The sequence below is a fragment of the Meleagris gallopavo genome, chromosome 13, assembly GCF_000146605.3.
Source record: "Meleagris gallopavo isolate NT-WF06-2002-E0010 breed Aviagen turkey brand Nicholas breeding stock chromosome 13, Turkey_5.1, whole genome shotgun sequence".
Lineage (NCBI taxonomy): Eukaryota > Metazoa > Chordata > Aves > Galliformes > Phasianidae > Meleagris > Meleagris gallopavo.
The window spans coordinates 17,232,598-17,304,686 of record NC_015023.2 but is presented as its reverse complement, the minus strand read 5'-3'; the positions used below and the strand labels follow the sequence as shown (position 1 = coordinate 17,304,686).

Genomic DNA, 72,089 nt, shown 5'->3' with positions numbered 1-72,089 from the left:
AACTAACAGATCTCTCAGTACAATTCTGAAATAGCTGAACTGCTTTGCCTCGTTGGAAGCGGTCACTTCTGAGAGGAAGGTAGCTGAAGGAAGTGGGAAAAATTCATACGTATGAGATGTACTTTATTTTACTGACAGAATTGTTTGGAGAATAAAAAGCAAATTGAAACCCCACTCTTCATTCTCATGGGGAAGGACGTGGGACCAGGGAGTGCTTACAGAACGGGACAAAAGCTGCACGCGGTACAGCAGCACGGTGCCTCGGGGCGGCTGAAGCTGCTGCCATCCCTCACTGCCCTTCCCCATTTCAGCCTTCCCTTCTCTCTGTGCCACAGCTACAACAACGGGCACACCTGGCCCTGTCCCAGTGTCCACGTGCCCGCCGACTGTGGGTGGGATGTACCAGAAATAAAGACAACCACTGCCACAAGCTCACTCTTCCCTGTGCCTGCTCACCCTACCAACTGCAATCTGCAAACTTCTCTTACAGCCTTGTAAAAACAAGTCTCGTTTATTTACAAAATAGCATTTCCTAATGCAGCTAACAAATTAACCTATAGATATTTTGACTGCAAATATTTAGAAGCAAACCTCAATTCACAGCATCCCCCCATATGAAGACCCTGTGTGGCTGTGCAGCATCTCAACACCTCCACATACACCAACAGCAGAGAGCAGTTCTGGGTGCCACGTATAGGATCCATATTTTGGAATATGTCATTCACTCCAAATTATTTTCTCTCTCATTCTTTAAATTATTCATGTAATACCAAGGTTCTGTTTTTAAGAGCAAGTCTACTCCATAACAACAAAGGCAAAATTAGCCACAGAAGAGAGCAGGAAACAATTAAAAAAACGTTAAATAAAACTGTTAAATATAAACTAAATTTATATTTCACTTCCCTAGCATTTATGACTACGAACACTCAGAAGTATTGTCACTAGAAACGTTCTACAAATTTCCCCATATACATACATATATATACACACATATATACATATACACACACACACACACACACATACATAATACACGCACACTCATATAGGGGTTGGTTTTTGTTTAAGTTGAAGCTTAGAAATAGAGTGGGGGGAGGGAGAAATGAGACTGTTATTCACTAAATAACAGATAGGAGATTTTCAACATTACGTTATGGTGAAAACCAGTGACAGAAGATATAAAAGAATAGAAGGAGAATGGTACAAGTTATCTTTACACAGCTGCGATACTAATTAAGATCACGAGTGCCTTTATTGGATCAGCAGCAGCAGTTTTGTGCCAGAAGTGAAGGGGAGGAACAGAACGATCAGATCTTGTTTAGAGGACAACTCTCAGACGCAGCAGCAGTGTGTGAAGTTGCCCACCTTGTATTAGGGATAGGAACCCAAAAATCCCATTTCTCACGCAGAAACTTATGCATGTCTGTAACAGAGACCTTTTTCTTTTCTTTTTCATTCTCTTCCTACCTTTCCTTGTCTCCGGAGAATTTCACATGCTAAAAGAGGGGGAATAGCTTCGTCTGCTGACCAGGGAAGTTTTTGCAACACGGACAGAATAATGTGTGATTTCTCTAGAAGTGCTCAGAACACGAATTGATTACTGCTTGGGAAGCCCAAGGAAACCAGGTTAGAACAACCGAGCCCATTCCAGACTGGTGCTACAGGAGGAAGCACAGCTCCCAGGACATGCTGCTCATACTCTGCAAGCAGCTTTCCCACGGAGGGCTCACAGAGCTGCTTCGCTCCGTTCTTCCATGGGACTGAGGATGGCTCTAAGAAAATCTGTTGCAGTTCCAACCAAGCACTTATACGTGTACAGACAACCTATGAAAATGGGAACTTACACGAATTTATGATGTACTGCTGCTTTTCAGCTGCTACATTTACCTACGTGAAATGGCCACGTTTGTGCGTGTTTGCATTTCCATTGCCATGGAGCAGCCGTGCATGATGCATGTGATGTGCAAACCGGATTTATGCAGGTTGAAATATTTCAGTATTTGATTCTTGCTCTTGACAGAGAGCAGGGCTTCCATTGAGAGCTCATTTAATAAAAATAATGCAATGCAAATGAACCCAAATCAGAAAAATTAGATTGATGGAAGTAGCTCGGTCGCTGTAATTACACAAGGTGTATTATTTCCTAAATTCTCTTTGCATTAAATATATACCATACATTTATCAAACATAATTAGCAGTTTAGGTGACAAGGATTTGATTTTCCTCCTGCAATAAAAATCCCTCTACACAGGTACGTACTTCAGACAGGCAACACGAACATTTTCTCACTATCACTGTTTACTTCTCTAAGAAAAATGTCACAGGATCAAAGAATCAGAGGGGGAATGCTATTTAGGACTTTAAAAGCAGAAGATGAGGAAGATGGCTAGGTCAACCTTCTGTGGATTTCATAGGCATAAAATAGAATTAAATCAGTCGAAGCTTTTAAGGTTGTTAGTCAAATAAATCATATTTGAAAGCAAAATAATTGATGATTCCCTAGTACAGCTTTATTCCTTTATAATCAGCATTTCATTTTTTCAAATACAGAAATAAACTGACGAACAAACAGCAATAGAAACAGAAATTAAAAAAGAAGCTGTGACAAGGCCAGATGTGGTCTATAGGCATTCCAGTGAAAGCAATGGGTTTGCAGGAAGACAAGCACGCTCAACAAAAACCTCTAAAAGCTCTTTTTTCTTTTTTTCCTTTTGATAATTTACCTCTGTCTAAACCTAATTTGAAGAACATTCTGGAGTATATTTTAAACCACAAAAAATTAAAGTAATGCTACATGGAGTTGAAGTGTAAGGCGAATATTAACACACTATTCTCAGATCTTTACTGATACTCTTCAAGCTGGCTTTCTGATTGACAGTCTATTTTCAATATGAATTTTCTGTCTCCAGTTTCCATTTCTACTTATCGTTCTTACATTTTCTAGACAAGCCCCATCCTTTAGAGCAGCAGAAGTTCCCTTTCTTTGCCCAGGATTGTACCAGCCAGAACAGTAGGTCGTATCTCCCAAAGATGAGCTCAACACCTGACACTTCTTATTCTCATATAAACTGTGTTGGTTTTTAAATCTGCTGAACAACCAGATCAAAGTTGTGGTGACTGACAACGTTCACTGCACACAAAGCAGCCCCTTCAATTGTAGCACACTGGAAAAGAGGCAAGATGTCTGAGACGGGGTGCACTCCTGGCTATTTCCACAAGTAACATTTACAATCATGTTAAGTTACTGAACAGCCCACGCTTTCCAGGACGATTTAAATTACCAAAGTGCAGCTTATCTCACACCTTCCACTGAGGCAAGCAGCCCTACGTGGGAGCAGCCAACAAAAGCCAGGCTGGGCAGCACACCCATCTGCCCCATAACACCAGCTCTGCCCTTCTGCTTCTTTCCCCACCAGCAGTTTTCAGCAGAATCAAGAGCCAAAAACAAGTGCTCTGCCCTTACCCACAGCTCTGCTCTCTCTGCGTTAGCACTTTGGTTTCATTTAATCTCTGCTGTATGCCACAGGACAATTCAAAGTTTGTTTTATAGACTCTAGTCTTAATGTTCCTAGATTCCTTCAGTTTCTGAAAATAAATTTAACCAGATTTGTTTGTTTTTAAAGATATTTGAAAAAGCAAAACATGTTTCCAAAGCATTAGCAAGCTGTAAACTCTGGATCTGTACAGAGCTCGAGGTTTTCCAGGTCATGTGTTTCAGGTTTTTTAGCATCATGTCCACCTTGATTGAGAAGGGGAGAGAAAAGAGTTCTTGCAGGTTGCATAGCTCAGGTACATCCCTATCTATGAATAATGTATTTATTGCACATGCCCTGTATATTATTATTATTACAAAAACACAGCTGGCTTCCCACAGATGCCATCAGCCATCAGGACAAGGGGCATCTTTGTTTATGCCAAATTTCAGCCTATGTTTCATGGACACAGAAGTGCCATTTTTCACAAAGAAAACAGCAAAATATTGAATACACAAACTACAAAACCTGCCTGGCTCCACCAGAACATACCTGGCCAGACTTCACCCCTCAATAAGGAGGCACAGGTATTAGCCCCAGAGAGCAAATATTTGCAGGACACAATTTACTAAGCAGAGGCACATTACAAGCTATTAATCACATTTAAGAATTTCATTAGCACATGCAGACACTTAAGAAACACTTCTGCTGCCTTCTCACTGAAATTAAACGTGATGATACCAGCCACACTGAACTCTCACACCAACATGCAAACACTTCCAATACAACGGAGATAAGGGAGCTTCATGCTGGGCTGGGGGGGAAGGACACGTGGGGTTTTGTTTATTTTTCAGGCTGTGGATTTTTTTTTGTTTGTTGTGTTTTTTTATAGCTTCAAAGATAATATAAAAATAATGGCAGAAAGCACTTTCAGTTTTTCCTCTCAAAATCCCCCAGGATTAGATGGGGACCTCAAGTCAAAAACCTTCACTTTAGAACAATAAATAAATAAACCCGCTAAAGCCTTCCCAAGGCTGGCCAACTGTAGCATAAGTAATGCAGGAGGCTGAGAGATGCCAGATAAATTTGATTACTATAAAAGATGGGAATATGTTTCTTTCCTCGGAGAATTCACAAAAAGGGGTCAAAAACAAAGCAGCACTGAAAGAGAACAACTTCACTGCACCAGAACTCAAGGCGACAATACAGTACATTTGGTGGGAAGGTTTTATCACGGTGGTGCACATACCTCCTAATCTTCTATTTCTGAAAAGGGAAAATAGGAAAGAGCCCAAACAAAATGGGACTCTCTCCCCCTTTTAGGAAAGTTGTTCTGATTATTGTGTCATCAATTTAGTAAACAGTTCAAGAGCTGCTTTCTTCTTACAGTCTCCCAATCTCACAATACCTCAAGCATTATTCATTAGGAAAGTAAACCTTTCACTTTGTTATTCTTCCTGTTTGCCAGATTGCCAAGTCGTTTATATCGAACACACTCAGAGAACATCCTTAGGAGAGAAGACCTCCCAGACTTTCCTCATTAAGGGAAGTGACTCGCTGCTAATTGTTGCAGCCCCGTGTAAGGATGAGATACAGAGATCACCTGAGCACGCTTCTCCAGCTAAACAACAGTCCCAATTTCACACTGCTACAGTTTTCCCCCATAAATACCCAAGCTCTTACCAGTTGCTCTTACAACAGCTAACCTCTCTGGAATCACCTTTTCCTTCATCCACCCTAGGCTTGCACTCAGCTTTTTTTTTTTTTTTCCCTTACACATGGTGCCTGCTATGCTGTGCTCAGCCATAGCTAAAGGCACCCTTGCAGCTAACAGCAAAAGATATTCTTACTAGATACTGTTAGATTTCACCTATTTTCATTACTTTTTCAAAGCTCTCCAGTTCTTTCTATTTAATATCCCAAACTTTACTCCTAAGAGCATCCCTCAGTCCAATTTCAGTAAATCCGTTAGCAACTTTTACAGAAGGCTTACAAGAACAAAAAGTTGATCTTTGAGGAAAAATTCATTTCCACCCAGCCTGATAAATTCCTTTTCAGCACACAAAACCTCCTTATTTATACCACACTTCACACACAAGCTTCGTCATCTGCATCTCAAATAAATACTTTCCATCGTGGCACTGTACTCAGCAGGACAGGCTCGCAGCACTTTTTGTTAGTAATATATTCTTAGGAATAAAGAATATATAAAGGAAAAAAAAAGTTGTTATGAAACAGTCTATGGCAAGTTCATTACTGTAAAATAATGATATTTAAGCTCAAATAAACGTACAAACACCCAGGAAACTTCCATGGGATACTTACTGATACAGCATCTGAAGAGATTTTTCTAACACGCTACTGTTAAAGACTTATTGCTTTCAAATACAAGCACAACAGTGTTCCTCATTGAAGACTAAAGACTGACGTGTCTGAGATGGTATTAGAACTAAGAGCCTCTCGCAGCAGCGACTGCGTAGACCACAACTGTGCTCACTGCGCATCAGCTGGGAAGTTTTCATTTCATACATCATTTACAACACGCTGCGGTGATCCCTGAAACCTGCCTTGCTGTTACGTAAAGACCTTTTGCCCCCCCAGAACATTCATTTGGGTGTGCAAATTATTAGGTATTTTGGTGAGAGCTATTTTTGCCAAAATTTGAGTGTGCCACCACAGCATGGATGTCAGAGAAGCGAAGCATACTCAGTAGTACATAATGAAGACAAAAACTTATCCCCTCATCAACAATATGGCATATTGTATTTGAATACAACAAAATTAAATTACTGAAATTCAGACTGAAAGCTGAAGAACAACTTTTGCATAGAATTCATTTAAATGTTCCTAAATACTTGCACTCAAAGCTCAGCTTGGAAACAAAGAAGAGAGGCTTTCTTACCGTGTGTGAAGGCCTTCTGGGCTGGAGGGTGTAGCACAGAGGAGAAGGGCTGCTTCCTGGGCATTAACTCAACAATTCCACTTCTTGTTCAGGATAAATCCAGAAAGTATCTAGCACAAATAAACAAAGACACAATTTTAGCTCAGCCTGGGTGGGAACAGACAGGTATTTTTCCTGCTACTCAACAGACAAATTCTTCCTGGTCTCCTTTCTAACCTAGAAGTAAAGGTGTGCTCTGTGAGGCAGCCACAGCACCAGTCTGGCACTGCGCTGATACCGGCCCCTGCACTGCAGCCAGCATGGGGAGAGCAGCAGCAAGGCACCCAGCAAACACAGCCCGTCCTGCTGCTCCCTAACGCATGGATGCAGACATTGAAAATGAAATACCAAGTTGTAACAAAAGCTGCAGAAGGGAGAATGTTTGAAAAAAGCACCAGTTAATATTTTCAGAAAGATAAGACCCCAGAGCCAATCATTATGGAACATACGAGAGAAGTACTAAATACAGATTATATCATTCTCCTCCTTTTGTGTGTCAAAACCATATCTTAATTTTGTTTTCAAATCTGCCAATCGGGGCATAACTAATCACACAAAAAACATTTCAGCTTTCAAACGCCTCTCACACGTTGGGATCACCCACATCACATCGACGTGTCCAGGGGCGCGTGGACCAGCTCCCATGGATCCCTCACATCTCTGCCCTCCAAACTTCATTATTCAAATATTCAGATACTATTAAGAGTGAAAGCACCCAGACAGCAAATTCCTTCTCTCTGGAAAAAGATTTTGCTGAGGAAAAGCAGCTTCACACAATAGTGGACTCATTACATTTCCTTCTAGAAGAGTGGGGAAGAGACTGCAGGGTTTGCAAAACAGAGGAGACCAGAACAGTCCAAACACCCTCTGTCATCTCCAAACACTAACCTATATTAGGTTTTGATCTCAAGGCACATCCCAAATTATTTCTAACAGCGAGAAGTGATGTCATCTGCAAGTGACACGATAGCTCTCTGCCCTTGGGCTGCATGCCTGGGGTTCCCCTGCTTCTCTGACCTTAGCTGTAAATCCATTCTTATTCTCTTCTGATGTTTCCTGAACTGAAGGAGAAAAAAACTCTAGTGCGAGAAAGTGGTCCCTTGTAATGAGAGGCATTTCTGCCATGCACACACGAGGAGGGGGTCTCAGTGGCACCCCAGAGTTAGCTGTGCACACACCAGTATCACCAGTACCACCTCGGTACTGCCTCCCATCAGTGGGCACCTGAAGGGAAGAATACTTTCAGGAGTGCACATATTTCACTCATTAATACCTATTAGATTGAATAAAGAGCTTTTCACTACATCTACAGCCATATCACTGCAATGATGTGGAGATTATCTTCAAAAATCATTGTTTGGATGCAGTGAGGAAAGGTATCAGCTCCCCACTATTAACGTTTATAGTTAAATACGAAGATACATAACGCTGCCCCAAGTTCATCATATATTGCTATGGTCTGCAGCAAAGTCTTATCACTCCTGAGATGTGCCTTCAGAACGTCCCAGTAATGCTCAGTTACGCACTCACACGCCCTCCTTCTCTTATGCCAGAATATTTCTGCAGTTGTTGCATCCCTGAAAAAAATAATTTTAAGTAAGTGAAATGTCAATCTACCATTACTTCAATATTTGTTATTTTTAACACGTCAAAACTCACGTAAGATATCCAAATACGGTAAGGCATATGAACCAAATGGCTTTGAGTTCAGACAATTTCTGACGGTAGCACAGCACAAGAACATAAGAAAGGCTCTGAAATCTCAGATCAATGAAAGTTTGCAGAAAGCTCCCTAAGTCCTGCCCAGCTGCAGTGAAACAGCCAGGCACAGGAGAAAATCTTTTAGTAAACATGATATAAATACAAGTGGCTGCCTGGTTACAGTTACACAGCAAGTACATAAATCTGCTCCTCTGCCTTCACAGCGCAGCTCCTTGAAAAACAGTCTCAGATACAAGCTATTGACATTGCAGTATCGTTAGCTGAAAACTTAAAGGGAACCTACATGTACCAGCATCACCATAACAAAAAACACAGGGAAAGAGGAGACAGTGCTTTTGTACAGTCCTCTGGTGGAGGCTCCACGGGCTGCGCCACATCAGAGAAGTGAAGGCCGTACTGTCAGCACAGTGGTGCTTCACAAAATGAGTTCACCCAAAGAACATCCAGCACTGCGTGTGTCAGCACATGGACAGCCAGGAACAAGATTTGGTCATGACACCTAAGAACTACAGAACCAGCAGAGCTGATACAGAGTGCGATAGAAGTGCATCGATGATGAGGACCCCGCAGTTACCTCTGGCTCTTCTGCCCCCGAATCTTCTGCATAACCTCGAGTTGCAAATGCTTACCTGAATGGAGCAAGCAGGTGTGTCAGTGCAGATCCCACGGTAAAGATCTACAGCCCTAAACTGTTCCACCTTCATTGCGAACCTCTCAACTCAAAAGTCAATAACGTATTGAGTAATAAACAATAAGCCAGAAAAATTCTCAGGAAAAAAAACGCTCAATTCAGAATTGTGAAGCACAGAGCCTGCACGTCTCTGACACAAGTTCACGAAATGAAAACCTCATTAAAGCTTTAGCCAAAATTTCTAACTCATCAAAGACCCATGTTCTGAATAGCAATGAATTTCATGAAAAAGAAACAATTTTTCCTTGTCTGCATGTCTGTAAAACATCTCTTGGGTTACAAAACCAAATCTGATGACACTGAAAAGTCTTTCAGGAACAAAGACAGACAAGTAAAACAACTACCAGATCTCTTTAATTCCATGCAAAAAGTGTCAACAGCAAAATCACTGCATCTCTTCCGTAGCAGAATATTAAACAGTTCATTAATATCCATTTTCCCTTCTTCTCTTTTCAGAGGCTACTAAAATTGTTTCTGTTTGATTTTACATGAGTGAAACTCCTCCCAAATGAAACAGGTACAAGTGTCTTGAAAGAACATTCAAGTGTACATCATTCAAGACCTTGGCAGTCCCTATCTCCGAGAAACAACAATAGCATCCCACTAACAATGACTTGCTTAACTATTCATTTTTGTAAATAATGGAACTGAAAATTATCTAGTGATGGATTTACACTTTTACAATGCATCTCAGGGATGAAAATGAATAGGGATGCAGAAATTATGTATATTACAATTGGTGACACACAGAACTTAAGATTCCAGCTAGCTCCACAGAAGAACACAAGCTGGAAAACAGCACTACCATTTTTAGCATTTACCTTTGTCTAATATTACTCTGAGATATCCTATACATATTGTTTGTATTATGCTAGCACTTAAGGACTCCAATTAAAATCCAAACACAGTTATATTAGGCACAATAGTATGAAAATTACAATAGGTGTCACAGCCATTTTAATTCAAAACAACCACAATAAATGGCCTCTTTCTCAGATATGCCTTCCTTCCATTGCAGTTGCCCACGGAATTTAACATATTAAGTCTTATGGTGAGGAGGAGTGCTAAAAGGATTGCCCAGGCTGTCTCTTCGGACTTTGTTTTATTTGAAAACCACATTACCGTTCCCAGTGGAGGCACACAGCCTGCGGAGCACAGAGCCACTGACACAAGGCTTGCTTCCTCATCACCTTTCCTGAGAAGAAGCCCAGGGAACCACAACAGTCTGCAGTCCTCCAGCTGAGAAACCTCGCTCCCCTGAGGTGTAAGACTGCAGTTTTAGAGAAAATTGATACACTTTTATTTTCTTCTCATTGCTCCTCCTTCTTAGGATTTTTTTTTTTTTCTTTTCTTTAAGCATAAGTACTGATTTTACTAAATAGACCAATTTACCTTACTGTAGGCTATCATTTTGCTATTAGTATGCTTGTACAATGAACAATTCAGCCTGGGAACTAGCTATGATCTGTAAGAAAGGTAATCTAAGTTATAGATGCATCTTTCACATATGCCTTGCCAGTTGGATAATTCAGCACCCGTTTATTTTGACTTGAAGAAGAGGATATCTCAAACTAACAGTTATCGAAAAATAAGATCATTTTGAGGCAAGAAATTGACAAAGCTGACAACTTCTCTTACAGGAGCACTAATAAGCTTCCATTCAAAGGGAGTTGATAAAGATTACTTTGGTATTAAGTAACAAACAGCAAGTGTTATTGCTGTGCCTATTAGTTCTCAGCCGGGTGTTTATTATAAGCAGTATTTCAGACACAGGACTTCAGGAGACAATATATAAATATTTTAAATGGTAAAATATAGGTGCTGGCTTTTTTTGTACTGTGTCCAGAAAATCTGCACAAACACATCAAATTCTCCACCTCAGGGATTTACTTTATTGTTACGTTTGCATTTAAAACAAACGTACGTGACCTATTTTGGGGCTAATATAACTAAAAGGAACCTATTTGTTGTTTATTATTTATAGAAGATTCACTTCAGATTAGGCCTTCTGCAGACGTGTGTATTTGTGTGGCACCATAAAGTGTCTCCAGATATCCCCCAGCACTAAAACAGACGAGAAAATGACAAGTTAGGATGTATCCCACTATGCACAGTATTTTATAAAAGCTAAGATTAAAAGCTGTTTTTTCCTCTTCAGAAAGGCCACATGAAAGAGCTAGCACCATGGCTAATGCATTGACCTTCAGTGTCTGATAATGACAAGTTCAAGTTCCAAGAGTTAGATAAGACGTGGAACTAAAGTAAGTGCACTCAAGCAGTGAGTTCTCCTGCTCTGACAGAATCCCACTCACAAAACCAGCCTTCCAGAAAGAACAAGCAAAACAAAAATTATTTTTTTATATATATATTTAACCATGGGCTTTTTCTATACCACCAGCATATCTCAGAACTACTCTCTTCAGTCTAAGGCACTGATGGTCCCTTTTACTTTTTCATAGCAAACTTGAAATTATTTCACACAAGAGATGGTAAGTTTCTAAAAGAGAGGTGTAAAATTCTGCTCGTGTGCAGATTCTTATTTTCAGCTTTTTTTTTTCTTGTAAACAGAGAGAGTAAAACATAGTAAAATCATGTGTATCACATAAGAGAGGCAGCATCTATTCACAGCCAACCAGGAAATCAGAACTGCATTTTCACATGACAAGCAGACCTCCTGAAGTGAACTGCTCTGGAGATCTAGCATGTTTTTGTTTTTAGAGGAGCATATGTGTCTGCATTTTAGGACGTTATATTGTAAATAAATATTCAAAATTACGCATGGATACCACAACACATCTCTGCTTAATTTTTGAGAGAAACAGTAAAAGCTAGAAGAAGCGCTGGGGCTCAGCTTGGTGTAAACCAACACATCTGTCAGTTCTTAAGCATCAAGTATCATACCCAGAGCTGTGTGAGCAGATCCTCACCTCAGCCAGCACATAAGACAGAACATGAGCACAAAAACAACAATACCATTCCAAAGGGAGTTCCTTTAAATGTGACTCTCAAACTGGCATTTTAATTTTCTTCCTCCTATCCAGTCTGGGCTCAACTCAGAAACAGACAATTATTTAGAAAAAAAAAATTCACCTTATGCACATCCAAAGCTTTGGTGCCTTCCATTCCAGGAAATTCATGCACACATTTTTTCCTTAGGAAAAAAATCATAAAAATACAGTGGTACTGAGTTTAAAAAAAAAGCACATTAAAAGAACACTAACATTTCTAAAACAAGAGCTCACGCTGAAGTTAAGAAATGGCCATAATTAAACTTGTCCAGGAAGACAGATTAAGGTCAAACATGTCTATTAATTTTGGGTACCCACTTTAAACCACCTTAGACCTATGTTTTATATTTTACTTTTTCATCAGCACAGCATCTCATAACTGCAATGACTTCAGCCCAGCACAGCCCAGGCTGCACACAGGGACAGGCAGCCGAGGGTTGCCAGCTCTGTGCAAGCAGTCTCTTGCACAGGCAGAAAAAAAAAAAAAATTCTAGATTTTAAAGAGGCATTCAGTTTATCTATTTGGAGCCCGTACTCCTTTCCCTGGGCGCTACATTAATTTCAGTTTCCACCGCTCAGCTAGCTCAACCTCCACTGCAGCCAAATCCAGACCGCCAGCTGTCACCCCCGTGACTTTTCCACCCCCAGGACAGCCCCTCAGCAGCACCCCATCCCCACACCCGATGGATGTCCCAAAGAGCCCCGTGAGCACAGCCGGGCTGGGCCCCTACCTGGAAGCCTGGCACCCAGCTGAGGCCTACCGCGGTGCCGAGACCACCTGCACGTGGGCACGGCCCGGCTGCACAGACGGAGCGTCCTGCCCTCACACCTCTGCTCCTGCTGCTTGTTGTTAGGGGCGCACCACAACGCTGGGTGCCACAACCACCTCCCTCGGTGGTATGAGCCAAAATACAACCAACAGTGCTGCTTAACATTGGCACCGTGTGCTGGTTGAGGCGACCGGGGCAGGACACTGCAGCAGCCTACGGCCTGCTGGGGGGTCCACAGCCTGCCTGGAGAAAACAAGCTGCCATGCGGGGCCGTGCTGTGAGCTGCAGCCTCAGCGGGGCACAGGGCTGAGCGAGCGGCTGCCTGCAGCCACACCTGGGATCCTGCCACGTGGGAAACCAGGCTTCAAAATACAAGATGTAGTCGCACTTTGTAACACTTTTTCTTTGGGTTTTGATACATCTCTCACTAATTCTAATTATCAAAGAGACTTTCTTTCTAAACAAAGGCTGCTGCTTCCTCATCCAAGAGCGACGTTAGGATGCTAAATGAGGAACGCGATCAGAGCGCCTTGCCAAACAAAGGGAGAAGTCAAACGCAGACACTTGTGATTCCCCCACCGGATCAAGCAGAGGGAGAGGAGCTGCAGAGAAAAAAGCCGACGTTTCAAACACGTTTCTGTAATCAACAGTTCCTGAAAGCAAGGTTCAGAAAATTACAGGAAAAAAGATCTTTTTCTGTAAATATCCCTTGTTTTCTTGTTTAAGATGAATTTTTTGGGTTTATTTGTTTTTTTTATTATTTTTTTTTTATATCCGTCTTTAGCTTTTTTTCTTCATTTTAGCTTAGAAAAAGAAAAAGCTACCCTGAAATTTTAAAAAATTTGGCACAATAAATTACAGAGTCTGTCATGTAACTTCTTCATTCAGATAAATTCTGAAGTGTTTGTTATGCAGTAAAGACAGAATGATTTCTGCTACTAAGAAAACATTTTTCCTAAGACGTAAGTTATTTGTTAATAGGTCTACATACTCATTATGTGAAAACAGTCTTTTAAAAGCTTATTATTTTCTCAATACATTGGATATTAAATAGTTATTTAGACAATTTTAAAGTTAATGTTTATAATACAAACAATAACAACCCTTATAAAAACAGTTACTTCCTAACGCTCGCACCGCTTTCTGCTTCCACTAAATGAATGCACCTTTTCCATCCCAGTCTACTCTGATCTGTGCAGCGAGTTTGAGTTCTCAACATCCGTTAAGGGAAGACAAGAGAGAACTCTGCTATTCCTTATCTTGCTGTTCTTCGTGCTTAAACTACAAGGCAGTGTTTGCCAAACAACATCAGTGTTTTTCTTTCTTTCCTCCTTCCTTTATCTACTCGGCTCTTAGTGCCATCACAGTTATTTGGAGGTGTACAAGAACCCCCATCACATATATTCTGTTTACAAATAAGCATGTGCAGAAGGTGAAGCTAAAATCATGTCAGCTGAAACACAGTTAAAGCTAATGCTTTAAGGCAGATAACATGGAAACAAGGCAAATAATGTCATCTTTGTTTATTAATAGCCATTTCCCTCCCAGTGCAAGAGGGTTACCTTTCTTACTTCCTCTTATTCCTTTATTTGGCAGAGATGCCAGACAAAGTCTCAGTGTACTGTTAAGTTCTATAAAGTATATATTCAAGTTGCTTATTCCTTCTCATCTTTCTGTAAGATGAGAAACATCACATTTTGTTTAGACCCAATGTTGCTAGTTTCATTTCTTTCAGAGTATCTTAAATTTTCTATTTTGGATGAGGTTCTTATTTGCATTCAAAGTTACTCTAAAAAATTCTAAATATTGCAATGTTCGATACGTTGTCTTGAACTGAGCATGGTAAAATCCAGGAGGTGGTCTTCAAACCTGCACACAAAACTTGCACTTTTTCTTCCTATGACTGTATGCAAAAGCCAGGTAACTGCAGAAGAAAGAAGCGTGGAGTTTTGTTTGTTGGTTGGTTTTTGTGTTGTTTCCATTTTTAATAACTCAGGCAATAAGCATTTGATAGCAACAGCTGCCAAAAATGCATAAACAAATCAGGTTTAAAAGGCAATGTCCAAACATATATCAGTTTCTTAAAGCCATCTTTCACGAAAATTAATTCTTTCCAGCCTGAAATGTGGCTCTGACACACCTATGAGCTACTGTTAGCCATCCATATACACTGGCTCACCAACAGTTTTACTGCCAGAGATCAGGTCAGAGATGGCTTGTGTTGTCAGATCAGTCACTGACTACCTCAATTGCCTTTGGCAAATCATTTAACCTCTCTGTATTAAAGTTTTTATACCAGTAGAATAGATCTTCATCAAGGTAGGAGGAGTTTAGCCTGTTAATTAACGTAACTATCAAAATGCTCATAGTTTAATACCAATCTCCATCTACTCTACAGAACAATATTAAAAGTAACCAAAAAACAAAAAAGCCACTGCACAGTAGATAGAAACGAGCTGTTTCTCTATAGGTGAGAGCTATTTCAAAGCAGCTTTCTGCCCTACGCACCTTAATGACGACAAATTAGGAAGCCCGAGGCTTTCCGTTTCCTTGCAACTCATGAGCAGCAACAAAAAGCAGCAGCAGCCTTTGTCTCGATGTGACAACTTGCATGCTTTGGAATACTGCTGTAAGTTTTAATGAGCTAAATTATTTAAAAATATATATTGTCAAAGTTCTCTTGACCTGAAACCTGACAGACTATGTCTCAGACTCAAACGGAATGTTACTGTCTAAATCTAACCCTGGAAAACAGAGTATATCACAGAAATGCTGACAGAACATTAGCTACACTGAAGTGTGCTAACGGGTACCACTATAATACACTCTATTCCAGAATAATTTTTCTTTTTATTATTTCATTAAGTTGTATCTCACTAAAGTTCCTCCTAGGATCTCTCTGCAGCACCAAATTTTTCATTGAGAAAACTATAAATCATGGGCCTAAATTACAATTTAATTATAAACGCCTTCCCTTCTAATGCTGCCTGGGACCTTTTACCCTCCTACATAATTCTAAAAAATGACCCCTGTCATAATTTCCTTCACTAGAATAATATGCAGAGATCTAATCCTGAATCCTGCTGTCTTATAATTTAATATAAGAGGTAATTATTATTCAAAAGATAATGTTGCAGATATTGAAAATATTCTGAAGTTTAAGTCTAAAAAAACCTTGACTTGGTATGTTAAAGCCTCTTATTTGACTCTCATAGAAAAGGAAGTAAATAAAAAGGTTTTAAGATTGCCTGCAAAATGCTAGCAGTATTATTTGTAGCTGGAATTTGTCTACTATAAATTCCATAACCTTTGAACTACAGGGAAGACACTCATACACAGAGCAAAACCAGGAAGGCACCAGATCATTTATTATTGATTTCTGCTTTTTGCCATAGGTTAGACAAAAATTCTTCGACTGCTGCTCTCGAGCTGAAAAAAATGTTTGAGGTGGCTCTGCATTGCTGGGTGCAAGGAAGTGCACATCAGCCGGAGCAAACAAAGAAAAAACCTCCTTCTTACAAATCAGATTTGATTTTAAATCTATCACAGCAAGGCACAGCCATGCTTGTCCAAAGCATCTCTACAGAGCAGAAATTTAATAATATTAAAACTTTAAGGAATTCATACACTTTTTTTTTTTTCCGAAGTCAGAAAAGTGGAGGCTCACACCGCCACGTCAATTCATCTTGCACACGAGACGGTGAATTTAATCGCGTACGAAGAACGCAGCTATTACTGCCTGTCTCTATTCACTTTACAAAGACTTTGTACCTTAAAATTTTTTTTTTCCCCTAAACTAAGATTTCATCAATTAAGAAGTGTTTTCTCTTTAGCCAACTCTTAGGTTATGCAAGAATATCTGCCAAAGAGGCGATCTGATCGTACAGATGGAGAAAAGAAGGTCAGGATGTGCATAAGGAGAAGGACTTGGCAGAAGGAATTCCAGAACATCCTAAGAATGAAATTCAGAGAACAACTGCAATCCTTTTTCAGTCACAAATTCAGGGAGCACGCCCCATTTTTTTTCAAGCAAATGAGATACAAGATGAGCTTCCTTGCTCCTACCTGTATACAGCACCATCAGTAAGACCAAATAAAACACCGTAACTGACAGATTCAACATCCTGAAAAGGTACAGGCCAGTGAGGTGAGCAGGAAATGGGGTTCACAAGAGGTAATTATAGCCCATGCTCACCCTTCCTAGGTGAGGTAGAACATCACTATTTGGCTCAATAAAAAAATCAAACTATATATTGTAAAGCACCAGTTTACTACCCTCTTTGTTTTTGCTTGGGGAGCAGTTCATTTAAGATGTAATAAATTGAAGGTTTTTTCCTGTCCTTCCATAAATCTAGGGACAGTGCAAATGAGGTGTTCCTCATTACGAACAGAAGAAAAGGGGCTCCCTAGATAGTGACATGGACTGGTAGCGTTAAAGCACTCATTAAAAGGAGCTCTGTTCTTTTTTGTAATAAGGAATATTACTTAATAGCACTACAAGCATGGTTCACTTCATATTGCTGAAGTGAGCTTTTGGGGTGCAGTGAAGAGTAAAAAAGGAGAAAGTACTGCAAACATAATAAAATAGAGAGATGGAATTTTGCCTGTAACAAATTAATAATAAGTAAGGAAGTGTCATTGTCTGCCTGTATGTAACAGCATTGCTTCGTGCAACAGAAAGATGTAAGGATCTCAGGGGATTTGTGGAAGATGCTAGACTACACTTTCAAATGAACAAACAAAACTAGAGTAGATGGGCACAGGTAGACAGACAAAGATTGCCAGCAGATGATTTACTAACGTGAGGATCCAAGAAAACACAAAGCTGAAGCAATTTAGAAGGAGAAGTGCTACTAGCAAACCAGGATGGGTTATATTGTGATGGGGGATGTACAGCACCAAAAAGAACAGAGTGGAGCAACAAAAACAGTAATTTTATATTTCCACTTCCAACAAAAGTCTCTCCACAACAGCAGTGGTAAAGGTTTGGACACTTAGAGAATCTGAATTTCATCTCTCTGGGGATCAGAAGTGAAACTTCAGTTGTAGAATACCTCTGAGTGTTTGCTTTTTTCTATGCACAACGGGAAATCTCTGTCAAACACACATATTAGATATGAAGCTCATACGTAAGATACGAAGCACGCGAAGAAAGAATGATGCTTCCCCACTGCTGGCATCCTGTCTCATGTGGGTTCACCCCAAATGCTTCGGGAGAAGACAAAAAGATGGTCTGGTGATTATCTTTGCATTTGCATTCTACTCTGTAATGCCATTTGCTTCAGAACCCACAAGGCTGTGCCTGCAAGTAAGCACACCATGGCTTCCCATTGGACACAACATTTCACAAGAAGGTTCTGTAGGAAGTTGTGGTTTGTACTGCATCAAATCCTCCTGATCAACCTCAGGATTGAGTGTGCAAAACACTTAGAAGAGATGAAGGTCAGAAAACAACAGCACTGTGCAGAGGGAACAATTGGAGATCTTAAACAAACTTTTTTTTTTTTTTTAAACTTTTGCAGTCCTGATGCCATTCAGAAAGGAGAATAAGGAGCACTAATTGAACAGGTATTATAGCTGTTGGAAGTGTTTTTGTTGTAAGTCAATCACGTTGTCAAAACCATGATTAATCTGAGTAAGAGCTTTGCCTGAATTAGAAGTGAAAAAAACTGAGTTTACATATTACATTTACATTACATGTACATTAAGTTTACTTTAGAAATTATATTTTCAAGAAGCCATTTAAATCAGTAGTAAAACACAGATTTTGTTTCTGACAAAAACTTTCCTTTTGCAGCTCCTGCTCAACACAGCCACCGGTGCGAGCAGCATCCAGGCTGCAGTACCACAGCACAGCTTAGCAATGACTTCTGGAACTCTCCTCTCTTTTGCTTTTGTTGTCAACACGTCTGTTTTGCATAGAGAACGTTAATAAAGCACTGCAAAGTACGCAGACATAAGTTCTTTACAGAAACAAACTTATTTCACACAAATAAATTTTCTTATATCTGCGCCTCGAGCAATTTCTCTTTTCTTCTTTTTCACCAAATCTATTTTAATATTCATATGCAAAAGCACACTGAAGTTACATCGGTTCTTAGAGCAGAAGGATGATGAGGTCTGAAACCAACAGCAGGGCAGCTGGCTGAGAAACTACACACGGGTAACACAGGGCACCTCTCGTGCCCATCTAAAGCTGTCCTGCACCGCCTCATACAGATTTCCTGGTCATCTCCCTCCTTTGTCAGATTACTATGAACTGCACTCCCACCCCGGGACGTACCCAACGTCTCACAGGTCTCTGTTGCCTGAAAGTTCAGACAGCACAGTCGTTGCTTTACAATTCAGCTCATTACTGCAAACAATGTAAAGAGCCTGGGTTGGGGCAGCCCCTGCCAAACCTCCTTTCACATCTCCCTCCATTTTGGCACCAATAAGTATACCCTAAATACGGTTCTTCAGACATACACCTACATACACCTAGACCACACTTCCTCTGCATGCTTTTAACAAAGCGGCCATGTGAGACTGACAGAAACCTCCCTAAAAATCAGGATATGTGGCATCTGCTGCTTTGTCCCTGTCCGCAGCTGTTACTCTGCCACAGAAGTTGGCGCTTTGGAGAGACAATGCTTCTTCTGACAAATCTGTACAGTTTGTTAGTTATTCATTTCCTTGTCATCCTCCAGGCGCTCACAAATAGCTTGGTTATTTCTTCCAGAATTTTTGCAGGAAGTGGAGCTGAGGCGACTGAGCTGCAACTCCTGTCTAAACTCCTCAACTCCTGTTTAAGCTAATGACACTGCCTTCCAGTATTCTAACTCCCTTGCACAAGTTCTCAAAGAGAGCCATTGCCTGTTCTGAGTTTAATCCAGCTTTACACATTCCTTTAATGAGGTTTGGAAGTGACGGTTCTAACAGCATCTATCTTATACACTTTAACCTGTTTTTAGTCTACTCAGAACTGAGATCTTATCCAGTTGGCAAGTGCATCAATTATGGTAGCTGTTGTCCTATAGATGACCTTTAATAGAGAGGGATACAAAAACATTTGGCTGTCTGAAAATTATCATTTGCTCTCCACTGAATGGAGACCCCACACTTTTCTTTATTTTCATATTCCTGCTATTGTTCTTAGTACCATTATCTTTGCTTTTTTAATGCATCTTTCTGGCTGGTTCCCATTTCATGAGTTGGCCTCCCTGATTTTTATCAGAGCATGTTTCTGCTGTACTTTAATACTCACTCTCAGCAGTCATCAAGGTGGTTTCTTACACCTTGCATCCTCCTTCTGCTCTGGGATATTTTGAAATTGATAAAAAGATTTCATTTATATAATTATTCAGACTTCAGATCTGAGTAATCCCCTGTAATTCTCATATTAGACATCTGAGATATTCATGGTTGCTGATTATCCTTGTCTTTTAATTGTGTACCGAACTAAAAAACCTACTAGCCTTCTGCATATGATGTCCCACTGCCTTCTGCATTCCTTTTGCATATTCCTTCTCCAGACACAGTGGCAAATGCTGCAACAAGAATTCGGTTTCTTACAACAAGAGTTTTCGCTGTTTTCCTGTCTGTAACTAGAGGCGAGAAAAAAGGACAAACAAAAGCTCAGGCGCCCAGCTGATAGCAGCACCCTTTGTTAGGGGTCTGAGAACACCCATCCTTCCAACTTTACAAGAATAGTTTTGCACAGGGAACCCAGCCCCAGCACGTTTCTCTCACATTTAATAGGCCACTTTAGTAGCACGTTTACTTACTCCTCATCAAACAAGGATAATTGACAGCTTTCCACCCCTAGCATCCCACTCCGAGAAAGCAGTTTCCCCAGGAGCCGCCTTGTACAACCTCAAACACTTTATTACTGGTCAATTTGGGTTTCCTGCCCGCTTTAAGTGGCAGTGCTGAGGGTCTCTAACTCTCTCGTGTCTCGCTAATCAATATAAGCAGTCACTTCCACGGCATTTCCCTGCTACTCAGCAAAAGGGGCAACGGACTGCCACGGGCTGTAAATGACTGGATAGCTTTATCGTTGCATCATAAAGTAACTCAAATTTCAGAAACAGGAGGAAGATCTTACTTTCTGGCTTCTTTTGAGCTTCTCTCTGCTTCTTGCTGTGAGAGCACAGAACGCCGTTGGCCGGGCTCCATGGCCGGGACCCGCTGTGCCCCCTCGGCCACAGCACCGGCCTGGCCCCACCACCAGAGCTCAGGCACTGCTCTCAGAGGAGAGTGGCAGAAAATTCTATCAAGTGTCGACCGCAGCTTTACAGCCCCTGCACTGTGGGTATGAGAAAGTTAGGATTAAACAATTATTGGCTCAAACTCACACAGTAAAATTTGTTTATGAGGTAAATTTTAACAAGAAACAAACAGTTAGTGTTGTTTATAAGCAAACTCAAGCTGTAAAAACCAGGGAATGCTTTGTAAATGCCAGCCCATGGGCCAGATGAGGTCCTGGGGGGAGCTCCCTGCTGTCTGCAGCTGGCTCTCACACGCATACAGATCTGACCGGCTCCAGCAGCCAGGTGCAATCAAAGCCGGGAGCGGTGGTGAAAGGCATCTTCATTTGTTGTTAGTAAAGAGCTCTTCTCATGGGTCTTCCATTGCACGGAATGACCTCCCGGTAACATCCGTATGACAAATGGCCACATTGGCTAGTAAAAGATGCATCTATTATTTAGTACCAAATAACATTAAAAAGACTGTGCTGAACACAGCACTGGTGTGCACGAGGCCGTGCCGGGCGCCACCAGCTGAGCCGGGCGGTGACCAAACGCCCGAAACCCACCGCCAAAGGCTGACGGGCACTGGATGTGTCAGGGCTCCTCAGGGCTCACGAGGGAGCCGTCCCTTCGCCTCTGGGACCTCTGAAGTGTGCAAGAGCTGAGGAACATCAGTGAACGCTGCTGCTCTCACTGAAGTCCTCACACTTGGTGTCCTCTGAGAAGGAAATACTCCTTTTAGCTGATCCAACTTTACTAATCCTTAACAACAAAGAAATAAAAATCAGACTAGGGGGAGAGAAAGGAGGAGGGTGGAGGACGTAACATTATTCTTTTTGACCGCATGCTAAAAAAATATAAATCCTTTAAAAAGTGAATATATGCCAACTGCAAAGCACGGAGGTGAAAAGGCAGGTCTGAACATCCCTGCTCCCCCAGGATCTCTTCAAGCGTGTGTGTTTCTGTGGTGGTTGCCTTGTGGTTTCGTTGTTCACTAGTTTCCCAGAGCCCTATATTTTACTGAAACATAAGTACAGGCCCACCAATTCGCTGACAAGCTGATCTATTGGCTCTAGGACACTGAGGGGAATTATGCTCCCGCCGCCCTGATGCTCTCCTTTGTTTAGAAAAAGAAGAGAGAAAGAGAGAGAGTGGAAAAAAAAATCCTCAATCGTTTAGTACAAGTCATTTTACATGCTGGGATAATGAAGTATAAAAATGCCTTCAAAGGACTGATTTCCTACTTTTAACTCACTACCAGCCGAGCTCTTTGTGAGGCCCTCTGGAACATGCATTCCCAGCCCCACTCAAACAAAAGAGCTGCGAATTCATTAAACTATTTAATTATGCCTTTTTATTTTTCTCCATTAGCAAGCCCTGCCAGTACAAAGTAAATAAAGCCACCATGGTCTTTCCCCAGCAGACACACTGACTGTTTTTATTCTTTATTCAGTTTACAATATAAAGGGCTATTTTTTCCCCCTCCTCCTATTCTTGGCTAGTTTCCTAATACAAGCCCTACAAACAGAAGCATCCAACTGTACATGCAATGCATGGAACTAGAGAGCAGCAGCAGCACTCAGCATTGCAAGCACATAGCCTAGACAGCTTTCAAAGTACCAGCAGCCAGCGGCAGCCAAACAGCACTTTACAGCCAGGCGCGGAAAAGATATTAGTCTTTTTTTATACTCTAGTAAATTTGCTTTTTACATCTATTTCTTTTCAGAAGGGCTTGTTATTGAGCTTACTGTCCACAAATTCCATTGATCTCAGGCTGTGACTCAATCCATATGCTCACGCTTTGACACCAGCACAGCAAGCAAGCGATACAAATCCTGTTCAGGCTACAAACTTATTGATTTTATAGATTTCCCCCAAAGTTGTGATAATGATATATCATTGTTAAATTTGGTAGAACAAACTGCTTTCCCAATCTGTCAATGCGAGCATGAAAACCAATTCACAGCCTTGTTTAGAAGGCTTTCCCTTCAGAAGAATAACTACTGCTAGCGGAAGCAGATCACCAATACCAGCCGCTGGCACAGGCGTGATGGATGTTACCCTTCCTGCTGCCCTTTGCTGACCCACAGCAGCCTGGGCTCCCACCTCGCCTCCTGGTTATGAGAACCACCCTCTGTTTTCAGCAGCATTTTTCAAATTCATTATTTAAAACTTGCAGTATATGTAAACCATAGTAATAGCTTTTAAACATATTTCCTCTAAATATTTTAGATGCATTAAGACAACAAGAAAATTGATTTCTAACAAATCATTTTTGCTTGCTCTACTCCAACGCTCACACAAATGACAAAGCTGTGCTTTTCCCTTCCATGGGAGGGAGACAGAATACTGACTCAGAGGAGCATCTTCACTTCTTGCATCATCACAGCTTCTCCATCTGACAGTGGTGGGAACAATGAAACATTCCATTTTATAACAAATGGCCTCTGCTGTGAAACACAGTTGGCCATTTTCCTCATGGCTTCTTTCTGCCAAAGCAGAAACCTGATCCGACGTTCGTCTCCTCACCAAGAGGCTTCCATTCCTGAGGTATTAGAAAAAGGAAACTCAAGCTGTTTCTCAGGTTCTGAGAACATAGCATAAGAAGTACATCCATCTTTATGTGCTTATCATACCACAGAAAGGCAGTCATCAAAAAAGTCTGCGCGGTGCCGAAGATGCACAAAAACTGTAAACAGCTGTTGTGTTTTTAACAAACCATGAAACAGCTCTAACAAAATGGGTTAGTGGAATTACAATGCATGCTTTCATTCACACATTCTCCTCAACTCTGAACCAATCACTGGCACTCCGAAAAGAACAAAAAAACTTACCAAAGAAACTGAAACCAATCAAGAGTCAAGAATTACAGTGTTCAAAAGCAAAGATTAGGAAATCAATGTGAATAAGTAAGTAACGCCTCTCTTGCATACCTTCTCTCTCCTACCACAGCCTTTCTATCTGCCATTTCTCCCCATTCTCCCCACATACTCCTCTTCAGCACAGAAACAGCAGTTGGTCTCATCTGACATCGTGCCGTTAGTTCAGCACACAGCACTGTGAGAGTTCTCACAGGTTCTCCCAAGACCTGCTGGTGCTATCTCCCCATGTACGTCTGCCCACACCTCCCCGAGCAGTTAGCCGTGCTCCCGGGACAGCGCCTCTGAGAGACATTCATGCCTCCTTTTACTTTGATTTAATCCAAGCTGATAGGCGCTCATCTCTTTTACCTGCTGCGGCTTTTTTTGAACTTTCTGAATGCCCTTTCCACGTATGTCTTTCTGAACTTCAGGGCACTTTACATTTGAGCATGTGCCTGCAGTCTCTGTTGCCTAACTTCCAACTACAGAAGGAACGGTTCCAACACACTCCTCACCTGTCTATGGTATTTCCGCTGTTTTTCTCACTACAGCAGAGACGCCGTGCTGACAGGTGATAGAGAAGAGCCCAACACCAATTTTTCTGGCTTCGTGTTGCTGAGGAGCTGTGCTTCATGCTCACCTACCAGCCTGTAGGCAGGAAGCGGTATCGCAGCATGTCTGCACAAAAACAAATTATTTGCTGGACAGAGGAAGTACTGCCAGTAACAGATGAGGCATTCAGATATCCTTTGTGTGAATAAAGTGAAGACCTTAACAAAGACAAGTGTTATTACTAATCTCGCTTTTATGATGGGAAAGCTGAGACCCGGTGAAATTGCAGGATTTGCCCAAGGTCTCATGAGAGCAGTGATAATGTAATGCACCGTAATGATCTCACTATCAGATAACAAACTTATTCTCCTCTTCTTAAAAACATTCACAAAAGACATGCCCTTGTGATGAAAGGCAAACAACACCACAGGATCTACCAGTGGTCATCCTACATCTTCCAGAGGAGGCACAGGTGCTCATAAGAAAACCATTCTATTCAGCTATCTCCTTCCTCCCCATTCCTTCTGTTCAAGCTCTGTCTCTTTGTGGAGCAGCTATGACTCTCATATCCTCTATTATTCCTTGCTTACAGAACAAATAATGGCAGTTCCCCAATCAATCGGAGCAACTGTAAAGGCATCACGTGCTCCTCTAGCATATTTCAGATTACTTTTCACACTACATGATATATAATTTATATGCCTCCACAAGAGGAAAAATCCAGTGGTGATACTCGGTGGAATTCCCACTCCGGGTAACGCAACATTTGTGAGGATTCCCAGAACCGCGCGTTGCAGGTGATTAGAGGAGAGAACTGCTGCCTGCCAGAAGGGAATTAAATAGGCAACTCCGAATGCGTAATCAGAGCGTAATCATCTAAAGAATATGAGATCATTCTGAAAACTCTTAATTCATTCTTGGCCCCCCAAAAGCAATGGATTCGGACAAATTACAGAATCTTAGCCTTCAATTCATGTTTCTTGAAAAATAGGTCTTTCCTTCCTTGCATCCCACTCTCTCACTCCCTCCCCCCCCAACCAGTGGAAAAAAAAAAAGGAAAAAGAAGAAAGTCCTTCCTGATAATTGCACTGGTCCAAATGTGCAGGGGCTTTCATACAGAATGATGGCTTCCCTTGTCTCCTGCATTTGTTCATCTCCTTTGGGAGGAGCAATTTACAGAAAGCATTATCGATTTTTGCCATAATAGGTACAGAGATGCCTCACTGTCCCTGCTCAGCCAGCTCACTCTCTGCATCACAACTGTCAGGCCAGTTTGTGAAGCCCGTCATTATTTTTTTTCAAGTAAATCCATCATGGGAGTGGGGGAAAGTGATGAAAATAAAATTATTTTCACCTTGCCATAAAAAAGAATGGCCATGTTCCCTAACAGAAATAAGTGCAAATGCTGTCAACTAAGAGAGCGGAAGGGAAATTCAAAGCAACTAAAAGCGGGCTGGGGGAGGAAGGGAAGGGAGGAGGGAGTGCGAGGAGGCATGGCAGTAGCTAATTTACTTTGAACACATTCTGGAATTTTCCTGTTAAAGCCACTATTTACAACTCTTCCAGTTGTTCTCCATGTTCACATTTTTCTGGAAGCACTGAAATCTATCCTTTCTGCAGGTATTTTCTTCGGCTTTTAAGGTGTTGAGGAGATTGTGGGTTTTGCAATGCCATTATTAAATATTATTGGTCTGCGGGATGAAATCTGCCTGTAAACCTCCCTCTGAATACAGACCACCCACCTGCTGCAGAGATTACCAGTTGCACTCTGCTCCTTTGTGTACAGAAAGGTTTGGGGTTTCTCTCCCTCTTCCCTATCACTGGGGCAGGCCAGGGCCACTAAACTCATTTTGTCCCTGATCAGCATGTGAATGTTGAGGGACACTTACTCCAAATACTTCTGAAACTCAGAAAGCCTTTTAGAAATTGCGTCTAAAAACAAACAGCCCCCCCGCCCCTCAGCTGCATTACTGACTCCCAGACAAGTCCTTCGGTATTCATCCCTCCTCCTTGATTAGTTTTTGCTGTACTCTTCATGTTGGTCACTTATCTCACATCTTTAAGGTCACAGGCTGTAGTCCCCTATTCCAGCGGCCCCGGCTTGTTTTTTATTCCTGAAGACAGCCTTGTTTTGGGCTCAGAAGGTTTAATCCAAGAATTGGCTCTGGATCTAATTCCCAGATCCTCAGTTCATTAGCCATGAAAAGTGATAGCTGCTTAAGATTTTTATGAGACATTGTTCCAAAAGCGGACCACAGAAACTGCACAATTGCCTGACACATCGTACAAAGCCCTGGCTGCTTTTGGTACTGACAACAAGGAGCTTGATAGCAATCAAACAGCTTAATGAAAAGCAGCAAGTTTGCTCTTGGTAAGGAGCAGGGAAACTGTGAAGTCTCTTTCCAAGTGGTGCTCCCTGTAAGGGTGCTTTGGATAAGATTTAAATGGCCAGAGTCCTACTTCAGGAGGTTGGCAAAGGGGTACACGCAGTACCTCTCCCTACCCTCACTTGCAAACATCCCCACATCCAGAGCTCATCTGTCCCGTCCCTCCAGGCTCTTCAGCACGCCTAGATATGGATGCTGAAGCTAGCTGTACCACTCCTAGCAGTTGGGCCAGGCACACTGGGAGAAAGCTGCCAGACAGCTGCACAGAAATGTCAAAGGATTTCCTTCAGTCAGGCTGTAGCATAACCCCGGTCACCAGTCCCATGCCCAAGCAATGACAGGGACACAACAGCAGTCAACACAAGGCGAGATGTTTATAAGCAAAGCGGACACTCCGCTGAGTGCAGCATTAATACCAATCGCAGCTGTATTGTTGAGTGGCTTGGGAACCATGAAGGGCCAGCAGCAGGGCTTCATACCACACTGCTTGTTCACTTCTTGTCTCTGGACTCACAGCCATTGCACCAACTGCCTTCAGTCCTCTGCAAACATCCCTGAGCGGATCCTCATCAAACACATTTATGTAGAAAGCTATATACCAAAGTGTAAGCTGTACAGAAAGCAGTTGGCTTCTTAGAACGTGCCTATTAACATACAGTAACACTGCTGCTTACAGTACACAGACAGCAACTTTCATGAGAAAGCTTTTAAAGGAAGAAGGTCAGACCTGGGGCGACATTGGTACAGGGGCTCGTGGGGCCGTGCCACCCGTCCCCCACCACCGAGCCCACTGCAGACAGCACGAGCTGCACGCACCTGGAGTAGCTACAGAAAATCAAAGACATCCTTGGCTTCTCACTAGAAAGCAAAAAAATAAGCTTTGTAATATAGATCAAGCGTATCAAGAAATTTTAGCTCATTTATTAAATGTAGAGAACGGCTATTACCGCTATTTATCTAATACGCTCTGCTGTGCAAACAACAGGCCCAATTTCAATAGCAGGGTAATTCTGTCAATGAATTACCATCCTAAGGGAAAAATTACTTTAAATTAGTTTAGTTTGTTCTTTTGCTCTAACAAGTACATTCTAGATTGTAATTGTTTTTAAATCTCTGCTCTCTGGTGCGGACGCGCTGCCGGAGCAGGTGGCTGCCTTATGGCTCTCGCCCCGCCAGCATCGCGCTGCGCTTAATTCATACATATGTTCAGACACATGCATCCGCACCCACAACAGATGTACGCACAAAAGCACACAGACACATATGTGGCTGCTGTTTCATATAACAAGTACAGTAAAAACATTAGGAAGAGGAAAATTTGGAAAACAGCCTGCAGAAAAATAACTTACACTTTAGCTTTCAATTTTAAATACATTAAATTAGCCACGATCACAGGAGAAGTATGTGGTGAAACCAGATGAGTTCAAGTGTTTGCCGACCTCACGTTTACATTTTGGAATAAATGTTTTCCCATTTCACGAGTAATACGGGCAAACTACCCTCTGGCTTTGGAAAATGCTAATAGCATCGAGTGTGGCTGCAGCCAAAAACGCTGAAGGAATGGCAACTTCCTACCAAAGATTCTCTCATGCATAAATGGGTTCAAATACGTTGACTTCAGTAACAGAACAGCGATTTACCAATTCTTGGTCACTCAAGGCCAAAACAGACATCAGTAAGTGCCACATTACGTCGCATCTAGCCCCGCACAGCACACTGAGCTCTGAGCAGCACCGATCCGCCGGAACCAGCGCCGTGCAAGTCTCCATCAGCATGTGCAAAGCAACAGCACTCAGGTGATCTACCTGCTCCTGTGCGAACTGCTAGAGATGCGAGGACACAGCTTTGAACCACACAGACAAAGCTCCCAGTCCAGAAATGCTCACAGAACAACTGGCTAAAGCACAGCGTCAAGTGCCAGCAATTGTCTGACGGACAGATTCCTTTAGGCAGAAGATCTCCCCACCACAGAGCAGCCAGGAGGCACACAGTGCACGTCCCCGCAGCGTTCCTCCCTTTGCTTCCAGCAGTGGCACTGGACCTGGCTGGATGTTAGCTGTTGCAATCACCCACACTTATTTTCTTTTTAAGAGCAGGAAGCAGGATTTGTTTCCTGCATATTTTCCTTTCTGGTCTTGTGAAAGACGTGAACCCCACTGCAGGTCAACATGCACTTTAGCAGATTCTTCTGCTCTCACATTAGTTGAAGCCTGACAAGATGACGCTACAGTTCTAAGCTAGCCTTTAAGCATGCTGTTAACATTAAGAAAACAATGTAATAAGGAATGAGGAGAACTGCTCGCCTTAGAAGAGTTAAATAGAACTGGAAGTGTAATTTAAAGGAATATTTAAACATACACATAAGGCAAGCAATGCACTCTCCTCTCAGATAAACATCGATGGATTGAATTTCTTTGGTTTTGGTGGAGCAAACTCTGGAGAACTAGTGAAAGATTTTTTTTTTTTTTTAATGGAATTAAAATAGGAAGGGAATATACAAGAAAGTGGATTATTTGTGGAAAAACACTCTCTGGCCTGAATGTTGGGGTAGAAGTGAAGCCTGCTGCGCTTTCTTTGCGTTCAGCCTCTGGCTGTCCAGCTGGTAACCAGATCATGTGGAACACAGCCCTCTGAAAGGTGGAAAAAGATCTGAAATATGAAGCACTGCTGTTTTTACTGCTAATTCTATAGAAAAAAACCCTATAAAATATTAAAGAAAGTATTTAAAAATATATTAAACAAAATTTGTACCATAATAGTTTGACCTGACATCAAAATGCAGCTTACAGCTTGTCTGTCCTGAGTTTCATAGTGTGGATAACAGAGGAACAGGCAGAATGTTCCACACAGCCTCCAGCGTTCAGCAAAATAGGATTTGGGCTTCGTTAAAACAAATTCCAGGTGGAAAATCAGGCATGCTGATAAAAGCAGTGCAGGAAAGAGTGTTAGCTCTGATAGGGTAGGATGGGTATTGAATTCACTCTTAACATTACAAGACTTAATTAAAGAGGTTGACCTGAGGACCCCAAACAGTGACAAGCTAAGATTGCCATTTCTGGTACAATGTGGTATTACTAAATTCTTTTTAATATGACTCCAACTGGGATGTATATAGAATATCCTAATTCAGGGCAGAAGCACAGACCACATTCTGCATTGAGGTCACAGATAAAACAAAGCGCGCTCAGATTCTGTGCACAAACACTAACGTACATGAATACAGACCAGCCATCACCTCTGTTCTATATGAAATTTTTAACTAATCAGAATGCTTTTAAGTGACTTCCTGCAGTCATGAACATCATAATCTCTCCAATTCTGCTTCTTAACCAGAAGAGCCCACGACAGGACAGCTGCTCGGGAACATCCCCACTCCTTGAACCAGCACACACCTGGTCTGTGGTACAGTGTTAACAACATCCTGTCAGCAGTTACACTTGCAACAATTTCACTTATGAAGGAAACAAAAAAGGGCTTAATTTAATAGATATTCCAAAGACAAGCTCTTCTATCACTAATTTTATGGCCTGAACCACATTCCTGTGCCCACTCTGATGCCTATGTTCAGAGCCAATGCCCATCACCCCGTTCTGTCTTCTACTCCCATATTTCACTGTGTTCCAGTAAGCCTCCAAGAAGCTGCACGGACCCAGTTCCAAACTGAAGATGAAATGTTTCTTAGTTAGGATTCAGGGAGAGGAAACCACCCACGAGAGAGGGAGGAGTGGTGATGAGCACAGGTGGTCACTGTCAGCATGGCAATGCGCTGCGTTTCTTTCAAAGTGCAACAGAAAATCAGTTTTCCAAACCAACTGCAATGTATTCCCTCACCTTCACCAATGCCTTCTACACTCCCCACTGTGCCTGTCCCTGAAGGAGTCTGTCATGCCTCAGGAAATGTTACTTAACCAAAATAAAGCACAGATATATAGAAAACCTTGGAAGTCATAGAACTGACAAGGTACGCAAAAGTTAGGGTGTAAGAAAAATACTAAGATGCCATCTTTGCCCTGTGGTAGCCTTCCTTCAGCAAGGCAGGCCCCAGTCAAAACTGGGGAAAAGGATTTTTGAACACAAACGTATTAAATCTAAAAACATCTGGTCAATCAAATTTACAACTAAAGAAGTGTAGTAAAATTTTACTTTGAAGAATAAAGATGTATTTTTAAACGCTTTACATACAGCACTGAAATTAAGGTATGGGTCCATACACAATCTTGCTCCAAATGCGAGACTGATCAGGGACAAGCAGCAAATGAAAGTGAGCCTCTTAGCTGAGCACATCCCTTGTCACTAAAGAGATCTAAGTGCCACGTCATCCTAAGCCTGGGCTCATGCTTTCATTTCAGTGAGAATCACTCACTGGCACACACCTCGTCATTCCTGAAGGGATTGCCTGCTGTGGTCTCATTTTCAGGGGTTTGTTCTGTTCGGTGAATTTTCTGCATAGTTCAACACTTCGAGTTTTCCAGTGCCTTTCTTCAGGAATCTGATCTGATGTTAGCCAGAATTCCTCTTTAACTCAATATTTCCCTTTAATGTTATTATGCCATTATTTATATTGTGGCACCATCTGCAAGTTCTGTGCCAATGGAAGAAATGCCTTGAGGACCTAAGCTATAGCAGAGTTGACATACAGACAGTTTTTGTTGAATTAGAGTAGTTCTGTTTTAAAGGACCTACAGTGAACAAGTCCACTGCCTGACCGCTCCAGGGCTAACGAGAAGTTACAGCACATTACTGAGGCCATTGTCCAAATACCTCCTGAACATTGATGGGCACGAGACACTGACTGCCTCTCCAGGAAGCCTGCTTCCCATGTCAGACCTCCCACACAGTGAGGACATTTTCCCTAACATCCAGCCTGCCCCTCCTTGGCACAGCTGTGCACTGAGGCACAGGCTGCTGGCATGGGGCACGGCATTGTTCCCAACACCCAGCAGCCAAAGCTCACAGCCATGATGCCAGCCGAAGGAGGGTCCACCTCCAAGCTGAGGCTTCTGAGAGTAGAAACAACAACGTAACACTCACAGAGCACAAGGCTTCAGGTGGTATGAGATCACTCTGCTTTGTCAAAGTATGGCATCCCCATCACTTGTGCATTGAGTCCTTGATCACTTTGTTCTCTGTGGCAATAAACCACATACGTTAAATTTACCAGAGGTACAAGATCATCTGCCTTCCGTGTAGACTTGGGTCTTTTATGGCTTGCATGCATACACAAAGGTTTAAGGACCAGGATTCCTCAGAAAAATTCTCACTTAGCTGCCTAATTCTGAGACGCAGCTCCTAATAGCTCCTAACCTTACATTCTGTACCTTAAGTTTAGTTGGATTTACAGGAGGCTCACACCATGGATTCTATAATATACACTTCTGGTCTTCTGCTTCTTCCATCTGACCACCTGTGCAAGGTTTTCTGAACTATACAGCTGACAATCCTTCTCTAAACTCATCTGCAGACCCCAAACTCCCCCACAGAAATCGCACGACACACAGCATAGCGTTCCACATCCCGTAGAAGTATGAGCTGTCTGCCTCAGGGCATTATAGATTCTCTTAATCTCATCTGAGACAAGTGCAAAATGCACATCTAACTTTTCCCTCCTTTAAATTAACCGACTGATGCAAAGAGAAGGATTCACAGCACTGGCTGAGCCTTCATAGCTGCTGCTTCATCTCCTGCTAGGTTTTGGTCCCGCTCTTCAGAAGGGCAGGATGAAGCTAAGGATGGGCTATTTCCTGTTGCTTGTACATCTCACATGCAAACCCCTGATGCTGAAGGGTATAAACTTCTACTTAATGTGACTTTGAAGCCAATTTCCAGAAATAACAAGTATGTTCTCAGACCAGCAATTCAGAGTTACTGGCTGTGCTGTATGACAGACAACAGGCACACCGCAACCCTGCTCTCAGCTCCCCAGCACTGTCTTTCTCCCAGCTCCTTGCTAAGCCATGGAGAGAAGCACCCAGGCTCTGCCACCCCCCCACAGCAGGACAGCTCCAGTGGTGATGGGCCCATCACAGCCAACAAACCACCCAAGCCCGACCCACTGCCTACAGTTGCTATTCATTTATACTTAAGACGTTTTCTTCTCAGAGGAAGATAGCAGTACGTCTCATCGCTAGACAGGGACAAAAGGTTGCTATTCTGTGCTACAAAGACCTCATTCTCAGAACTGTGCCTCAGAACAACTGAAAATGCAGGAAAGTCTGTACAAACGCTCCACTCACTGTCCTACAAGATAACTGAGCCAAAGGACAATTCCACCTGAACACAGCCACGCAGATGGGGAGAATCCCAGAACCATTAACCCGTGTAGCAGCAAAGGGCCATCATTCCACACGCAGGGACATTCCCACAACTGCTTCAGGGAACACCTAGGACAGGTTGGAACAGCGCGGCCTCGTAGGCTTTGGCCAAGAGAGAGCTCTGCACACACTCGGCACAAGCCCAGTGGAGCCCACCACGTGCACTGCCAGATCAGCCTTCTTCTTGGAGAGCAACCAGCAGAACCCATAGTCGGGTGCCCAGGGGGGCACAGGGCAGGAGCGAGCAGCCCCACCCCAGCGGGCAGAGCCCCCCGCCCGCTATAGGGGTCGCTGTGGGCCCATGCAGCGCACCTGGCACAGCGCATCTGTGCGGCACGAGCGCCTGCAAATTAATGATGTCAGCCTGTCTTCATATATCAAGCTAATTTGAAAGGGCTTTAATTTTCTTAAAGGATAAAAAAAGGTTTCTTTGCTAGATTAAACTTACGATTGTCATTCATATATTGTTTATAAGGTACTCATCTCCTCGCTCTGTATTTTTTGTTTTTGATTTTGTATACTAGTTAGCAGTGAAGACTTGTCTGCGTGTATCAGAAGGAATAAAGAGAGAAATGTCCTTAACTGTCAGTTTTAATAAGAGGAGTCAACATGCCTCTATTCAGGTTAAATATTGCCCTGTCACATTTCAATAGAGTCAACAGATTTTTTAAAGAAAAGTCAAAAGCACTGTGTTTGCAAAAAATAATAATAAAAATCCCTACCCCCCACCTCCTTGTCATAGAGTGTCAAAGCCTTTCTTTATTTGGGGGGGGGAGACCGGGGGGGACGTGGAGGCAGGACAGAAAATTCTTTTGTAAAATGTGAAAAATTACTACTCATAATTGGCACTGACATGAAAAAGGTTGGGTTTTTTTGTTAGAAAAACAAAGAAAATCTCTAATTTAATAATCACCTGCAAAGTGTTATTGTGATGGGAACAAAACACACACAATCAAAGTCATCTCTTTTAAGTAACTATAGTGTTTTTAAGCAATCACTGCACTTTACTGCAGCTCATACACATAAACCAATGATGTGCAAAGTATAACAAGACACTCCAAATGACTGAAGTAAAGTTCCTCAAATAACAAGTGACAGGCTACACAGAAGAAGAGCAAGAAAGGATGTGCCACGTAGAAAGCAGTCACCGAAATGAAGTCAAAGCAGGAGACTCCGCAAGAACCAATACACCAAAATCAGATGAGGGCTCGAGCTGCCAGCAGCCCTCATGGACTGCACAGAGCCTGTCCTGTGTGCAGCACTGTGCTGGTGAGGAAGGCGAGGGATGATCCTACGGAAAAAGACAGCCCCCCTAGTGCCCCAGTTTTAAATTCTTAATTCATCTTCTGTTTCAAGTCAGAGGCCATTATTTGGAATTACTTCTGCTCCTCTCCCATTGGTGAGGGGAAACATGGACTAGAAGCTGCCTCCCAGTTCACGCTGCATAAATACCCAATCACAATGGAACACAAAGTCACCAGAAAGGAACACAGAGGTGGAGACCTTGCACAGTGCTGGAATGTGGCCTTCTGCAGTTCTGCATAAGTCCCTAGGCTGGACAAGGCAGCAGGGCAACAGCACCGTGCCCCGCATTTGGCAAATATGTGGGGTTTTGGCAGAAATCCCCCCACTTGCATTACTGCTTATGTGCCAAGTTCTCAAAGCAAAGCTCACATAGGTCAGTGACACCAAAAGCACCTCTCCCAGTTCAGGTAACTCAGATCCCTAAAACCCAGGTGGTTCCCAAGATTCTGTTTTACAAGCCATCTGCCAGATGTTTACATTTCACTTTGCAGTCTAAATTTCGTGAAATGGCTCCAAGATTTATTTGGTGAAACCAAACCCTGCTGCACATAAAGCAGGGCCTGAGTGGAAAAGCAGAGCAGTGTCTCTGTCTGTCCTTGCAAAGGAATGCAGTAATGGAGACACGTTGGGATGGTTTTTCCATCCTGCTGAGTATGCTCCCTTTGGAGCCTGCCTCACTATTTACAAATTCGATAACCAGCACACTCACTGCACACGGGCTGCCTGCCAACTGCCTGCCAGGAAGCACAGCTGGTAAGCAATGCTGGCACACAGTACTCTTCCTCCCAGCTGGCACTGCAACACCAGAGCCCCATGTGGCTCAGAGCAACAGCAACTGTTCTGCACTATGCTGCAAGTCCAGCACTTGGAAACCCCAACTCGACCACAAGCAGCAGCACAAAGGGCACAAGGGGGCTGCTAGGGACTGGCTGCACGGATGCCAGGCAGGTCTCTGCCCCGAAGCCCACAGCACTGTTCTGCAGCAGGTACACATCTTTGCTTGGGAGTACATTCTACCCAACCTTCATTTCTAAGCTCACATTCAAGTGAAAAATGCTTTCAGCATTGTATTTTCTACACATGAAGTTGGTTAAAAAAAAAAATGGGACTGGTTGGTCCCTCCCACCCATCAGCTCAGACTCATGGCAGTGCTGGGCTCCTGCATCTCACAGCTGAGCGTTTCCTGTCATTACAGCCATGGGGACCTGCTCTCCTGGGAAGTTAATTTTCCTTGGCAGTTTTCTCAAATTCAGCCCCTCGTGTGCTTTTCTAAAGCAGACATTGCTAGTGTGACTTCATATAAACAGACAACAAGTATTTCAGAAATTAATCTTCGTCAGACAGGCTTCATTAATCTGTAAATGACTCCAGTTGTATGTTAACCCAAAGGGCATAGCACTGAAATCCTGTGATGTCTTCTGACGTACAAAAGTAGTTCCAAATTTGCAGTCATTATCCAAATGAGCCTCTTGATAAGTCAAAAGCAATCACGTACTTGGTTTGTGAAGAAATCTGCAAAGAAATTTCACTAAGTCCTTATCTTCACATGTAACATATGTTTAATTGCACAGCTCCCCGGTGCTCAGTCACAGCTTCAGTACACTGAGGCATTATGAAATACCCGGCCATGCCCACACTGACAACTGCTAAATCCAGAAATATTCAGCAGTTTGTTCAGAAAATCCCCCCAAAATGACTACATCAGCAGTTGGACTGAAATGACCTGGTGGTGCGCACCACTCGCTAAGGCTTTCTCCTCAGTCCTTCCATTTCTATCATGCTTACTACTTTTCTTCTTCAATTTTTTTTTCCTTAACTTAAACCATTTGTATCTTTCTCATGATGATTCATACAAAATGCTTTTTGGAGTGTTCCCAGAGCTGAGTTGTTTGAGTTCAGAGGTGCTTTTTCAGCACTAAGATGAAAAACATTAGAAAATAACCCAGAATTTCTCTCAATGGTCATCAAAGCCCTTACTCATAGGTGCACGTTTGAGCCCACACACTGTTTACAAGCAGAGGTAGTTTCCCCATTGGCATCCACAGCCACAACATTTAGGTGTGCAGCTGAGTGCTGCCCTTCTTGGTTGGGGGCAGTTACAACGTCTCATGAAAACCAGCACGTGTATGGCGGGGACTCCTCCATCTCCAGCAAACCTTGGAGAGCTTTGCTTTCAGTGCCAGCACTGTTCTCATAAAGCACAACCACTTTCCCTTTTTTTTTTTTTCCTCCCTCCAGGTATGTAATATTTTCAACTTTGGAACAGCACATTTGACTCTAGCAGGAATCCAAAATGCTTTAGCAGGAACAAAACTCTTAAGAGATTACCGCCCAGCATATCCTGGATTAAATCTCACAATTAGGAACTCAATTTGCATTCTCAAAGTGAAATTCATTGTTACAACCACAACCGCGGTTGACACAGTGCAATAAGCTATCGTTGCAGTCATTCCTGCAAAAGGTCACACACTCGAACCCTTCCATTTCTCCTGACAACCCCTCAGGAAGGAGCCGTACGGCTGCGCCATGCCAACACTGCGCTGACCGCCTGCGCGGCCACAGATCTCCCAGTGACAAACGGCTCTGGGACGCGGCAGAGACCTCCGTGCCAGCACCTGAGGTGCCACGACCCCCAGGTTTGGGTGGGAATAGCTCCCACCTCCACCAGAGCATCTGCTGGGCAGGAAGGAGAAGCAGCTGGGATCTGGAATTCCACCTGGCTAAGATGTGCTGACCTACACTTCTCCTCTATGGATTGTCTCTGCTTGAGCAGCCACACGGCTGCTGCTGCATCCCACCTCCTCCCAGAAGGTTCCAGGGAGGGTTCCTGGCACAGCCGCACCATGGGCTCACAGCATCCACCTCCCAGCGACTGCACATCTCCTCACACTGCACCAACCCGTGCTGTTACAAAGCCCAATAAACTTGGAGCACGGAGTTACTCAGCTGCACATGATGTTAGTCTCAACATTATCCAGAGGTAGGATTGTCGTGTTCATAAATCATTCTATCACTGAGCAGTGAAAGAGAGGGGAACCTCCTGGTTACGGTTTTACTATAAATATCTCCTGTGGAGAAGATGCAGGCTCAACAGAATTCAGCTTTTAAATTGCTGCTAAGAATTACCTATAATTCTCCCCCCCGCCCTTTTTAATCACACTAAATATGGTCACAGAGCAGGGTGAGAAGTGTGCGGTCCATACAGCATCAGCAATAACTCCTTTCTGTTCTGCCAGGCTTTGTGTCACACAGAAGGCATAATGTCTTATTGATGAGTTGGTATTAAGCTATTTCTACAGTGTCAGAGCACAGCGACTCCTTTTCAGAGAATTTTTCAGAGAATTTTCCATGCAGTTTTGTCCAAGAAAAAGCACTTGGAGAAAATCAGCTACATTGCACAGCTGGCACACGCAGACTGGGGATGCACAGCTCTGCGATGGAGCGGTGCAGGGCTTTGTCCAAAGCCCACCAGAGCCAAGGAAGCGCTGCACGTGCTGCCACAGCCCACGGCCTGCCGCCAAAAAGGAATTATGGCCTTCAGCATTTCTAAAATTACATGTGCTGCATTTTACATGCATTTTCAGGTTATCAATTAGAGATTGCTGCTCTGTCTTTTCCTGATAGGTTGATATAAAATTCACTTTGGTGGCAAACGTGATACCTTCGTGGATACTGCTGTGATTGATACAACTGAGTATAGTTAGTGCTGCTGCAACGAGTGAATATCATCCCAGCGTCTTTTAGCCCTGGAACACAGAAGTATGTTTACAAACGTTTTCTCTCTCCTTCCCAAAACATTCTGGCTTATGATCTGATGAAGCTGTTGCTAATTCTCAGGTAAGACAAAAGGTCCCCCAGGACCCCGACACAGCAGCAGTTGCCCTTGCACTGCCCAGGCAATGCTGCACAGTGCCTCTGCAAGTCAGTGTGTAGAGGTCCAGCACTGGTCCCCTCCCTGCAGACTCTGTTGAGACTGGATTTGCTCTCTAATGAGTGGGAAGACTCATTGGGTTGAAAATCTCTCCCAGGATCTCACCTCGGAGCACATAAGGGAACTCTGCTGCCACATACCCAGGAACAGGGGAGAAACCAGCACAGAACTGCTCCCGAGCTTTTCACTGGGGGGATGGAAACAAAGTCTTGTTATATGATGCTGTATAACTAAAAATGTTCTTCATAGATTTGCTCACACTGACAATTCCTAAGTGTTCCTTAAAAGCAGAATCAAAATAGCATGAAAAAAATTCTCATTTCTTTTATATATATTTATTCATTAAAAAAATCCTGGTCCCCTACCTCCAGGGGTAGATCAGAAACCAGAGGGGTTGGCCAGAGCTCAGCGGTGAGCCAGTTCCTGCTGTGGTGAAATCTGGGGATGGTGTGGTGGCAAGAGACAAAGCTCCCTGATGGCTTCAGAGGGCTATAATCCACCCAACAAACCAGTTATAGTTCTAGCTAGAAGCAGATAGGAGACTAGGGCTATTTTTTAAACAACATCTAGAAATTGTCAGTGTGAGCAAAGCTATGAAGAACATTTTTAATAACACATCATCACACAATGAGATTTTGTTTCCACCCCTGCTGAGCAGCACAGGGCAGTGGCACACAGCACTCCGTGCAGCAGCAGCTCACAGCCCAGGTGGAACCAGGTGTTTTGCCTTCACTTCCTGAAAGCAAAGGGTATCCTGAACTGCAAAAGTATTATTTAAAATTAGCTTTGTTTCTTGAGCTTCTATTGTATGTAACTAAAATTTACTAGGGAAAACCCAAAGAAAATCTGATAGGTGCTTAATTTTAAAATTAATTTTGTTCTGGTTTCAGAGCATGGTTACAATTTGCAACAAAAACCAAACTCTGTAACATTTCTTAGAAAAAGCATTTCCATTCGTCGCTTAGCTTTATCATTTGCACCTGCAAAACTAAAGAGGAAGAGAAATGGTAAAAAGTAAAAAGGTAATCTGTAAATAAATTCTGTACTCCTTTTCCCAGAGTTTTGCATAGATCTGAAGTTCTACCCAGGTTTCAGCCTATAAGTACTTAAAGCACAGCGTTTAATTTTAATTTTTGTCAATTTCCCACGTGCAAAGTTTCACTGTATTGAAATTTAACATATGTTTCTCTGGATAAACCTCATAGAATGTTTAAATTAAATGCTATCATTTTTTAAAGTCTGAAGAAATCCACAAAATGAAAGCAATTAAAAACAGATAGTGTAACTAATAGGTTCCAGTTAGGTGTGTATTCATAAATATATTTTAATTAATTTCCTACTGCATCTTAGTTATTACCCACATCTCATGGGAGCCCATTTAAGCTCATTTGCCAACAGGGGAAATAAAGGAGATGATGCCCAGGAAGGAGTGTGTTTCACCACCCAACGTGGGCGACCACCAGCACTGCTCTGCTGCACCCAGCAGGGCCAGCAGTGCCCAGCGCTGCTCCTGCAGCTCTTCCATCGCGCTCACTCCCATTCCTCAGCCTGTGTGAAACTTCAAAGCAAGTTTCCTTTGTGCCCTATAAGCCTTTCAATATTCCAGAAGTTAGCCAGGTATGCCTTCCTCGAGGACTTATAGCAACCAGAACTCAACAGAATCCTCGAGATCTGAAGCGCGCTAAGTGCATTAAGCAGCACCACAAATTTCATTTCTTCCACACAGCACAAAAGAACACACACACCTCCCGGCATCGATTCCACCGAGTTCCTCCACACCTGCAGGAAGTGCCAACCCCCACCGTGCAGGGCTGGGCACACCACTGCTGGCATAGGCCGTGCTGCCCACCGGCAATGCCAGCCCACAGGCAAGGGCAGCAGCAGCACAGCAGGCTGCAGAGCGCCCAGACTGCGCACCATGAGCCAGCGGTGAGCAGAGCATCTGCAGCACCAACTGCCTTCCCACCCCTCCAAGCTGTAGGGATTCTCCCTTTTATTTATAATATAAAAAATATCGATTTTTAAAGCCTCCACGGATGAGTATACATCTGGTTTTGCCATGACATTTTGCAGAATTACTACTGATCTGGAGAACACACTGCACTTCCCCCAGTCTCACCATGCACGCTCGTGCCACCAACTGCCTCAGCTGCAGCTGGAACCACTGCACACCCTCACATGGGAGAGGCACAACACCTTCACAGCAACACAGTGCTTCCATTAAACCCACTGCACGTCCTTTCCTGACTCAGTCTCTTTACACCTTTCCTCCTGCTCTGTGCTGCTTTCCCTTCTGCCTGGGCACAAGGGTGCATTCCTTTATGCAGGGTGTCATGCTGGTACCCAACACACAGATTTCTGTGTTCTTCAGGTTCCTAAAGTTGTTTTCTGTTGCATGCGCTCTTGTCCCTCCTGACTTTGAGTTTACCCAGGTCAGCTGTGTCCTAGCTACGTACCTTCCCCTTGATCCTTAAGGAAAATTTAAATCCTAACTAAAAAGTCTCATGGTGATTGCCATACATTGCCAACCTGCTAGTTTTATGTTTTTGTTGTCCTACATTTTAATTAAAAAATATAAAAAAGATAAGTTTGTTATTTATCATCTACATTATATATTTTATATGCAGCTCAAGACAGTACCTCTTCTCTCACTTTATCCCATTCTTATGAACCTTTAGAAGGTGCTTGGCTGCTATTAGGAAAACCACTGCAGGAATTGCTCTGTGCCTCAGAGCCAGGTCCGAGCCGGCTACAGAACAGCTGCTGCACCAGCAGCCTTTCCACTGACAGAACAGGGAAACTAAGCAAAAATAATAGGACTGAATGGCTTGTATAGGATATTAAGCCCAAAAATCCAAGCACGTGGTCTATCTACATTTGATCCCAGTACTTCCATCACACATGGAGAACACTGAGCACCACTCAGCAGCTCTGTGAGCATAGGACAGGTCTCCCAGCGCGATCCATGGTCAGGAAAATCAGATCTGCTGCCTGCAAACAAAATAAATAATTGCACTGCAAGCAGCACCATCACTTCTCTGCTACCCAGAGTTAAGATAAAAGCACTCAGACAAAAAAAAAAAAAAAAAAGAAAAAAAAGGAAAAAAAAGGGGAAAAAAAAAAAGGAAAAAAAAAGGGAAAAAAAAAGGGAAAAAAAAAGGGAAAAAAAAAGGGAAAAAAAAGGAAAAAAGGAAAAAAAGGAAAAAAAGGAAAAAAAGGGAAAAAAGAAAAAAAAGGAAAAAAAAGGAAAAAAAAAAAGGGTAAGCATTCCTACCAAGGACACCCATACCTGTCCTGGATCTTAGGAGGGAAAAAAAGCAAAACAAAAAAAATCTATAAATACAACAGAGGTTTCTTTATTGCTGTCAAGAGCCAGGAAGGAGGCTTTTTGGACTGGAATATCATAAAGATAAAGAGCACCTTAGAACAAAAGCTTTCTGTAGAAAAGGGCAGTGTTTACTCTTCCAGTTTGAGAGCGTTTGAGGCAATTTCCCTTCTCACATTAACACTTGTTTGCACCACAGAAAGGTGTTTTTAAGGACACTGCAGCCAGTCTATCAGACCCAGGTGCCCTGGGAGCAATGCCTGGCCAGGCAGGACAGGCACAGGGCACCTCCAGCCCACTGCTGCCCATGGACTATTCACCCTGAACTAAACTGCTGGTTTTTTCTAACCCGGACAGGAAAAAAATGCTGCACAGTGCGAGATGAGTGGGAGGCACAGACACTGCCCGCAGTTTGATCCGGGCTCACGTTGGAGACAGCACCGCTGCCTCCACCACCTGGCCTGCGCACCGAGCCCCTTTTGTATTCAGGCAGCAGAGGAGAAAAATAGGGATATTAACCTCTAACACTGATGAAAATAATAGCCACAATAAAACAGGGATGAAGAACACAGTGGCAGTAATTATTCTGCTCTAGTTTACCCTGGAGTACATAGAGGCGGCAGGAGCTGGCCGAGCCCCCGCCCAGAGCCGCACAGGAGGGCACAGCAGTGCGCAGGGACGCCTGCAGCCCAGCTCCTGCATGGGGAATTCCTGCAGGGCTGCCTCAGCAGATGAGGGGGGGCTGGAAAAACAAACCTGTGACACAGAAATAGACCTTTGGGGAGCCCTGCACGCTCCGCGGGGAGGTACCGAAGTACTTCCATTTGTCCCTGCTGCATGCTGTGCAGTGTGCGTCTGTGGGCAGACGGTGTCACCACATCTGGTTGATGGATAAGCACACATTGCCAAACATCAAGGCTAAAACGTGCAAAGAGGTGTCAGTGGATGGGTTTTACACGTGGAAGAGAGTCACGATCACTGCTACCAAAAATGAACTGCTTCTTTTCTCCTCCCCTTTTTATTTTCTCCCCCCTCCTTTTTTCCTTTTTTTCCCCCTCAAGATTCTTCACATCTGTAATTAATTTTTGACATATATGGCACAATTTCCTTCCATGAGTTATCTTAGTTCTTCTCCAGTTTAAATGTCACTCTTCTTTGAAATCTCCTCATTCAAAAAAATCAAGTTGGATCTAATAAAAAATTCAAAAGGTGCATCTAATAATAATGATATAATAGCAGCAAAAAACACGCACCTGCATTCATGCCAGAGAACAAGGGATGCGAGAGACAAAAATGTAGGGAAAAAAAGAAATTAGAGGGGAAAAAAAAAAATCATGATATTGCTGAAGTGCTGCTCTCACACTAAGACCAGGGGGATTGGGATAAGGCTAAAGTTAATTGCATTTCCAGATGACAAACCTCTCACCTCTGAACTGAATGGCTCTTTATAAAAGCTATCAGTAATAAACTGTAAATCTCAGCTATGATTGCAAATAAAGGTCATCCCTTTCATGCTGCCACTTTCCCAGGCCTTATTATATTCCTGTCTGAACCTTTCTTACTTCTTAAGGTACGCTAGCCGCCCGTATAAGCAATCAGCAAGGCTTTTTGATTTTATTTTGAAAGACACAAGGCGATCGGATTTACATCCTGGCACCTCGCTTATCCAAAATAGAAAACCACTGAATTCTGACAAGAAGACACAATCCTGCTAGCAGAATTAATCTTCATCTTATATTAATGCAAAGAAAGGCAATCCCTTTCCTCCTCTCTCCACTTTTGAAATTCATGTTCCCTTCTCCGCTGGCACAGATGGGTGCCCCCAGCTCTGCTCCCTCCCCACACAGTGCTGCTGTGCCCCCAGCGTGGGGCAGCCAGGCCCCGCTCTCCACCACTCCAGACACTGGGAGCACAGTGGGGACCTCCCGGATGTCCAGGACTGCACAGAGCTCACAGGGACACACAGTGCTGGCACCCAGTCCGCCCAGGGAGCAAATCTCCCAATCAAAAAAAAAAAGCATCAGCTCATAATCACAGAAGCATTAAGGCTGGAAAAGACCTTAGAATCACTGAATCCAACCACCCCACACCGTACCCACTCACTCAGTCCCTGTCTCACATGTGACCATCAAGAACTTAGTGATGCTGAGAGAAGATGGACCCTTCAGTGCCAGCATACACAGAACACTGAACAAACAGCTCAGGGAATGGTGGGAAGTCCATTCTCATGGCTGCCCCACCAAGCCCCCACACAATTGCTTTCCTTTCAGGAAGCCTTCTACATTTTGTTGGTGCACAATTCCAACCAAAGAAATGCCAAGACTGACAAAAAGGAGAGCAGACAACACGTAGAAAAGTAGAAACTGTCCTTCTGCAATCCCTGAAGAATGCCAGAATCAAATCCAGTACCCAGCCTGGGAACGGTGCTCGCAGGCCTCAGGTTCATGAATCAAAGAATGGCCAGGGTTGGAAGGGACCTCGAGGATCATGAATCTCCAACCCCCCACCAGCAGCCTTAAACTCCCTCACTGCTAGCTAGAGCCAAGGAGCAGCTGCATTTGCACCCACAGCCAGGGCCAGGCCTGCTTCAACATCTGCCAAAGTTCCACAGCATTTGTCTTTACAGACAAGATCTACTTACAGGCTGACAGCCATGACAGACTTGTTAATTGAAGAGGCATAATGAAACATAACCCGCAGGTTTATAAGGTGAACTGGGAATAGGAGAGTCCAGACCAACTTTACAGAATGCTTTTGCTTGCAGCACGTGCAAGCAGGAGATGTGGGGAGAGCAGCAGCCTGATAAGCCTGCTGTACCCTTAAACGGGAGGAAAGAGGCTCAGATTGCACAGCCATAGAAGTGACTGGAGTAAAGAACAAATAGACTTGTCTATGGGATGGGATAATTATCTTCCACATCTTCAGGCTCCTGGAAAAATGTGACAATGGCAGATCTGAATGAGGCTTCTGACAAGTCCCAGATGCAGTCAGGTTCTTTTTTAGTTTAGCTTTTAATTTAAACTGCTCATTTTGAAAGTGATATACTGATAGCTCTAGTTGGAGGCAGGAAGTAAGCACTTCCTGAGAGCTTGAACAATGTCCCTCACTCATAAATTGCACTAGCCCCAATACATCATTCCCCCAGCCCTGTGCAATCCTGCCAATGTCCCACACTCCTATCTCCCCAATCCCTCAGTTCCTATCTCAAGCACAGCACAAAGCCAAGTTCCCAGTCCTGGACGCGTTGCCACGTACAGTGATCTTCTCAGCACTTTGTTTCTTCAGATACTTTGTTTTCACAGACACCAACACAGCAAACACTCCCTTCTCTCTCCAAACACCTTTGGGAATGAGACAGCAAGGGCACACCAATAATGCTTCACACATACAGGCTTACCTCACCTGGGCTTTTAAAGCACACTTAAAAAGCTGCACAAACACCACTGCTGCACAGGAGTAAGGAACAGGCAGATGATGCATGGGCCATGGCATTCATTGCTGCTCATGGGTTTCAGTTCCTTTCATTCTCGGCCAAATAATTTAATAGAAGACCGTTAGTGAAGCAAGCTGAAGCCTGAGCACTGCAGAAGGCCTCACATCGCTGGAAGCAAACATCTTCCCCAGCTCCACAGGCCCAGAGCACACTCACCCACATTTCACCTCCCATGCCTTCTCACATCGAGGAAGTCACATCTCATTCCACACTTCTCCTTCAATGCTCTGTTGAAATGTACCGGGAAAAAAAAAAAAAAAAAAATGAGGCAAGCCTTGTAAAATAGTTCCAGGCATTGGCTGGCTGCAGCACAGGATAACCAAGAGCTTCCTTAGACCAGAGCATTCCTTCTTCGGGCACACTCACCAGACATAACCCTAAGAAAGCATCTCATGTTGGGTAGGCTTCCTTTCTGTTGTGCCTCTAGCACCAGCCCCATGCTTGCAGTAGATCTCATTTAGCACTCATGAAGGTATCTGCTCACCCCCAGGGAATAAGGGAAATACGTTTGGGGGTATCTCTACATCAAAACATGTGAAGGATCATAGCTTAATGGAGCTCTGGGGGAAGCTGGACAGACAGACGAGTCCCAGTTCATCTCCTAAAGCTATCCCAGCACATGCCAGCTGACCCTGCTGCATGCTCCCACTTCCTCTTTCACCTCAGCACGGCCCTCCCTGCACACAGTGCCCACTGGGAGCCCCCACGAGCCGGGGGTCAGCAGTGACAGCTGAGATCAGCCCTCCAGGCTCCGGGAGCGCTCAGCACAGGCATGCACGGGTTTATTTCTGGTTTGCTCTGTGCAGACAGAGTTGCCTGAGGTTCTTCTGCTGAGGACAACTGAACAAGCACCTGGGCAAACAGGCTTTAAAACCTGACTTTGCAATGAAATGTGACTGTCTCTGTTGTGTCTAAGGCCAAATGCTCTTGACATGGAGGAGAATTAATTTGAGGTCTTACTGTAAGAGCCACAGCCTGAGAGGCTGCTCCTGACAATCCCTGTCTTTCTGCGAGTTCTCATCTCGGGGATTAGCGTGGCTCCCAGTTAGCACATTAACTGCAGCACAAAGAACAAAGTCTTCCCAGCAAGGGGCAGCCATGGACCATGGCACACCTACTGCAACGAGCAAGAGCACGGTGCAGTTATCTGGGAGGGTCACATCACCTCACACCACCCCCTGAACAGTAAGAGCAGGGAGCCTTACCCTGGGCTGCAAAGGCTGCAATAAATACTTGGAACAAAAATTGCTGCATGTGACAAGATGGCACGCACCACCATGCAGGCTGCAGCAGCCCTGCAGGGCTGCCAGAGGGACCTCAGGTGCACGAGGAGCTGGAGATGCCACTGACACCCCATGGCATCAGCAGCCAAAGGGCGATGAGGTGTGCCTGGACACAGACTGCACGGTGATGTTTGAACCTGTGCTGCTGGAGAAGGTAACTACAGATCACAGAGCAAGCTTGTAGAGCAGAACCAATTACTTTAAATAGAAGTTATATTGTATAGGAAACATCCATGCATTCCTGAACCCTCACAATCCACCGGACCACCGAGAATGAATTTAAACCTCTGCTACCAGTATATTTCAAGGCAGCAGCACCCAAATAAAATACTGAAACGTCATCAGTCAAGAGAATACTTTAAGCTTAAAAATACTTCCTTTCTTGAAAATGGACACTAAAGCCCTAGGCAACATAGCCACCAAGGTTTTACTACAAAGTACATTCCAGAATAATGGCTGAAAGTCTTCGGAATGCAGTGGATGAAAGAAGTAAACAAGCCTTCTTCTATCCCTTAATGATAAATCAAAAAGCAGTACTTTGCTATTCTGCCTCATTTTTTAATCACGCTACGTTCACACCCCTATGGTTAAGGTTTCACAGGTATTCCCATCAAAAACACCTACTGCCAAAAGTTTTCTATTTCAAAGCAGTAGACATCCATGCCAGCCAAAACAATCAGGTGAAAATCTCACTCCAAGTCAAAATTTGAATTGAATTTTGAGAAAAAGCACTGCCTGCCTGATGTTACAGCTGTGCTTGCCGAGACCAACACCCCTCACACTGCCTGTTAAGAAATTTAAGTAATTTCAAAATGTGGCCTTTTGGGATTTTAAGAATAATAGTGGAAATACTGTATGTGCTGTTGCTGCAGTCAGATAAGGAGCCAAATCTTAATCCTGCCATGCTATCTTGCCTCGGTGCAGATTATGTCTCACCACATCTGTGTACAAACGCTAGAACAAATAACAAACAGACACTTGCCTGAGAAAAGAGGAGATTTACAGTCTGCAGTCAGAAACGGTATCAGCTTAATAGTCTCTTAAGAATTTCTTGATGAAGAATACAGTTTTGTTTCTACTGTCAAACAGGTAACACTGAAATATCAATAAGCATGCACAGCTGTTAATCCATTCTTTTTAATGAGATAATTTTGATCTTTCAGTTTTGTCTCCTGAACTTATTTCAGATGCAGATATAATTTCCAGGCTCTGAAACCAATTACCAGCTTGCACTTATTTTATTTTTCTCCCCCAAAAAACATGCTTGCCGTATTAGAGAAGACATTAGAAAGTAAAAAATAATAATCTTATTTCCTCCTCTCAAAATAAAGAAAAAGAAGGTGCTATGGATGCATACAGGAAACACATCAGCTGGGAGGCCAGCCAGTGCTTCTGCACAAGAGCTCTTCCTCAGATCAGTGTTTGTTAACACAAACAGCAGAACCAGAGCCGAGCAGCACTGCAGCAGCGCTCAGCACTCCGGAGACAGGAGCACAGCTGCCCTGCCCTCCCAGTGCCACCACTGCTCCCACCCCAGGACTCCCCTCCAGCAGCCCCACCCAAACCCCCCCGTCCTTCTGGGGCAGCAGCCACAAATTCTTTTTGGTCGTTAAGGCAGTGGAGAGCCATGTTAGCAGAGTACGTAGCACACCCCAACACCTGCATCCCACAGCTGGTCCAGACTGATGTATTCAAATGCCGTTTGAGGCAAACTAACAGCAATGACAACACAAGATACATGACAACTAGTGTGCGACACACCATCCCTATCCTGGGCGTTATTTAATTGTGAGGAGTTCTCTATTCTCTTTCACAACCTTTTCTCACATCAGAGTGCATCTTTAACCAGTGCAGAAACCCACCCCAACCTCATGGCAGTCACAAAAGCCCTCTCACCCTCACCTCCACTCAGACAAGTCAGCAACATTAAATCAACAGAGTACCTCAAGGTGGAAAAGGAAGAAACAACTAGGGACAAAATAAAACAGAAAGTCCTATTAATGCTAACTACACATTCCCTTTTGGGTTTATACTGCTGCTCTCTTTAACCATCTCCAGCTGGGGACAGAGCAGCAGCTCACCACCTCTGCTACAGCAGGGCAAAACCCCAACACAGAGGGGACCCGTTGGCCTCGGTAAGCTGAAAATGAAGTAAGAGAAGAGCAGGAAGTGATCCAAAAAAGGATTTTAAGTAACAGCTGGCAGCTGAAGAGTTAACTACAACCTTCTTTCTTTTAACACAGCCTTCTGTAGTAGCTAATGAAGGTAATGAAATATGACATGTAGTTTGGCCCTTGACCACAGAGCGCACCTCCCTCCCCTCCGCCTCGTGAACAAAGCCAGAACAGATGGAGCTGTGGCTGCGGGGCCGGGCTGACGGCCGCTGCCCCACACGGGTCGGGTGGCCTTGCCCCAGGGCGGGGGTCTGGGGGAGAAGGGTGCTCACAGCAAGGTGGGGCTCCGGGAGCAAACCACATCCATCCACAGGGCAGGAGCAGCACCAAGGTCTGCTCCTTCGGACATACAGCCCCATGAACATCACCAAAGTACACATGGAAATCAGTTTTATGCGCCAGCCCAGTTATCTGCTGCTAGCCTAAACATAACAAAACACTCACCAAACAAAATGAGGGTGAGCTATTGCACAAGCAGGGGAGAGGCTGCACACTGATATAAACCACTCCTCCACCTCATGGCAGCAACCCACCAGAGCTGGAGGTAGGAAAGCCTTCTGAAAGGAAACATCCACCAAAAAAAGGCTTCCAAGTTCTCCACTGTTACAGAAGCAACTAAAAAGTTCCTCACCCAATCCTTGTGACCAACCAGACCTCTGGAAAGGAGCAGGCAGCTCCTGGTCCACATGGCCCCCAAAGGCTCCATTTGTCTCTGCCAGCCCAGTCCAGAGCCCCAGAGCTCACAGCTGCGCCCCAAGCTCACCACAGCCACACAGGTGACACCGCAGCCACAGCTGGCACCTGTTTCCTCAGCCCTCCCAGAGGTGCTCACCTGCTGGCCCATCTGCATGCAACACTGATCATTAAAGGAAAATCAGTTTGGCTTCTGCTTTCTCACTTAGTTGCCCATGGACTGCTCAAATTGCCAGAGATCTAGGAAACAAAACCTGAAATTCAGAGTAAACCTGGAGAAGAGCCATTCAAGAAACTGCTAAATCAATAGATGCAGCCAGAGCGTCCCCCAGGTGAGCTGCAGGCTCAGCACAGCGACCAGGGTGCCCATCCCACAGAGGTAAGGCAGAAGACACTTGGCTGAGGCATCCCTACAGCCAACCCAGCCCTCCTGCAGCAGCTCCTCTGCTGGCTCCCCAGCAACATAATTTGAGGTTTGTTTTTTTTCCGAAAAGTACCTATAAGACAATAAAGTACCAAAAAAATACTAGAAAATACTATAATTAAATTTAGTTTTTCAACCTTAATCTGTCCCTCTGTTGCATATGCATTGTTATATATGCTTGAATTATATGCTAATTCCTTTTTCCTCTACAGGAGGCTGAGCCCATTTAGTGAACACAGCGGAGCATGTGATGGGTTGGTGCTGAATAACAAAATCATCTGCTGGTTATGGAAGCACAGCCTTGTCTGAAGCCAAATTTGGATACGTAACTTATGTGTGTGACCTTACCCACGGTGCCTTTGTTGCTTGCATGTAAAGAGGGGTTAATTGTGATTTATGGTGGCTTTACACCACACAAACAACACTATTTCACAAGGAAGATGCGAGGGTGTTTTCCCAGCTGTGCCTCAAGCACCTTAAGAGTAGGATGGATCCAGCATGGGCTCAGCCTTACAGCCAGCACTGCTCGGCAGCCAGGTGGTAGTGCAGAGCTGGAGAGAGGGGATGGGGGTACAGCCAGTGCCAGGAGCACCACAGCCAGGCCAGAACCCTCCAGAGGATGCTGCAGAAGACACGGGCCAGGGCCAACAGTCACAATGAGAGCACACACTGGGCTGTCCCTGCATACCAGCACATCCAAAGCTGTTGGGTTTGGCCACTTGGCTTTGCACTCTGGTAGCCTAAAGGCGTGTGAAGCCACAGTGCCCAGATGTGACATGGGGCACCCTGGTGACCACACTGAGCCAGGCCCTCAGCCTCCCCAGCACAGCAATGGAGCGGGGCTGCAGCGGGCAGGAGAAATCCCCACGGCCCCGGCAGCACAGAGCCACGGGGAGGCCTGGAAATTGATAGCTGGCTTCAAACGTTATTTATCATTCGCAGCACAGACACTGACATGGGCCTTTTGAAAGGGGATACTGTACCTTTAACCTTGGCTCTGCACACACGGTAATTTGGGATGCGGGCCCCGGTTCATGGGGTGACCTTTCAGCGGGCGCAGGGGGAGGGGCCGCGCTGCACTTATTTATGAGGCGGTTGGCAATTTTTGACATCACATGCTAGCCCCATTATTCACATGCTACATGACATGAGATTGGCCCTTTTAATGCAACAACAATGCATCAAAAAATTTGATTTTCTGCTCTGACAGCAGGCTTGTCTTCCTTACCTCCCCAAAACATCATCTTTCCAGGTTAAAGGCCATCGGAACGTGATTTAAAAGCACATTGCTTCCACCAAACATGGAGCACGGCCCCAGAGCAGCCAGGTGCCGGGGCTGGAGTCCTCCCCATCCCCACACAGACAGCTGCTGTGACCCCAGCACAGCGTTCAGCAGGAGGAATATCTCCTCCCTACATGTAATAAACGCACTACAAACTTATGAAGTCTACAGTCATCATTCCATCTGGAAACAGCAATTCCCTATGCTCAAGCTTGAAGACTCTGCTCTGGGGTCTGCTGTGCTGTACACACGCACAGCCCACTGAGATCAGCACTGCACACGCAGCCAGTGGCACTGCCAGCTCAGTGACCACACACCCACACCACACAGGGAACTGGCCCATGGAACTGAGCTCTCCTTCTATAGAATTTGAAATATCCTCTAATGCACTTAAAGATAATAAAATACAGTTCACAAAAATGCACTGCAACGCATGTATATTAAATCACTCATCAGCTAATTCCACAGAGAAAAGAAAACGGTTTGTATGTTTAACTTTCCCAAATATCCTTTGTTGTGGGCTGGCAAAGAGTCATTTTAAGGCAGTTGATTTATATTTATAAAAGCACTTCTAAGATCACTACAATTCCTTTACAAATCTATCACATGATGATGTGAATGACACTGATCCCAAAATATCATTACAAATGGGGTTAATTTTATCTAATTTTTTTTTTTTTTTAAATTCAACTCCAACAGTGTTTCCTAAATGTACTGTCAAAAGCAGATAAAATAAGTATTAGAGAAAAAGCATCTTGCTAGCAATGAGTAACTTCACAGGTCCTGAGGATGTTTATTTGATTTTTAGGGAAGAATTGTAGGCGTACTGCTCCTTCACCCAAGAAATAAGATGTATAGAAGCATTTCCACATACACCAATACTCAGTGTGCAAACAAAACAAAAACCAAACCCTCCGGGCCCTGCCAGCTCTGTCCCCTCCCCCTCCCAGACTGGGACCTGAGCACTTCCCAAGCCAGACACCACTGCAGACTGGAAAGCTGTGGCCGAAATCACCTCATAGCTATGGGGAACATCCCCAAGGACGTGCAACTGCCATGCTCAAGGACCCAGCCCAGACCTGCAGACCTGGGAAATGGCACAGAGCCCCCCCAGATCCATCTCTGGAGCTCCGCACAGAGGCAGAACAGCTACCAAAACCTGAAAATCCACGTCCATCTTTGGATTAAGCTGTGGGGGGCGGGCAGGGCCTTAGTCCAACACACAACAACGTTGCTGTTGTGGCAGAAGAATGAGGAAACATTTGTGCTGTCTCCTGTAGTCACACCCAAGCCTCACTTCAAGTTCTTTCCCCACAGCGCCAACTGCATTCTCCAGCTTGCTCACTGCTCTCCACTGCAGAAGTGCTCACACCTCAGGAACACCTCATTAATGGCTGATGGAGCACTGTGCAATTCTCACTGACAAATGATGGACCATCAGCATTATTTACACTTCAACATTGCTACTGTTACTTCGGAAAGTTGTAAACACATGCACTTCTCATGCTCCATGGGCTATTTATCAGCCTGTTCTGCCTTTTTTGCAGATCACCAGCCTTCACACACCCAGCACAGAGCCCAGCACACACAGCCCTGAGCCGTGCAGGTACCACTGCGCTGGTGGAGCAGGCAGGGAAGGGTGCAGCCAGGTTTACGAGCCAGAGCAGAGAGAAACATCTTCAGGAAAACCCTCCTCCAGGAGCGGGAGGCAGAAAATCCTAAGGCGGTATTACATTTTTACAGATTTATGTGGGTTTTGAAGCCAAGTTCCAAGACTGGCAGAACACAGAGGGGGAATTATTTTCTTCTTATTAAAAGAATGAAAAGGCCCAACATTGATTTTGTCCTTCATCACCACACAAAAAAACTCCCAACTACCACAAGGATGACGGTATGGATAATCACAACACCGTAAATCAAAGTGAATGTATTTATTAGGGTGACTCTCTTTGTTGTCCACGTGTGTGCTGTTTGTTGGCCCATACTGTTATTATTTTAATTTATAGGTTGCTTTTCTCCACTCCTTCCTGCCCCCACAGTACCAGAGCCTGTCCACAAGTTTTACTCATGCCGGTTAAAATCAGCATAATGAAATGTCACCGCAGCCCGACAGCTCTGTGAGGACACTGGGGCGGCACACCGTGGGACGCTGCCCGCAGGCGCCCTGCCGACCCAGCCTCACCCCGCAGCACCGCCCACCGTGCTGGGGACCCAGCAGAGGCAGCTAACAAGAGCAGCCATGCGCAGGAGAGGAGCCTTTCCCAGCTTAACAGGTCTCAGTGTAATTAAGTGCAATAATTTTAACCAATTTGCAAATCCCACCTCATCTCCCATTTGGTTATAATCACATTCTCATTATTAATAATGCCATACTTCCGTATACTCAGTGCAACGCACAGTGGGATGATGGGCACGAGGAGCAGCACAGAGCTTCTCTCAGATCCCATCTGCCCCAGCGTAATTTAGGCCAGCCTTGACAACCTCATCTGCAGCCGCTAATGACAGCATCGACCCCAGGGAATTCCCAGGCACAGGGATCCCACTCTGCCAGACCCAGGCATGCAAACCTATGACTTGGGTGCTTGGAAAGCGTGACACCTTCCCAGAATTCCTACTTTGGCGCTCTCTACTTGCTCTCTGGTTTCTACCCTTCTGGGGGTTCTTTGCTTTAACTTTCTTTAAAAATGATGACATTCGGGGTTTCTCCTCTTTCAAAAGCTGGCTGTGCACAGCAGGGCCTGAGCCATATTCCTGCCTTCCTGCCTACGTGCCACATCAGCACAGTGAAAGGTTGACAGGGGCGAGTCCCCATCCCCTTCTTCAAGTGATTTGAAAATGTACACCTGCAAGCCGCCAGGACAAGCTGCAGCATAAGCCTCATTCAATAACCTACCTGTGCAGCACGCTGCATTAAAACAAAATATTTGCTGTAACACATGTATTTAAGGAGGATAACACTTGGTCACCAATGAACAAAATCCTGGCCCCTGAAGTTCTCTTTTCTGGAGCTCCACAGAGTGCTTCCAGCTGACCACAGCCCATCAGCAAACAAACACACGGAGCAGCACCACCATCCTCACGCTGCAGCCATACAAGCATTGTTCTCTGCTCTTTTGATAGGAGAAGCAAGCAGCACTACGTAAGCACCTGTCCCTGCTTTGGGCAGCCACAATGCAAAAACCAAACAGCCCTCTGACAAGAAGGGGCCCTGACACATGGCAGAAGCCAAAGGAACAATTCGTACCCACCTCAGGAGCAGGGGAACACAGAGTAAAGAGAGGACATCAGAAAGCAGTATGGTTTTAGTTAACATCCATTGTTCTGCAGATAAGTAAGGGCGAACACCAACAGCCAACCCTGCGCGTCTTGGCACCTCAGAACAGTGCAATATTTACTTGAGTGTGAAGTCACAGCTTGCTCCTAGACACGTTGTTCTCTCCTTAATGAGAATCCTTCCTCAGATGTGAGCAGCACACCTCGAGGCCCCGTGGCCCCACACAGCAGCCATGGCTGTGCACCCCAAGGACGCAGGCCCCACACATCGGCCTCAGGGGAACAGGCCTCTATACGGAGTGATGCCAACGTCCCCTGGGAATCTCAGACATAGCTGACAAATCCTCACAGGAAAATAGAAAAAAAAAAGCAGAAAATCAGGAGGAAAAAAAAAAACAGCATCTCAACAGATCAGATTGGCCCCAGCCGTGTCAGAGGCCTGGACAGAGCAACGGCCACAGGAGCTGTGGGGCCACAGCAAGGCCTTAACAAGCAGCTGGCCTGGCACAGGCTGTGGGAGCCCAGCTCAGCTATTTCACAGGGCAGCAAAGAACCTGAGGTTGATAGTGTGCAATGTGCACTGCAAGATGTGGTGCTAGTGAGCTTCAGACCAATGAGAACTGAATTCAGGGCACCTGCCCAGGGAACCAGAGCATCTGCAGTGCTCAGTGCTGCTAGAAGTGCCAGCACAATAGCTGATCCTTCTAAGACTCACAGAAGGAATTTTTATGAATATTATGATTAACTCTCCACAAACCAATAGAGCAGGCTTGCTTTTTAAAAAAAATTCCTTCTCCCTCCCCCCCCGCAATAATTGCCTCAGTCTTGGCTACTATACAGAAAAGGACTTATCAGGAAGAATCCACAGGAAAGCAATAAAGTGTACAAAAATGGATAAAGAAAACTTGTAATTACCCAGAGCCTACTTATGCAAGAACATGTTTGGACAAAAAACACATGGGTGAGGTGGAAGGGGAACAAGGTGGAAATCAAGAGATCCTCCTACTCGTCATCTTTTAATACTAAATACAGGGACAACTAAAGAAACTGATGGTTTAACTTACATAATGATCCTAAAAGTCTCTTCCAACCTAAGTGATTGTATGAAATCACTACACAATACTCTTAAGAAGGTAAATGGAAATAAGAACACCAAATTTCCACAATACCTCTGACTGAGTGTCCCTGCAGCCCTCCTTCAGGAGCATTAACCTGTGTGTTCCATAATGCTGCTGTCTCCATCAGACTTCATAATGCCACACAGGTGCCATTAATAACTGTTATGAGAATTCTCAGCTCTTCTGGTCCCAACCAGAACTCCTCAACTCCTGACACTCACACAGAAGCAATTAAAAGATCTGGTTTTGCTGCCTCTGTTAATTCTGACCTCAACAGATGGAGGAGGTACTCAGCACCAATCCTTTTTCCCTCTCCATCAAGCATATACACGGCAAGACAGCATTGCTGGGATACTTTCTGCAGACAGTTCAGCTGAAGCACACGGGAAGGGTAAGCACATTTTATTACAGCACACAGGCAAACACATGCATTTGTGAGAACTAAGTCCAGGAGCTCCTGGCTCTGGCCAGGCTTCAATCAGACTCTCCTGATTTAGGAACTGGGGGTGGTAGCAATTGGAATTTAGAGTGCCAGGTCACATAACCAAAAGATTTGCCCCATCCACGTACTCCACAGCTACAGGGAATGCAAAACTGAATAGAGGGGCCTGTATGTGAGTAATGGAGAAAGAGCATAGCTAGGAAACAGAATTTGCTCAAAACAGCAGATTCACAACAAAACTGAAAAAGCAATGCAGGAACAAAAACACACATGCTGACAACTTCTGCTGTTATTGAGTTTACTTTGCCCGTTCGATTTCGATGGGTTTGATTTTGTTTTTTAACGAGGTCAAAGGCTTGGGTTCATGGAGCTCCTCTGCTGCCCAATGTCCGCCTGTGCCTCCGCCCACAGCAGGGCCTCCCATGTAGCTGCTAATCCACTCGGATGCTCAACGGCAGAGCCTCGAGTTTTCACGGATTTATGCCCTACGCTGCACACAGTTCCGTCTGTTTCACGGTTATTGTTCTCACCAAGTCTACTTCATCATTTAAATTATTAACAGCAGAATTACACTGACTGAGATCTCCTGGAATAGACAGCTTTAAAATACCAAGGCTTGTACTGTATTGATACACACTGACTGGAACAGATAAATCGGAAGAAATTTAGATTTAAGGGTCATTACTTAATCTCTGTGCTTTTTCAATTTTTTTTCTTTGCACAAGGAAAACAGACAAAAAAAAGTTGGAAAAGCTCCTGTAGACGGCCATCTGCAGACTGCCACACATACGTTCAAATACCATCATGCAAACAGTAGCCTGAAGCTGCCTGACTGATGTGCCACACATCAGAGCACACACCATCTTCAATGCTTCTTGGCTCACCTCACTGCTCTCTGGCATGGCTCAGGGCAGCAGTGCATCACATGCGGCAGAACCCAGCAATTCCTCCATAAGCTGCAGCCACAGAGCCTCTGCAGCCAAGGCACTTCTCTTTTACTAAAGGGGACTACAACATTTGCAAAGCATTGACCTTGTAGCAACATGCATTGCAAAGATGTAAATTTCACAGCAGTGTAAATCAAACCCAGTGACACAGGTAGGTGAAGGAGAAAGAGGAGGACAGGAGCACAGAGGAACTTCCAAGGCCCTACCTAGTTCATTGATTCCTTCATTGTCACTTTCTCATTAGGAAGAGAAAGTTTCCCACCAGCCTGTTACACACCTACTGCTGCCAAATCATTCAGAATACTAAAAAGAAAAAGTGTTGGAATCACAAATTCTCTCTAATTCACAGGGTTGCAAGCCAATTCCCCTCCCTCCTTTGACTATATTTTTTGAAGGCAGAAAAGTGACTATGAAAAACCAGTTCCGTTTGAAAAAGGAGCAGAAAGCCACCTGCTGTCAGGGACAAGCCTTGTGTTGCCCCAAGCAGCTCTCCCAGCCCCAAACACTGCCAGCAGAGGCAACTGAGCTGGTCCCAGAGGTAACAAAATTCATTAATAACAGACTAGAGAGTGCCCACATTCAGATCACACATATGGTTTGAATACAGGGAATTTGCTTTTCCCATGCACTGCATTACACATCTATATTGAAATAAAAGCCATTTTTTCACCCAATGTCTTCTAGCATAATTGACAGATGGCTCTGATTCAGAAAAAAAGCAATCAATGTATTCAAATGGTTCCTACCCAGGCCATGTTGCCTAGTCTTCAAATATTTTGTTACAGACACACTTTTTTAAGTAGATAAGTTCCATGCAGCTTTTCATGGGAGATTTTCTTTTAAAAATAAGACCTAGCCTCCTAAAGCAATAGTTTCTCCTCAATTAAGTCAACATCCAACAGTGGTTCCACTATGCTAACAATGAAAGCCTCATGTGCAAAGACAAGTTCTTTTCAAGCCACAGGAAAGCATATTTCAATCACATCATGTACCCAAAACCACGCTACTCCACTGCTCGCTCAGCCTGGAGAGGTCCAGGTTACAGCTGGTTCAAGGCAGCTCCTCACAGCCACCAGGTGTTAACAGCACCTGAGCACACAAGTTTAATTACAGGCAGCACACGTTGAATCCATACTAGAAAATTCTTACTTGCATGGTGGGAAAGAGGAAGAGACAAAATGATTGTTTTACAGGGACTTTGCATCATTATTCATCAAGCAGTGAAGACTGAGGTATGCTCTTTCATTAATGCAAGGCATAAGAAATCTCAAGTCACAGCTACAGGGCCCCTCAAGAAGCCTTCCACAACTGCCAAAGGCACCAACTGGTCATAAGGTGATGCTTCCAGCACTCCAGAACCCAGGTCCCAAAACAACCAGGCTGAGAATGAACCACTTTACAGAACCTAAGAATAGCAACACCTTTAATGTTTAAATGACTTGTGTTGCACAAAGATATTTCATAAGAGAGAACTGTGGGGAGCAACAAGAGATAAAAATCCAAACATACCTTGCTTGTATCAGCACAGCTCACCCTCTCTGCCAGTTCACTACTATTCATACTAAGCAGTTACAACTGCTCTATCCTTACTTTTATTCCCTCCCTCTTATCCAAATGACCTTCCTGATAAATTGCTTGAGGACCTGCTCCTGTGTAGCATCAGGTAATATTGATCCCATCAACCGTTGTGCTCTAGCAGCTGATGCTTGCCTCATCAGCCAGCAGGCAAAGGAGCTGCATGTGGGCCTCTGCTCCAACAGACCTAACAGAAGCAGCAGGAGCAACAAAAAGGCCAAAAGAATCACTAAACTCCAGAAATGCAAAATCCAAAATGAGCTGTTTTATGAATAGGATTCAAACATCAGAAGGAAGCACATAACAGAAATGTAAAGTGTGATTCTTCTTTACTTCCTGAGAAATAGCCAGCTATTCTTGTCTTTACCACTTTTCTCTTTCCTCATCTCTCATAATTAGACCTATTACATCAACGGCCAACCATCAGCTCTCAGAAGATCTAGCAGAGAGTGGGTTGCTCTATGCGTCACTCATCTGCTGCTGAATAAAGCATTTTTTCTCCTCCAGTCCTAATGACACTTCCAGTTGGAAATAGCTATATTTTCTTGGAATAAATCAACCCAACAGAAAACACCCTGTAGAGGCTTCATTACAGAACCACAGAGCTGAGGCAAGAGGTGTGTCCGGAGGTTGTCTGGTCCAAGGCCCCTGCTTAAGCTAGGCCATCTGCAGCAGGTTGCTCAAGGTCATGCTCAGCTGGGTTGGAATATATCCCTAGGGATGGAAACTCCTCCACCTCTCCAAGCAACCTTGCCAGTGCCCGGCCACCTTCACAGCAATAAAGGTTCTCCTTTTTGAAGTGCGATGTCCCATATTTCAGACTACGTCCATTGCCCTATGCCCTTCATCTCACGTAACGCATGGCCCTGACGGTCCCCAGGCACCTCGTGGCAGCAGGGCACGGGCACTGCTGGGAGTGGGGGTGGACACTGGCGTGTAAGCAGGTTGTTCCGCTCCTAGGGGTGCCCTTCCAGGCACACAGGGTCCTCAGTTTGCTTAAATTTGGTACTAACTTTGAAGAGCAGAATCTAAACAATTCCTTTATTTTACTGTTATCTATGCAGGGGACAGTGGCTACTCTGTAAGAAGCCAGTAAGGAGCACAGGCCAGCCATGCTCAGAAGCTATCTGTGGGGAGTTCTGCCGCTATTTGCTCTTTCTGTCTGTGCCAGAATACGTGCACTTTGAATTCAAATGAGCATCAGCACACAGCTCTTCCCTGAGCACACAGCTATGTACAGAACAGGTTCTGGAAGCGACAGTGGGCAGTGCCAGGAATGCTGAGAGTTCCAGCGGCAGCACTGCGGTGCTAAAGCCAGCAACAGGACATCACCGTGGAAAGTAACCTGAAGTGTATCTGTTCTCTTTCACATCAACTTTTCCTGACAGTATCTGTAACAAGAGGGGCAATACTTACTTCACAAGGTCCATTCTATCAGCATTCCCTGCACTGCCCACGAGCTCAGCATCAGCACCGCACCGCATGCAGGAGGCAGAGGGCCACCACCGACGGGCTGTGTGCCCACCTCCCTCTGCCCCTGGGGCCGCTGCAGCCGGGAGCACACGCAGGATCACAGCACAAAGCATTAGACATGCTCTGGAAACCCTTTGCCCAGCTGCTCATTAGTACTGCATTAGTCTGTAAACTCGAGCGCAAAGCGCCTAGTTCAAGTTGCTCTTTCTTGATGTACTTGAAAGGTCCTGTGAATTTATGGCAGGATAATGCGGAGCACAGCACCTATTTATGAGTTGATCATTTGTACGGAACCCCCCTCAAAGCGCCGAAGGTTACCATTCGACCACGAGCTGCACTTAGCTGCGCAGAGGGCAAGGAAGCCAAGTATATGAAAGTTAAAAGCATTAATAAAAGTGTGACTTATAAATTACTTCATCTTTGTCACCCTTTTTGAAATGGGGTGAGAGAGGCCAGGGTAAATTTATTTTTTAAGTGCTTTCCGAGACCTGCAAGGGTCAGCCCTGAAATGCTGTACTCTATAAATCATTCCGTGCCTATCTGATAGATGTGAGTGCATCATAACATTAACAAATATTGATTTGTTTATCGTTTGCAACGGTTTATAGCTAAATGCAGACTTTGTAACATTTTTAGGGAGAAGAAACTTTAATCTGAGAGAATGCAGAACAGAAGGTGCATCGGCCGCAGGAGGACAGAGCTGCCTGTTGGTTCTGCCGCCCGACTGCCACTCCATGCATGCTGCACTCCTATTACAAAACCAGTTATTTCACCAGATGACTAAAAGTTTCAGGCATTTCACAAAACAGCTTATATCACTGCTCAGAACAACAGTGAAACCCTGCATTAGGGGCGCTCTGCTGAATCACAGCCATGAGAAGCAGAAAGCGGCTCTGCAGCGGGCAGCGGTGTGCAGGGATGCCAGCTCTGAGAGCTGAGATGGGGAAGCAGGCAGCACAGCGTCACCCAGCCTGGATCCCACCACCAGGTGGTCGTGAAGGTCACAAGCCATCTATTGCCACTCCACACATCACCTTCTGGTTTCCACCCATTTCATGAAATTACCAAAATCAGACATTTCACCGAAGGGTGGGATGGAGCATCATGGAGCACCGTACATAGCGCCCTGGAGGCACAACAGGGACACACTCTACAGCACCTCTGACCTGCTGCCAGCCCTGACCAGAGCCACCCCCATGGCCAGCCCCAGATTTCTGCCCAAAATCGGGAATCCAGGTGCAAGAATTGGCCCAGACACCCTGCAGGCAGCCTGGTGGGTGTGGGGTCACTGGCTACCAGCGGCCACCGCTGGCCAGCACCATCCAGCAGCACAAGGGAGCTGCTCCTCCAGCACCCAGCCTGTGAGACTGCAGACCTGATAAAACACGGCAGCACCCACGTTTTTGTTTTCCACTTAGTTTAATATTATGCAGCAGGTTGTAAAGGCAGGGAAGACACCTGGAGCAACAGAAGCAAGTTGGGAAAAACTGCAATAAAAATCTCATTAACCTAATGAGGGAGACAAAGTGTACGGCGAGTCTCCTCCTGATGCTTTGCATCATTAGGCATTAGGGTAAAAACAAACTTTTTCATTAAGCAGCCACAATAAAAACTGGGTTATTTTCTCTCCCTACCCCCTTTTTGTTTTTAATAGCACAACTCTTTGCTTTTATTTATTTTTGGAACTTGACAGGCTTGATATCCAATTTCTATGCAGAACCACCCACTATTCACATCTCAGAGAGCTAATGAAGTGTAATAAAATTGCCCCAGGAGACATGTATATGGAGACATGCACAAACTTTTCACGAGAATACTAACTGCAATTTCTTCAGGTGGGAAAGTAAAATTATGTAAGATAAATGAAAACAAAATCAAATAAACACCAACCATCAGCAGTGAAACTCCATTTGCAAAGGAGGAGCACCTCCTCTCCTGTGCCGCTGTCAGTATCACTCCCGATTCCGCTCCGCTCTGCTATGAGCAGCCTCTGCTACGACAAGCACATTTCAGATTCTCGTTAGGAAAAGTGAGCACAAGGCCGGATGAAACGGCGCTGTACCAAAGCAGCTGGTAACACACGTGCCAGATCGCCAGGAGCGGGCGGTGCGGCTGCGGCCGCAGGGAAGTGGCACCAAGCACTGCGCCATGCTGTGCCTGCTGGGGCACCGGGGCTGCGGCTGCGCCCACACCGAGCGGCTCTCAGCCACAGGACCCTCTCCTACCAATTACAGGTCGTCAATATTGACTATCTGAGGGATTTCCATGCTCGGGAAGCAAATTAGAAACTCAATACCTGAACTATTCCTAAATGCAGTTATCAACCTCAGAGTTTTATCTCATAAAACTAATTCAGCTTAGAGTTTAATTCTATTAAATTAGGGCTTAGAAATAAGATTTGCTCTGAGAACGAATGCATCATTAGTTTTAAAATGCAATATACTGAATCCCAAAATGTGCAGCACTGCAGTTTGAAGAACAAATGAGTAGAGGTGGCACCCACATGCACTTCTCCCGAAAAATATTTACCGGCCTTGGAAGAATCTGCCAGCTCGTTAGGCCAGCCGGGCTTCTGGTATATGGGACGTCCCCCTTCTTTAGGGAGCGATAATCCTCTTGTGCCTCTCCTTGGCACAAGTTTTTCCTTTGTTCTTAAAACCTTCTTATTTCAGCAGCTGACAGAGAAAAAAGAATCAGCATCCTCTTTCTTAATAAAAATGCCACAATGAGATCCTGTCGGGCTGGTGCCAGGCATGTCAAAGGAGCAGGTACTAATGCAGGAGACCTCAAGAACTACCCGTTTGTGTAAGTTCCAGCCTATGGAAGACTCACGTAGGGCTGTTTTTTTTAAATCAGACTTCCAGTACATGAAAAGTACCCTTCCATGGGGTGCACGTAATCTTTGAATAGGGCCCTTAGTTTCCTGTGGTATTGTATTAAAACGCATGTTTGATACAATAATACAGGGATAGAATATGTTCAGAAGAGGACGAGGTAGCCCAACGGTGCCTGTCCCCTTGCATTATGAACCGCTGCGCACACTTTCATGCCGTAGCAGTCGAGCAGAGCGAGCCCAGCGCATGCCTGCAGCGTTAGCATTACGTGATTGAGACTTGGGAAAAATAGAAGGAAAAAGGCAAGCAGCAGCCCAGCGGCACGGGAAGTCCTCACCAGGAGTAAGATATTCCGGTGACATGTTTCACTGCAGATTTTATTCCAGATGTGGTATTTGAGATGATCTAGTGGAAGCAGGAGGTTCCTGCCCAAGCCTGGCCATCTCCTTCTGCATTTAAAAAGTGCTGTTTCAAAAGGAAATAACGATGTCTCCAAACAGCACCGCGTTGAGAGTGAGCAATCTGCACTGTGCTTCTGTACCATCATAAAGTAATTGGTGGGCCATTGTCTCACATGTAGGCTGGGTTAAAGCTTTTAGAGATGTACTTTAATACATGTTAATTTGCTGGTTTTATTCAAGTGGATTATAACAGTTCTGTCCTAATAAGAAGTACAAAAATAAAACTAACTCAAATGATCTAATTATGATTTTTGGTAGCAGAAGACTCATGTGGAACACGATCAACGCTATACAGCCTGAAATACTTACCAGTAAGCATTTAATGTAACAATTAATTCAAAAACGCATGCCAGAGCTGTGGAAGTACAAAGGGCAAAACTATCCATGTCCATCTGGTCGGTTAGCTCAGCAGCAGCTCTGGGATGCTGCCCACACTATCATCCTCCCTCCAGTTGGGATCTGGTCTTACAGTATTGAGCAAATGCTCAGGCAATCGCATTTGTACTTTTCCATATGATTTTCCTCTTTCTTAATTTTAAAATTATATTTAGATCAAAACAACTCTTGTATTCTGCATGATTAGAAGCCTTTCCTTATCGTATTCCATCTTCAGCAGCAGCAGCAAGCAGCTTCCCACGTGCCAGCAGCACTCCACCAAAAAGTGCATAGCTGCACTCCAACCTGCATCTGCTGTACTCGCTTTGCATTCAGTAGCATCATCTACTCCAAACAGCCAAACAGAGCTGCTTGCCTGAGATGCTACAGGGCTGCTGACATTTAGAAGACTATTTTCAGTCCTATTTTACATACGCTTCCAAAATGTAGCTTATGAGAACACAAAAATCAGAGAGAAGACGGGCTCACCAGTGTCTCTGGAAATGCCCGTGACCTACTTGCAGCCATAAAGAACAGCATAATTGAATGGCTTTGGCAGCAAAGTTACAGAAAGGAAAGAGCCGACCCCAATACCTGCATAGGTACCCAAAGGCACAGTCACCACGAGTGTGGCCTTGGGAAGGGAGCTGCAGCCCGAAGCCACCAAACTGTGCACTGCTGCTGTGTTCTGGTAACGCACCACGTCTGCTTGATTCCCGGACCCAGCAGATGCCCAGGGAAAATCCTCCGAGCTGAAGTGCAATTCCTTTTCCTGACTGCTCCTAATGTGCAGCAAAACAGCAGGAAACAAAGTGGTGTGATAAGTGTAGCACAGGGGTAAATATTAACTTATGCATCTCTTAATAATGTGCTGCGCAAGAATCTGTAACGAGAGAATCAGAAGAGAGGGGAAACACAGCCCCAAAGTTTAAAAAAAACCTTAAAACTAATCGGAATTAATCGAGGCATTACCTAAGTGGAGGGATTAAAGGAGAAAAAAAAGCACCTGAATGAATTCAAGGCTATTAAAACTGACCATGTTTGTGGATAAGCAACAACCATAAACTGCCCATTGATACTTTACATTTAGTGCGGCTCTTTCAGCCTATAAACAAATTGTAAAAGATGGCAACAGCTAATTTAAAAAATAAAAAGCGAAGTGTTGTGGCAGAGCCTAAATTGAGTCTGACAGTCAAGGTCACGTAACTTTTCACTTTTATTTAAAGACATTGCTTTGATTACTGAAAAATATTGCACGATGCACACGCAAGTCCGAGGTCAGGACAGCCGCCTGTGCAGGCAGCAGCGACGGCTCGTTGTCTGCTGCTTTAAAAGGAAAAACACCGATAATTGTTTAAATTGCCAAATGTTGCATAATTACCAAGATACAGAAAATCATCAGAAATCAGTGGTACAATTTTTTGAAATGTACTTTGAGTGTCACCCTTATGCTCCAAGCAGCCCTGTTATGGCTGTCAGCGATTCCCAGAAATGTTAGGGAAATGTTTGCTGCTTTATTTCGCGCACATGAAAAAAGCCTTCGCTGCATTATTTTTAATTACTTAATGGCATTTGTATTGTTCCGAGCCTTTTACCACAAACTTTGGGAAAAACCCTTAAAGGCAGCTCTGAAATTCACTACCTGTCAGGAAATTAGTTGAGGCTGCAATGCATGTCCTGTGCGGAAGTATCGCACGCACAGAACGTCTCCCATCCGCCGCAGTCCTCCTGGGCCCATTAAAGCCTTCGTAGGTGGATCTCACTTATATCTTTGTTTAAAAGAAAGAAATACGGGTTCTGAACAGAGCTGGAGCCTATTTGATGTTCAGCCTCTATTGTCTTCAAGGCAGACCGGCATGAAAGCTCAGAATTAAACAGCCTTTGAATATGGTTTTCATGGAGATCATTGGAAGTGATATGAAATGCAGCAGCCCAGCACACGGGTCCAGGCTGCCACACTTCCCACATCCATCCGCTTTCAAAGTTTATAAAATGATGATAACCATTTGTCACAGACTTTTTATAAATTACGGGCAACAATCAGCCCTTTTCTTTCCTGTATCAGGACCTGCAGCTTTCCTGGCTCCTTCCTTACTGCAGCACACAAACAAGTTCAAACACTCTCATTTTCCCAAAGAAACAGCTCCTGGAGTCACCAGTACTGCTTAAACCAGGACACAAAGAGCAAGGAGCCAGTATTCTAATTGCACAGAAAGGTTATCAGTGGGGAGCGGTGGGAGGCGATACATCACGTTGGGGAGCAGAGGGCAATCACCCCAGCTGGCCACAGCTCCAACAGCATTCCTCAGGGCTTTGTCAGACGCCTCCTATGGGTTGTGAAGCACAAGGACTGGGATACAGCCAACGAACTTTCTGGCCTACTAGCAGGCCTCCATGCAGGCATCTTGGCCTGAATCTTTAAACTTAATGCTTTTTTCAATTTAAATAGCAAACAGTTCCAAAACGTATTCTTTCACCATTTACTGTCCTTCTAATTTTAACCCTTCCTCAGGATGCGTGGGCTTTGCCATTCTTTGTTATTGAAATGAGCAGCCCTGTAGAAACCCATCACACTGCTCTGCATGCTCCCATCTCACCGTGTGAAGCCATGCCCAAGGACAGGGAGCAGGAGCACAGGGCTCCCTCACACCACAGATGGGAAAACAAAGTGTGAAGGAACAAAAAAAGCTTTTTCCAGCACAGAAAGAACCTGAGGTGTATTTAGACCACATGTAGCTAGTACGGATTCCTCTGTCATTACGTCCTTTGGTCACAAAAGCATAGAATCATTCAAGTTAGAAAATACCTCTGCAATCCCCAAGCCCAAGCCCAATCCATCCCATAATGCCCATAACCACACCCCTCAGTGCCATATCTCCGCGGTTCCTGAACACCTCCTTATCCTGAGCACAGCTCTGCTCCACTCACTGGTTCATAGCAAGGCTGGGGCTGCCCCACTCCCTCCAAGTCCCATCTCTGTGCCCAGCGTACCACCCACGGCACTGCTGAGCCCCAGGGAGGGGACATGCGGCACGAGGGCTGTGCGGAGCACTGGGGATGGGTGCTGAGCATCACTGCTGCAAATCCACCCTGTTCCCCACCTCCCACGTGGTCCGTCTTTGGGACCACGTTGGTCTGTCCCCATTGTTTTGCGAAGCATTACATACAATTTTCTTCAGATAAAATTCCTATCCTATATGGCAGATGAACATTTAGAATTACGCCAATATTTTAATTCAGATCAGCGATACTACTGTTATTAGAAAAAATAATTACTATCTAAAAAATAATTAGTTATTGGCAGCAATAGTTTGGAAGGTACAGGAAACAGACACCCCACAACACTGCAGATGCACATCTCCTCTTTCCACCTGCAGTTGCATCACTTGTACTGAAATTTGGAGCAGTATTGTTTGAGGAGGTGCATTTAACATTTTTTGTAACTGCATTTAGGCAGAGCTGTCACTTGAGAAGATTATTTTAAAAGGGGATCATGAAAAAACCACTCAGATAAAATAGCACGTCATGCCAGACTCATTGTGCTAAATATATTTCTTGCACACTTTGCGTTTTTGCTTCACTGTTCTCACACCGGGGTGTGCGGTGCTTCCTCGCTCGGCAGCACTCCCTGCTGAGCCTGTGGCAAATTCCAGAACACAAAGCACAAGTGCAGCCAGGGCAGCACCGCAGGAGGGAACACCCCAAGCACCACCAATCACTGCAGAAAATCAGCTGAAGGCACCCGAAGTGCCAGCACCTGATGTAGCAGCCCTGCAGGCAAGGGGTGAGCGCGGCACCTGCACCCACAGCCCCAGCAGCACCCCGAGCTGTCACCTGGGGACACCCAGCTGTCACATGGGGACACTGAGCGGCCACGTGGGGACACCAAAATGCCATACGGAGACAACGAGCTGCGATGTAGGGACACTGAAATTCCATGTGGGGACACTGAGTCGCCACATGGGGACACTGAAATTTACGTGGAGACACCGAGCTGCCACACAGGGACACCAAAATGCCACATGGGGACTCTGAAATGCCACATGGGGACACCTCCCTGCCACGTGTGGACACCGAAGCGCCACGTGGGGACACACTGTCAGCATGCAGGCACAGCGCTGCTCCCCGACCGCGGGCATGGAGCGCGCTGAGCCGGCAGCAGTGGGGCCCAGGGCACCTCCAACAAAGCAGCGCCTGCAGCCAGCCCTGCAGCCGGCCGTGCGCTATTCATCTCCTTGTTCAGATGAAGGCAGGATGCATAAAGAGGAGCGAGAGAGAAAAGGAGCAAAGTTATAAAAGGAAAAGGAGAAATCATAAATTAAAAGAGAGACAAAAAGCTCTTCTGGACATTTTTTTCTGTGCGAAGCAATATGGGAGGAGAAGCGTTGAGCGTTGCCATGTTTCTGCATCTAATGACACAGAAAAAGAAAATCTTTCCTGCGAATAATTCAAGTAAACAATCTCCAGAAAACACAAACAGCAACGCCAAATTTCTTGGCATCAGCTGAGCTCCCAGAAGTGCTGATGCTGGAGGCTGACGCTCCCAAAGGCGCATTGAGACAATCTGTGCGAGGGGAAAATCAGGAATGGGCAGAGAATGCAGCACCGTCCTCCCAGCGCCGCTCACCTGGGGCTCAGCTCACCGCAAACCTCATTTCTGAGAGAAAAGTCCCTGTGACAAACCCAGCACTGCCGAGGGCCGTTTGCCGACTGGGAACAAAGATCTGATCCACTTTAACTCGCCAAACACTTTGCCACTGTTTTATATGCACCGCATCCGAGGAAGGGAAAAATAAAGGAGAGATTTTTAGGTCAAACGATTAAGGAGAAAAGGGATTTAAACCACCAATTTTTTAAAGTTCTAATTGTTTGCTTATTGACACCAATTTACATGGAGCCTCTTAGCGAATAAAGGTTTTCACAGTACATGGCACTTCTTTATGTCAGTTTTTAGCCATCATGTCACAGCCCGGCTTGAAAAGAAGAAACGCTGAAAACTCGTAGGCCAGAAATGAACAGCCTATTAAGATCTGAAAAGCTGTCATCCCCACTGAAAAGACTTGCGTCAGCCACCGAGGATATATTTTAAACCGCCTGTCCGCAAGAAAACTTTAATAATGCAGCCTTGCTCTAATGTCTTGTGAGAGGAGAGGCAATTTTACTTCTTCTATTAACCCAACGTGATTACAATGGCTTATTTCATGGAATATTAAGTTCAAATTCTGCTCCCTGGGAGGACAATAAAAAAAGAGTGTGCTTATGACATTGCCCGAAATAGCCACAAGGACCGCAACTCCTTGGTGCTTTTAATGCATCCAAGCAGTAATCCACCTTAATTTGCTAATGGTTAAGTAAATTAGCAACAAAATAATAAAATACAAAAAGGTATCGGCACAGAGGTAAAGTGCTTTCCTCTAAAAATATTAAAATAACAAAATGATGTTTGTGAGGAGATGGCGGTGGCCGTCAGCCCCCTGCCTCCCCCCACCAGGTCAGGGGCAGAAATAAACTCCGTTTGTCGGCCGGGCTGAGCCACGTGGCAGCGGGACGTGCTGCGACCACAGCTGGAGGCTTCGTGCCAAGGGAAGTGTCTGTCACAGCCAGAGCTACCTGCAGGCTGGGGCTGCTCTGCGTGCCATGGGCTCAGCGCTGCGGGTGTTGGCCCTGGGGCAGCACGCTGGGGGCAGCAGGCTCTGGGCATCCAACTGGGGGCACAGTGCTATGGGCATCCAACTGCAGGCATCACATGGTGGGCTGCACGCTATGGGCTGCACGCTATGGGCTGCACACTATGGGCACCACACTGCGGGCATCGCACTGCCGAAAGGCACTGCCCACCCAAGGGGCCGTGGCCGCCCACTGCACACCTCGTGCAGGAGCCCCGCACACCATCCTGATGTAAGAGGGGCACTCCTGCCCTCACGGCCGGGCGCTGTCCCCCGCACTGCCGCTCTGACCGAACACGGAGTGCTGTGGGTGCAGGTGTTCCCTTGCTGCCCCATCCTGCCGTGGGCAGCAGTGGGATCCCCACCCAGCGCGCTGCGCTTCGCCTCCTGTCCTTTCCTTCTCGCGCTTTCTACCTACAACTTTTCCTTTTTTTTTTTCCAAAGGTTCCAAAAGAAATCATTTTTTCATTAAAAAAAATTAATGTATACATGAATGTATGCAAATAGCTGGTGCAATTCTAAACAGCCACCGTTTATTTTTTCTACCGACCGCAACAATTTCAAAGTAAGAAGGCAAACTTAAAGAAATACATTCGACATTGCCTGCTGTGTAACATGAGGAGACTCCATAAAAGCAGAGCGATATTTATTCCTCCTTTCCCTAACAGCTCCCTGCTTTATTGGGCCCGTGTTCCAAAGTGATCTGATAAGAAGGAGCGAGGCTAAATGGCAAATGGCAAACATCCCAAATCGCAACCTGATGTATTTCCCCAGCCCTGACCTTCAGATAAAAATCACAGAAATCTGCAAACCCACCAAATATGCAGCGCCGCACGCTTCCAGCATTTTCAGACACAACAGTCGGGGGACAAAAAAAAAAAAAGAAGAAAAAAAGAAAAAAGAAAAAAGAAAGAAGGGCGTTGCTATTTGGAAGCGCCCGGCCTTCCCTCCCTTAGAATTTAAGGCTTACGGTGGTGTGCAGCACATGCACGGTGTGCAGAGCCTCCGTCGAGCCGAAGGGTTTCCTCCATCTGCGGGCGCACAGCTGCCTGTCTGCGGCCATCAGAGAAACGCGCTGCGTGCAAAGAATTTATCCCACTGCTATATTAGAGGTATATTTAGGGAAATACTTCAAACAGCAAAAAATTTTGCACTGTGAAATTAGCTAAAATCATGACAACTGTAAGAAAAAAATTATACGGACAAAATTTGGGTCTGGTGGAAGAATTCTTTGATGTCTGGATTCCAATTTAACCCCGACTGAGTTCTAAGAATCAAACGACCAGAATATCTCCCACACCCCGAGCCTCCCTGTCACTGCTCGTCACCGTTTCATTCCATTCCTCCCAGCCCTGCGCCCGTGCAGGACCCGCTCCCACATCTCCTCCTCTCTGGGTACGGCTGCTGCCCACTCCCCATTTAGATATTCATTTAAACACGCCTGATAGCAGCAGAAAATACACACAACAATATTTTCTTCGCCGTGCACCTGCATTGTTCCTCGGCACACGGGTAGGTTGGATGCCGAGCACTGAATGTACAGCAACATGTGCACATCTGAAATCTAAACAATATTTTTCGTGGCGAGAAATGCTACGTCGGTGCCCACACAGCACTGCAGTGAGCGTGGACAGCAGCACGTCTCCTAAATCGGAGCGCAGGCAAAGAACAAAACCTGCTGCCATACACACAGACGTTTGGGTGTCACTGCGCTGCCCACGGCAGGGGGACCACGCAGCACGGACCGTCACCTTCGTTTTACACAGGGACAGCAGCTCGGAGCCTCCGCCAACCGTACACATTGTGTGCTGAACAAATAGCTTCAGCCCCTCCGCTGCTGTGTTTTGCATAGAAATTCACTTTTTCTTCAGGTACTGAACCGCTTCGTCCTATAAAGTGAACCGAGCTGCAGGATTTTTAAAGCGGTTCTAAAACATTAATAATATATCTGGGTTGTTTAAAGAATATTTCCAAATAACATGAAATATTCAGGCTGCCCCCCCGTCCCCACCCTCAGCACCATAAAAAGATAAGATTTATCATGAAATGTTTGAGGGATAATCAGCCATTTTTGGCCAATATATTTTAATATTTATATACCTGACATAGCTGAATATAAATGATACATCAGGATTTTCCATAGTGCGTGGAATTTATACAATTAACCGAGCGATCCCATGGCTTTAGGGCACGCAAGGTGCAAACAACGCTGCAGCGCTCTGCTGATTATTGTTATAAATCTTACAAACCACGCAGACGTTCAGGTGCGTTTTGTTTACACAGTTTCTTTTCAAATATTATATAAAACAACGTTATTTATCATTAAAGGAGTTTCACTTTCCCACTGCATTTATTTCACAAGCTCCAATTATATCATTATTTTAAAATACAGTTGGCAAAATACAGGTCTGAAATTTGTAGCAAAATTTGACCATTTTCAAGTTATTTCTAAGGATTTTTTATTCTAGCAACAAGGAAAGGTTTAAGCATTATCCGTACCCGAAATGTCTGATTAGAAAGAAGTTGGAGCAAGAAAGGCATTTGCCTGAGCCGCAGCGGCAGCTCACAGAGCCGAGCAGTGCTGTCAGCACCCACAGCCCTGCGCTGAGCTCAGCCCCGCTGCTGCTCGGACAGCAGTTCTCAGCCATATCTCAACAATCAAAAATACCCACTCTGAGAAGCTTAATCTGCAATTTTGCAGAAGAGAAAGCACGTGCAAATAAGCAGGTTTGGATTTTATAATGCGAATGCATTTTTCCTTGGAAATACCTACATGCTCCGGGTTTTTATACCTCTTCCATATACATATAGGATCGCTGAGTCTCTGTACTTACAAATAAAAATTCCTAAAAACGTGCCTAACTGGTTGCAATGCTACAGTATTGTTTCAATTATTTTCATTGGGCTGTGCCCGTTTGTTGAGGTGCTGGAGCCGCCGAATGTGAAATCTGAAGCACAAACGGCTCTGAGCTGAGCTCTGAAAATCACGGGGTTGTCCACCCGTTAGTAAAAGGGAACGGAGCGCTGCAGCTGCTTATCAAATCAGTTTTATGTTTCTGAAATGAGTT

General features: G+C 44.6%; 1 long non-coding RNA gene across 1 annotated transcript; it reads right to left on the bottom strand.

The window, feature by feature from the left end:
* Nucleotides 1-22,514: 22,514 nt before the first annotated feature.
* LOC109369850 lies at nucleotides 22,515-58,416 on the bottom strand. Its single transcript, XR_002119426.1, has 3 exons — nucleotides 58,147-58,416; nucleotides 24,213-24,375; nucleotides 22,515-23,381 (listed from the first exon to the last, which is right to left on the bottom strand). It is a non-coding gene; the product is annotated as an uncharacterized LOC109369850 (long non-coding RNA).
* Between the last annotated feature and the right edge of the window lie 13,673 nt (nucleotides 58,417-72,089).